The sequence below is a fragment of the Triticum aestivum genome, chromosome 3A (assembly GCF_018294505.1).
Source record: "Triticum aestivum cultivar Chinese Spring chromosome 3A, IWGSC CS RefSeq v2.1, whole genome shotgun sequence".
NCBI lineage: Eukaryota > Viridiplantae > Streptophyta > Magnoliopsida > Poales > Poaceae > Triticum > Triticum aestivum.
In genome coordinates this window covers 598,923,985-598,994,874 of record NC_057800.1, presented here as the reverse complement: position 1 = coordinate 598,994,874, position 70,890 = coordinate 598,923,985, and the positions used below count along the sequence as shown (strand labels likewise).

Sequence of the window (70,890 nt, the reverse complement as noted above, 5' to 3'; positions counted from 1 at the left end):
ACTACAACAGGCACATCCTCACAAATACCGACAGGTATAGCAGTTGATTTATCAGCCATTTGCAAAGATATTTCAGTAGGTGTCAACTTATTCAAATCAAGTCTACTATATAAAGAGAGAGGCATAACACTAACACCGGCTCCAAGATCATATAAAGCAGTTTTAACATAGTTTCTTTTAATGGAGCATGGTATAGTGGGTACTCGTGGATCTCCAAGTTTCTTTGGTATTCCACCCTTAAAATTATAATTAGCAAGCATGTGGAAATTTCAGCTTTCGGTATCTTTCTTTTATTAGTAACAATTTCTTTCATGTACTTAGCATAAGGATTCATTTTAAGCATATCAGTCAATCGCATACGCAAAAAGATATGTCTAATCATTTCAGCAAAGCGCTCAAAATCCTCACCATACTTTTTCTTGGATGGTTTGGGAGGAAAAGGTATGGGTTTCTGAACCCATTGTTCTCTTTCTTTACCGTGTTTCCTAGCAACAAAGTCTTTCTTATCATAACGTTGATTCTTTGATTGTGGGTTATCAAGATCAACAACATGTTCAATTTCTATATCATTATCATTACTAGGTTGAGCATCATCATGAACATATTTATTAACATTATCACTAGTTTCAGGTTCATTACCAGATTGTGTTTCAGCATCAGAAATAGAAATATCATTTGGATTCTCAGGTGTTTCAATAACAGGTTCACTAGAAGCATGCAAAGTCCTATCATTTTTCTTTTTCTTCCTTTTAGAAGGACTAGGTGCATCCACATTATTTCTCTGAGAATATTGCTCAATTCTCTTAGGGTGGCCTTCAGGATACAGAGGTTCCTGAGTCATTCTACCAGTTCTAGTAGCCACTCTAACAGCATAATCATTCTTCTTACTGTTCAGTTCATTGAGCAAATCATTTTGAGCTTTAAGTACTTGTTCTACTTGAGCGGTATACTTTCATTGTCAACACAACAACCAAGAGATGGCAATATCTTCCATGCTACACACATTATAGGCGGTTCCCAAACAGAATGGTAAAGTTTATACTCCCCCTTCCACCAACAAGCATCAATCCATGGCTTGCTCAAAACAACGAATGCCTCCAACTAACAAGAGTCCCAGGGGAGTTTTGTTTGCAATTATTTTGATTTAGTTTACATAAAGCATGGGATTGGGCATCCCTGGTGACCAGCCACTTTCTCATGAGTGAGGAGCGGAGTCCACTCCTCTTGAGAATAACCCACCTAACATGGAAGATACAGACAGCCCTAGTTGATACATGAGCTATTCGAGCATACAAAACAGGATATTTATTTGAAGGTTTAGAGTTTGGCACATACAAATTTACTTGGAACGGCAGGTAGATACCGTATATAGGTAGGTATGGTGGACTCATATGGAATACCTTTGGGGTTTATGGAGGTGGATGCACAAGCAGTATTCCTGCTTAGTACAAGTGAAGGCTAGCAAAAGACTGGGAAGCGACCAGCTAGAGAGCGACAACAGTCATGAACATGCATTAAAATTAGTCAACACCGAATGCAAGCATGAGTAGGATATAATCCACCATGAACATAAATATCGTGAAGGCTATGTTGATTTTGTTTCAACTACATGCGTGAACATGTGCCAAGTCAACTCACTTAAATCATTCAGAGGAGGATACCACCCTATCATACCACATCACAACCATTTTAATAGCATGTTGGCATGCAAGGTAAACCATTATAAGCTCCTAGCTAATCAAGCATGGCACAAGAACTATGATCTCTAGTTGTCATTGCAAACATGTTTATTCATAATAGGCTGAATCAGGAATGATGAACTAATCATATTTACAAAAACAAGAGAGGTCGAGTTCATACCAGCTTTTCTCATCTCAGTCAGTCCATCATATATCGTCATAGTTGCATTTCACTTGCATGACCGAATAGTGTGAATAATAATAATAGTGCACGTGCATTGGACTAAGCTGGAATCTGCAAGCATTCAATAAACAGGAGAAGACAAGGCAATATGGGCTCTTTTGTAAGATCAACAATAATGCATATAAGAGCCACTTTAACAATTTAATTATGGTCTTCTCCTATCGACCCCCAAAGAAAAGAAAAGAAATAAAACTATTTACACGGGAAAGCTCCCAACAAGCAAAAGAAGAACAGGAAATCTTTTTGGGTTTCCTTTTTAATTATTACTACAAGCATGGAAAGTAAACTAATTAAAGCTACAACTAATTTTTTGGTTTTTATTAAGGTTTATCAAACACACAAGAAGAAAGCATAAAAAGGGAAATAAACTAGCATGGATGATACAATGAAAAGGTATGAGCACCGACATCTAGCAATGAGTGTGTGAACATAAATGTAATGTAGGTGAGAAATACATACTCCCGCAAGCTTAGGCTTTTGGACTAAGTTGGTCTATGGCCACGGCTGGCCTGGCGGATATCCATAGTAAAAGTTGGGGTCATACTGAGATGCAGCGGCTATCGCCTCCTGAGCTGCAGCGTGGCGACGAGCGGCCTCCGCCCTCCTCTCGTACTCATCTGCCTCCTCTATGGTAATAACATATCTTCCTTTTGCCTGATAATCAAATAAGGCAGGAGCAGGGAGAGTAATATGGACAGCACGGCGTCTGTCAAAGATTAAACGATACTGGAGAGGTGATTCATTCCTCTCAACAAACTGGTGGTGAACCATAGCATTAAAGTCTAGGTAAGCAGGAGGTAGTTCAATATCATCTTCGCGTATGGCTATACCAAGAAAATTAGCTATGCGGGTTGCATAAATTCCACCAAAGAAATCTCCATTAAATCTATTAAGATGCAACCTACGTGCAACAATGGCTCCCAAATTATAAGATTTGTCTCCTAACACAGCACTCCTAAGAATACTGAGGTCAGGGACACACATGTGACATGCCTCATCTTTACCATTAATGCATCTACCTATGAAGAGAGCAAAATAATGTATAGCAGGAAAGTGAATGCTCCCTATGGTAGCTTGTGTTATACCTCTACATTCTCCCACAGTTATACTAGCAAGAAAATCTCTAAATTCAGATTTGCGTGGATCCCTGATACTACCCCATTGTGGAAGTTTGCAAGCAGTAGTAAAATCCTCTAAGTAAATAGTGTAATTTTTTTCATAAAGATCAAACAGGACAGTTGGAGAATTATGTGAAGATGAAAATTCAAACCTCCTCACAAAGGAACTAGTGAGATAGTGATACTGGCTGCACTTTTCTTCCTCGAAGCTCACAAGATCAGCGTTACGCAAATACGTGTTAAATTCTTTCTTAATTCCCGCTCGATCCATAAAGTTTTCAGAAGGCCACTCACAAGGACGCACTGGAGCGTCTCTTGGTGGCTCTTCATCAGCATCACGCATTGCAAGCCTGGGTCCTTGCTTCCTTGAAGAACCACCTTGGAACATTTTCCTAAGCATATTTCTTCCTCTGAAAAATTTCTGAAATTTTTAGTAACTTCAAAATAAAAGTAAAGCAAACTCAATAATATTGATAGAAACTACTCCTACAAGTGCCTAGGGCCTATATAATGCATCAAAACTACTTTTGACCATATAAATTTGAGATGCAAGTTCAAGAACAGGGTCACCTAAGCAGCACAAATTTGCAATGAATAAAGCACTAGAACAAAAACTAATTGGACCAATGGAGGAGTCACATACCAAGGAACAATCTCCCCAAGCAGTTTTGTGAGAGGTGCTTTGAGCAAGGAGATCGAAAATGGCAGCAAAATGAGCTTGGACTCGGGTTTGAGCTGGATATTCGTGTTTGTGGGAGGAAGAAGAAGTGTGTGGGTGCAGAAATAAGAGGAGGAGGGCCACCGTGGGCCCACGAGGCAGGGGGCGCACCCACGGGGGTAGGGCGCGCCCCTGACCCTTGTGGCCAGGTGCCAGCTCCTCCTGCTGTGTTCTTGGTGCCAAATATTCTCAAATATTTCAGAAAAAATCATATTTAAATTTCAGGGCATTTGGAGAACTTTTATTTTCGGGGTATTTTTATATTGCACGGATAATCAGATAACAGACAGAAAAATAATATTTTTATTTTATTGAATATAAATAACAGAAAGTAAAAGGAGGGTACAGAGGGTTGTGCCTTCTAGTTTCATCCATCTCATGCTCATCAAAAGGAATCCACTAACAAGGTTGATTAGGTCTTGTTAACAAACTCATTCCAAATAACATGGAACCGGAGAAATTTCGAATAACACTATGGTACCTCAACGGGGATATGCACATCCCCAATAATAAGAATATCATATTTCTTGTTGACAGTAGGAAGAGGAAATTCAAAACCTCCAAATATAATTGATGGAATTTTTCCAATAGAGTTGATACTATAAACTTGAGGTTGTTTCCTCGGAAAGTGTACCGTATGCTCATTACCATTAACATGAAAAGTGGCATTGCCTTTAGTGCAATCAATAACAACCCCTGCAATATTCAAAAAGGGTCTTCCAAGAATAATAGACATATTATCGTCCTCGGGAATATCAAGAATAACAAAGTCCATTAAAATAGTAATGTTTGCAACTACAACAGGCACATCCTCACAAATACCGACAGGTATAGCAGTTGATTTATCAGCCATTTGCAAAGATATTTCAGTAGGTGTCAACTTATTCAAATCAAGTCTACGATATAAAGAGAGAGGCATAACACTAACACCGGCTCCAAGATCATATAAAGCAGGTTTAACATAGTTTCTTTTAATGGAGCATGGTATAGTGGGTACTCATGGATCTCCAAGTTTCTTTGGTATTCCACCCTTAAAATTATAATTAGCAAGCATGCTGGAAATTTCAGCTTTTGGTATCTTTCTTTTATTAGTAACAATTTCTTTCATGTACTTAGCATAAGGATTCATTTTAAGCATATCAATCAATCGCATACGCAAAAAGATAGGTCTAATCATTTTAGCAAAGCGCTCAAAATCCTCACCATATTTTTTCTTGGATGGTTTGGGAGGAAAAGGTATGGGTTTCTGAACCCATTGTTCTCTTTCTTTACCGTGTTTCCTAGCAACAAAGTCTTTCTTATCATAACGTTGATTCTTTGATTGTGGGTTATCAAGATCAACAACATGTTCAATTTCTATATCATTATCATTACTAGGTTGAGCATCATCATGAACATATTTATTAACATTATCACTAGTTTCAGGTTCATTACCAGATTGTGTTTCAGCATCAGAAATAGAAATATCATTTGGATTCTCAGGTGTTTCAATAACAGGTTCACTAGAAGCATGCAAAGTCCTATCATTTTTCTTTTTCTTCCTTTTAGAAGGACTAGGTGCATCCACATTATTTCTCTGAGAATCTTGCTCAATTCTCTTAGGGTGGCCTTCAGGATACAGAGGTTCCTGAGTCATTCTACCAGTTCTAGTAGCCACTCTAACAGCATAATCATTCTTCTTACTGTTCAGTTCATTGAGCAAATCATTTTGAGCTTTAAGTACTTGTTCTACTTGAGTGGTAACCATAGAAGCATGTTTACTAATAAGTTTAAGTTCACCTTTGACATTAACCGTATAATCACCCAAGTGTTCAAGCATATTTGAATTGTATTTCAATTGTCTACCAAAATAAGCATTGAAGTCTTCTTGCTTAACCATAAATTTATCAAACTCATCTAAGCATGGGCTAGCAAACTTAGTAAATGGATTTCAGCTTTATCATATCTATAGAGAGAGTTTACCTTTACTACCTGTGTCGGGTTATCAAGACCATGTACTTCTTCAACAGGCGATAAATTAATACCATGTATTTCTTAAATAGGAGGTAAATTCTTAACATCTTCAGCTTTAATACCTTTTTCTTTCATATATTTCTTTGCCTCTTGCATATCTTCAGGACTGAGAAATAGAATACCCCTCTTCTTCGGAGTTGGTTTAGGAATAGGCTCGGGAATTGGCTTCGGAGCTGGCTTAGGAAGTGTCCAATTATTTTCATTTGTCAACATATTATTCAATAGAATTTCAGCTTCATCCAGTGTTCTTTCCCTGAAAACAGAACCAGCACAACTATCTAGGTAATCTCTGGAGGCATCGGTTAGTCCATTATAAAAGATATCAAGTATTTCATTTTCTTAAGAGGGTGATCGGGCAAAGCATTAAGTAACTTGAGAAGCCTCCCCCAAGCTTGTGGGAGACTCTCTTCTTCAATTTGCACAAAATTATATATATCCCTTAAAGCAGCTTGTTTCTTATGAGCAGGGAAATATTTAGCAGAGAAGTAATAAATCATATCCTGGGGACTACGCACACAACCAGGATCAAGAGAATTAAACCATATCTTAGCATCACCCTTTAATGAGAACGGAAATATTTTAAGGATATAAAAGTAACGAGTTCTCTCATCAGTAGTGAACAGGATGGCTATATCATTTAATTTAGTAAGATGTGCCACAACAGTTTCAGATTCATAGCCATGAAAAGGATCAGATTCAACCAAAGTAATTATATCAGGATCAACAGAGAATTCATAATCCTTATCAGTAACAAAGATAGGTGAAGTAGCAAAAGCAGGGTCAAGTTTCATTCTAGCATTAAGAGATTGTTGCTTCCATTTAACTAATAACCTCTTGAGTTCGTATCTATCTTTGCAAGCTAAAATAGCTAAAGTAGCTTCCTTATCAAAAACATAACCCTCAGGAATAACAGGTGAGTCTTCATAATCACTTTCATCAATATTATCAGATTCAATATTTTCATTCTCTCTAGCCCTAGCAAGTCGTTCATCAAGAAATTCACCAAGTGGCACAGTAGTATCAAGCATAGAAGTAGTTTCATCATAAGTATCATGTATAGCAGAAGTGGCATCATGAATACACATGCGACATATCAGCACAAATAGCAGAAGCATGTTTAGGTGTCGCAAGCTTACCTCCCCTCGTAGTTGAGGGATAAATCTTGGTTCTTGGATCTTTCAAGTTCTTCATAATGATAAGCAGATATAAATCCCAAGTGACTCAAAGAATAGAGCTATGCTCCCCGGCAACGGTGCCAGAAAATAGTCTTGATAACCCACAAGTATAGGGGATCGCAACAGTTTTCAAGGGTAGAGTATTCAACCCAAATTTATTGATTCGACACAAGGGGATCCAAAGAATATTCTCAAGTATTAGCAGCTGAGTTGTCAATTCAACCACACCTGGAAACTTAGTATCTGCAGCAAAGTATTTAGTAGCAAAGTAATATGATAGTAGTGGTAACGGTAGTAAAAGGTAACAGTAGCAAAAGTAATGTTTTTGGTATTTTGTAGTGATGATAGCAATAGCAACGGAAAAGTAAATAAGCGAAGAACAATATATGGAAAGCTCGTAGGCAATGGATCGGTGCTAGAGAATTATGCTGGATGCGGTTCATCATGTAACGATCATAACCTAGGGTGACACAGAACTAGCTCTGGTTCATCAATGTAATGTAGGCATGTATTCCCAATATAGTCATACATGCTTATGGAAAAGAACTTGCATGACAACTTTTGTCCTACCCTCCCGTGGCAGCGGGGTCCTAACGGAAACTAAGGGATATTAAGGCCTCCTTTTAGTAGAGTACCGGAACAAAGCATTAGCACATAGTGAATACATGAACTCCTCAAACTATGGTCATCACCGGTAAGTATCCCGATTATTGTCACTTCGGGGTTAACGGATCATAACACATAATAGGTGACTATAGACTTACAAGATAGGATCAAGAACTTTCATATATTGATGAAAACATAATAGGTTCAGATCTAAAATCATGGCACTCGGGCCCTAGTGACAAGCATTAAGCATAGCAAAGTCATAGCAACATCAATCTCAGAACATAGTGGATACTAGGGATCAAACCCTAACAAAACTAACTCGATTACATGATAGATCCCATCCAACCCATCACCGTCCAGCAAGCCTACGATGGAATTACTCACGCACGACGGTGAGCATCATGAAATTGGTGATGGAGGATGGTTGATGATGACGATGGCGACGGATTCCCCTCTCCGGAGCCCCGAACGGACTCTAGATCAGCCCTCCCGAGAGGTTTTAGGGCTTGGCGGCGGCTCCGTATCGTAAAACGCGATGAATTCTTCCCTCTAATTTTTTCCTCCCCAAAACCAAATATATAGAGTTGGAGTTGAGGTCGGAGGAGCTCCAAGGGGCCCACGAGGTAGGGGGCGCGCCCTAGGAGGGCAGGCGCGCCCCCACCCTCGTGGACAGGTGGTGGGCCCCCTGGCCTTCATCTTTTGCAAGGATTTTTTATTATTTCCGAAAAGTTGTTCCGTGAAGTTTCAGGTCATTCCGAGAACTTTTGTTTCTGCACATAAATAACACCATGGTAATTCTGCTGAAAACAGCGTCAGCCCGGGTTACTTCCATTCAAATCATGCAAGTTAGAGTCCAAAACAAGGGCAAAAGTGTTTGGAAAAGTAGATATGATGGAGACGCATCAGGTAGCAGGCTGGAGGCTTAGGGCGGTCCACCTGACAGTGCCCGGCCACCCCATAGTTGAAGCACGTGGCCTCAGATGGAAGAGGTGCCGTCACCACCGACAGGTTTGTGGCCGAAGATGTCGGACCACCCGGTTGGGGCTGGACACCCCTCTTCTTCTTCTTCTTGGCAAATGCCCCCCGCCCATTGCGGTTGGAGTTGCTGTTGGAACCGGACGGGGGGAATTGATCTTGGCGATGAGGGGGGTCATAGCGTCGCGGGGGGAGGCAGCCGCCCGGTCAGACCGCGGAGGAGAGCGAGAGCGGCGAGGGGGAGTCCGCCGGTCCCAGTCCCGCTCGCGGTCGCGTCCACGGCCACGCCACATCTCTGGGAAGGGTCGCGGGCACGAGAGGAACGCCAGGAAGCGGCATCAGCCTCAGTCGGGCCCTGGCTGCGCAACAGGCCGTCACGGAGCTCCGCCTCGCGACGGGAGCCGTCCGGGGATGGGTGGCGAGCCTCGGGTGGAGCCATTGTCTCCTGTCCGCCAGCCCGATGTTTGGGGCGGGGGACCCCATCTCCGGCTACCCGGGTCATGTCCGGGACCGTCGTGCGAGGATGGGTGCTGGGGGAGGGAAGCAAGGGGGCGGCGAGGCGGAGCGGACGAGATGGCGGCGGGGAAGGAGAGCCAGGGGATGCGACGCGGACGGGCTGGATGAGGAGAGGGGCCGCCCCAATAACCCTAGCGAAGGTGGGCCGTCGGGCGGGGAAGGGGCCACAGCCCAACGGGGGGAATTCCTACGCAGGCCGGCCCAGGAAGCCTCCCGGGGCCCAACACCTACCCCCGTCCCAGCCAGCCCAGCGGGCCCGAGACGGCCCAGCCCATCCCGAGGGGGAGGGAGGGAGGGTAGGGTTTCCCGCTGTCTGGCAGGAGCCATCGCCGCGACGACCATGCTAGCCGGAGTCGCCGATGACGAGCGGAAGGGGCGGAATCGCGGTCCGCGGAGGTCCAGAGAAGGGGTCTGGGTCGATGTCAGGGTCCACATCGCCGGGACTACGCCGGAGAGCTGCGCCGGAGAACGCCGCCGCGCCCACGTCGGACCTTCCGGCCACCCCCCAAGCATGGGCTCGGGCCCCACAACTGCGGCGACCGGCCTCCCGGTGCGGTACCGGTGGTGGTGGGGAAGGTGGTGCCGGACGGGCCGGTGGCCGCGTCGGCAAGGGAAGGTGAGGGGGGAGGAGGCGGGCATCGTCGCTGGAAGGCCCAGCACAGGCGCGAGGGACTCAGCGAGTCGGCCGCCGCAACGACGAGGAGGACGAGGGATGCCCGCCGCAGCCGCTGCGGCCTCGGCCCGGTCCTCCTCCGTCGCCAAGTCCGCCCAGCACGAGCAGTCCGAGGGCTGCGGGAGGAGGTACGGCTAGCAGGGGCGGAGGGGGCGAGCCAGGGAGGGGACACCGGCGGGGGGAAGCGAGCTGGGAGGGGCCGGCGGGGCGGGGAAGGCCGGCGCCGGAGGCCAGCGCCGTCGCGGGCCGCGCAATCACCATCGCCAGCGTCGCCCTACCTATTTTTTCTACCCATGCAACCGTGCCACATCAGCATGTCATGCATGTAAGTTATAAGTTATACTTTTTTACATTAGCGTATCCATGCCACATCATCAGTTCATGCATGTAAGTCATGGGTTAATTTTTTGTATTGCATTTTGTGCTCTTATAGACAAGGTATGTGTTGAGCGCTTGGAGCATACCTATATAGTTGACCCTTCACTTTTTTAGAAATGACACTCCTTTTCTCTATTGCTAAATACCTACAACACACTACCTATTTTTCCTACATACAATCATGCCACATCAGCAAGCAATGCATGTAAGTTATATGTTACATTTTTGCATTAGTATGTCCATGTAGTGCTGCCATGTCATATCACTTGTTCATGCATGTGAGTTATACGTTAATTTTACTTTACCAAGTTTTGTGCTCTCATGGACACGATATCTGTGTTGGGTGCTTGCTGCATACGTATATAGTTAAAATTTCACCTTTTTTAGAATGACATTATTTTAACTGCAATCTAATTAGAGTGATCATAGCTAAAACTCTCTTCATGTAGTATAGTACAACCTAATGTCGGTACCAAGAAAATACTCATTTGTGGTCATCTAATAGCATGCTAGTCTATCATATTCTAAGCTATTTTGTATCACTCAAGCACCCATAACAATAGAAGAGTTAAAAACCCAATTTCCTTTGAACATGATCTAGTCGAGGACAACAATAAACACAGTTGCATCAGCAAAATGGAATACCCATAGCAACTTTCTAATAACTCTATGTTTGTTTTGTGGAACATAGAAATATTTATTCCAAATTTAAACCTGATCTACCACAGAATCGCAAATGTTATGTATAGTACAATCATTCTTTTCAGCAATGACAAACCCAATAGTATATAACAAACAAATCAACAACTGAAACTGTTCATGTGAAACTGTATGAACACGTACAATAGCATACAACAACTATCACAAATGCAATCATCTCGTCACATGCCACAACTATTCAATCGACATACACCAATCATCTTGTCACGGCTAGTAGAGGAGACACGTGCACAACATTGCCAGCCCGGCCTCCACTCCACGTGGTAAAGTTATTATGCGCAACACATCTAGTTAGGCTGAAAACCATACTCCTTATAGTGTCAAGAAAATCATACTCTTTATTTAGGAGGATTTTCCCATTGCAATGAAGTTATTGCTTAACAAACACAAACATAATCTTAGGGATCCAATACGAACTAAAGTATGACCAATAGTATTAATGAAACATACACAATGAATCATTGGTATTATTCGGACACCTCCATTACCGGCCTTCACTCCGCCGCCTCGTCGCGGACCTCGAAGAAGCAGAGGGCACCGCACCACCCCCATAGTGTCATGGTGGAGGCCCTGAGCTTGTTGGTCTCCTCCTCAGTCAACTGCATCTCCAACACTCCATGAACTCCGCCTCGTCCGGGTCGAGCTAGAAGGCTAACAAATACATCATGGTCACCTGGTATCATGATACGGAGAAATTTGCATGTGCACTTCGTCTACGATAGCTTTGGCTTTCTTTGACGGATCCAGATCGACCATGGTAGAACAAATACTGGATGGACTCTCATCTGGTCGTGAAGGATGGACTCGGAAAGGTTGTTGACAAAGTACCCAATGATCTACGAGGTGTATCCCTTGAGAGAGATCAGCTTGTAGGCATTATTGATGACGGTGAGTCGAATGACCTCGAGCTCGTCATCGCCAGAAAAGCTTCCAGGTAGAGCCTTGTGTGAGGGCATGCCGACCACAATAACGCTCGACCAGATGGCCACCATGTTGTCCCCATGTTCCCCTATCATATATATATTCTAACAAAACATATTAATAGTTTAGTGATTTATAACATCTATTTGTATACAATCTTGTATAACTAGACGTACCTAGTGTACAATCTTGAAATGTACTCTGGCTTGGGAAATGTACATTCAAAGAAAATGCGGCTTGGGAAGAGATGAGGAGGATTGTGACCAACGAACCTGAACATCTCGAGTGTTCATGTCGAGCTCCTTGGCGAACAGGAAGCGCAAGTCTTGATGAGTCAATGTTGGTGCCCGAGCCGATGACATGGTGGACTGGAAATCCAGAAAGCTTCCAAGCAATGCCACTCATCACATCAACCAGGTTGGTCACTATCAAAAGAACGACATCTGCGGACTATCGTGGCAGTTCGAGCACAATCTTCTTGAATATGTCATGGTTCCTCTGTAGAAGGTCAATTGTGGCTCTCATCCTGATATTAGCAGTGATGATGACCAGTAGTGGCAGAGCTAGGCAACTGTCTCAAAACATCATTGTTTGGGGGGGGGGGGGGCACCGGCCCCCTGGAGCACACATAGTTCCGTCGTTGATGACAAGGTTAGATCCCTTGGTCACGGACATGTCTGTGCCTGACACCTGACCGGTAAGCGGCAAGACGAAGAGCGGTTTGCGCCCAAACCTAGATCCGGTTGTGAAACTAACTTTCCCATTCCTACCTACGACGATGTTGCTACTGCTTTTGTGGTGGTGGTGGTGACATTGGCGTTTGTGGATTTAGTGGAATAGTTATGAAGAGATGAACAAGCACACCATTCTGGATAGCAAAGTGCTATATTTATAAGCTGGGATTTTTATCAAATTGGCCATCAATCTTGGTCGTTATTTACTCACTGCTGCCACCGATCCCACCATATAGCTATATTATGATGTGCTTGAGGAGAAACGATCAAGAAAGTAACCCTTGCAGAGAGCTGTGTAAGAGCCATGTGTCACACAGCCTCCACCGTTCCTTCATTGTGCATATCTTTATTGTGGGACCCAGAATTCTTTATATCCCCCACATATCTTTAGTGTTGTCTACTACTACTAGTAGTACTCATATAAGGAGAAAATCAAAATAGTTGGAAATGTCATGTTGGGTGCATTTGTTTGGGGTCAAAGTGGAACAGGACATGATCATCCCTGTTTTCTAGAATATGTCGGCCTTTGTTGCTCTTTTAATGAAGGGGTGACATGAGCCATTTTTTGTTTCGTATGAGGGATGAATGATGGACAGGGCGGCTTCATTTTCTGCTTGGGTAGATGGATGCGAAATGAACAAATAGATGATATAATGACCTCATTTTATAAAATGGTTTGGTTACCCCTAGTATATTACTTGAGTTCTTCTTTTCTATTCCCAGACCATTCTGATGTGCATCCTCAAGGTGTGCACCTAGCGATTCTGTAGCACTACAGAGGCCCACCTGCAAGTTCCATCTCCATCCAATACACACAACAAAATTTCAGAAAACAACAACTATTTGTGATCTCCTATCAGAAAACTACATCAATTTGAGATAACTACAAAAAAGTTATCTGGTACTACCTGTCATCCTCAAAATAACCTTGTTCATATGTGAGGCTGACATGTGGGGCCAAACACAAAAATTTAATTTTCCAATATAATGTGTCAAAACTGTTGTAATCTTCTAAAATTGGTGTCAGGATTAAGATTGAAATTTGTGCGTCTAACTCGCATATTTTTTGAAATTCACTGCTTCATTAATTTTGCAAGCCAAGATTCAGTTTGCCATTGCTTTCGTAATACTATTTTTTAAGAGTGAATTCTTGTTTTTACCCTATATTTTGACACTAATTACCTCATTTAACGGGATTTCATCCATTTTATCCCATATAGCAAAAGTGTTGTCACAATTTAACCTGTTTAAATTTTTTTAGCGCTCTACCTGTCGATGAGTCTCGATTGTCAGTTCCAGCTGGCATGCCACATCGGCCGTTTTTTCCTGATGGTTTTTTTGCACGTCAAATCACATCACCTAGCTTCTCTCGATCGGCCAGACTCGATGGAGGCGCATGCATCAGAGTTAGTAAAATAGTATATTTACACCACTTTTAATCTCATCCACTGAATCATGCACACTTAAGGTCGTATATGATAATATTAAAGAAAAACATACATGATTTCAGATTATATCAGTAACATTTTCTCCTATATAATTTATTCAATGGGAACATGCCACGCTGATCAAGTATAATCATCTCATCACAATACTTCTTTGAACTGGAAACAAGTATCCTAAGCCCATCTAATATGCATCCCAGTCTGAGAGAAAATTTAGCCACAAAGAAGCTAACCACCAAGGGTGAGAAATAGAGGATGCGGTCAAAGGGAGAAGATTGCCGTACTAACTGCCGCTCGCTTCGACGATCGCCAACGGCCACACCTTGAAGTCTTGCCTGCCACTCGTCATCTACGTTGTCCTATCCCGCCTAACGATTGGAATGCGAGCGATGTGTGTCGTGAATAATGGAGGCCAGTGTGGTGTGTCCCCGACATGGGCGACTTGGCCATCGGGCGCTGGCAAGCTGCTCTGGTGCGATCATATTGAGCCTGGTCAGCCGGGAGAAGTTAGGCGGTGCGGTTCGGCGTGCAGAAAAACCATCAGGAAAAACCCCGCAGATGTGGCATCCCAGCTGGACCTAACAATTGTGACACATAGGTCAGAACACTCACAAAATGTTAAACATGGTGATAGGCAAGATGTTCTCCTATGATAGGCGCAATATTTTTTTTCTTCCACGCTGCTTTGCCACCTCATTTTTTCTCTCATCCTCCTTGGCTTCTCCTCATCCCCCATGCACCTCCTCCCAGCCCCCAGCCTTGGCAAGACCGCATCCTTCCACAACCACTGCTCACTGCCGTTGTCGCCACTAGCTATATCCTATGGAACATCATTGGAATGCGCCGCCATGTCTTCCACAAGCGATTGAGCTCAATGAAACACAATTTTAAAGCGATACACCTACATTTTTCTACTCAATATCCCAAGGAAACTCTCGCAAAATTTTGAACGAGGATTTTTAGTTCTGAAAGCCGAATAGTTTCTACCTTCATACGTGGTCTGCATAGTGGTATGGTTTTAGGGAGTTGGCCAAAAGTGTGGTACAAAATAGTGTGGATGACGGCATATGTCCATGCTCGAAAAAACGATAGGGGACCAAGCATATAGGGGTAGTCGTATAGGATTTAGAAGCATAGAGAAAATATTTTTTTAAACTAAAGCATAGAAAGTATGAAACGGGAAGAAGGCATGTTTGCAAAGATAAAGAGAATTCGGAACATGTAATATTTGGGCAAGTGTGCATGCGAGAGAGAAAATACATGCGTTCATAAGGTGTTAAAGACTACGCGTGTACTAAAAAAGAATGCATCGATGCGACATCGCTCAGATCAGCTCAAAAGTAGAGTTCTAGCTTTGTTGTGTCATAAAATTGCTCATACTAAATAAGACACCTTTTTTTGTTTGTCAGGTTTATTTACATATCTACTACTATTATTACACCTTGACATTACAAGTTTATTTATTATCATAACCTGGCCAAGAATGATACATATACAGTGACACAAACACGGCTCATGCAATTGACATGTATGAAAAATATGTAATAAGATGCCACAAAACGACAAATTGACAAGAATACGCAAAAGTGCCAAAACACTCTCTTGACCACCCCTCGCCGTTCTTCTTCCCCCCTCTTCTTCTCCGATGCCTCCCATCTCTCACCATCTACCGGCCTTTCCACGCCCCTCCTCCCTCGACAACCGCCTTCTCCTCGTGCTCCGTCGCGGCCTTCCTTTTCCACTCCCCTTTTCTTCTTTATTATATTTTCCTTTCTTCTTCCTCTTCGTGCCCGGCTACGCCATGGAGTGTGTTTGCAAGCCTGGCTAGATGGCTATAGTTTCCACTCGAGGTAAATTGGTGAAAAAACAGCTGTGGATGAAAGGTCTACGGTTAAGCGGTTAGCGACCAGCTGTTAACGTGACGCAGCATGCCGTTCTTGCGCGGTAGGCAATACTAGACGGCAATAGAAAGGCAATTCTTCCCCGCACCGCTTTGCTGCTACCTTTTCCCTCTCCCCCTCCTCGGCGCCTCCCCATCCCCACCCCCACCCGCGCCTCCGCCCAGCCGGACCCCTCCACCTCGGGCGAGGCCGCGCCCTTCCACCGCCGCCGCCGCCGCCGCCCTCGCCAGCCAATCCTCTGGAATAGCGCCGGAGAGGGGGCGCCACGGCAAGTCCATCCCATCCATGACGAGCCGCCCCCCCGCGCCGCGCCACCTCCCCGACATAGGGTTTGCCTCTCGCGCCGCCCTGCCATGCTAAGGCGGGGAGGAGGCGACCTGGTGTTACCCGGAGGAAGCTGGGGCGGGGCCTCGCCGGCGGATGGACGCCGATGAGGCTGCGGGAAGTAGCAGGAGGATGGATCTGAACCTGTACCTCGGCCTCCCCCGCGCCCCGCGGTCCCGCCGCTCCGACCTCGGCTCCGACCTCGCGCTCAGCACCCCGATGCCCTCCTCGCCCTCCTCCTCCGCCGCCTCCGTCGACGCCCCTCCGCCTCCGGAGCCCCCGCATGCCCCCTACTCCCCGTCTCGCGCCGACCTGTCTCCCCCGCCACCGGAGGTGTACTCCTCGTACCACCCCGAGGACGCGCACCTGCCGTACGCGCCGCCTCTGCCGCCGGTCATCCATGAGCTCCCGGACGACATCGGCTTCGGCTTCCACCCCCCGCCATCGCTGGTGCGAGCCAGCGAGTTCCTCTGGGAGGACCGCCCGTCTTCATCGACGGCCTCCTCCTCCTTTCTCCCCGACGCTGCAACAAGGTACAGGCAGCTGCTTGAGCAGACAGGAAGCCGGTGGCTCCGCTCTAGGCCCACCGGGCGGTTTAGATCGGACCTTCCACCGCTCAGCTCCGAGGCTCAACCCTTGGGGCATCATGATGCAGCAGTGCCGGTGCCACATCATGAGCCGACAATTGATGTCGTTGGAGATGATAAGGTAACCGGCAATGGAGTGGAAGTAGGTGCCTCGGAGGAGTCGGAGGAGCGGGGCAAGAGTGTCGCCACATTTGAGTGCAACATATGCTTTGAGATGGCCGGAGAGCCGGTGGTCACTTCTTGTGGCCATCTCTTCTGCTGGCCCTGCTTATACCAATGGCTTAATGTTTACTCCAACCACAAGGAATGCCCAGTCTGCAAGGGCGAGGTGACGGAGGCGAATATCACTCCTATCTATGGTAGAGGGAATTCTTGTTCAGATGCAGAGAAGGCTGTGGATGAAGGCAAGCAGCCAGGTCTTACAATCCCACCAAGGCCACATGGGAATCGTCTTGAAAGTTTCCGGCAGCAGTTCCAGCACTTACGTCCAATGTCAAGAAGGCTTGGTGACGCACATGGGATACTGTCATCGTGGAGGCGCCTTCTTGATCAACAAATCATGAGTAGTGTGAGTAGATTCGAAGGCCCGTCTGAACCAGCTGTGCATGAAACAGGTGACATTGCTCCACACACTGGCCGCCTAAGTAGATTGACCACAAGGATGAGAGCAAGACGGTTGTTGAGCGAGGTAGATAACTCTCCTGATGGTGCTTTTGTTGCCCCTGATAGTGGTCTGCCTGGAAATAGTGCGCCAGATGCACCTAGAGATGGTTCAAGCCCGGTTTTACCAGAAGGATTTGATTTGTTGCAACGGCTTACTCTTATTGGCATTGCAAATACAGAAAGATTGGCAACTGCCATGAGTGACCTTAGAAGGATAGCTACACCTGGCCAACACGGAGCATCTGCTTCATACCTTAGAAGGTTAGCTACACCTGGCCAATACGGAGGATCTGCTTCATTGTCGAACCCTTTGAATCCCGAGGCAACCGTCGACGGAACCCATGTTGGTGCAGCGCCTTCTACAGACCAAGCATCAAACTCGAGCACCATTGCAGTGATACAGGGGGATGCAGGTGTTTCTGAGACGGCGGGAGAGCCTAGTAACGCAGGTTCTTCGAGAACCCTGAGGAGGAGGGGGAGGAGCAGTGCGTTGGCTTCTTTAGATGTGGATGGTGCTCCCCCACAGCGCAACAAGAGGCGGAGGATGTAGACCTTCTCGGTCGCGGAGTTTCTTTGAACTTGATAATGTTGCTGATTCCAGTTATTCCATTTCGTTTCTTTGGATGGTATCCGCTGTGTTGTAGTGTAACAATGTTCTTTCCCTTTCCATTTTTTTACTAGAATGGTTCTGTTTAGTCCCCCTGGGGCCTGTTGTACCTCTTTAGTCTGTCAAACTGTTGGTCAAGCCAAATGTCGAGGGTTGTTGTGGGATGAAATTTCCCCTGTTGATTGGATGCCAAAATGTGCATTCAGAGCAATGAGATTTCTATGGACTGCTTATAATTCATAGAAACTCTGGTCATCAAAGTATCAAACTGAGAGGTTATATATGATGGTATATGAAATACCCAGAAAATGGATGGAAATATTGCCTTTGTTGCTTGAGAAGCCAAGCCTGATCTTTTATGCTCATTTATACTCCAACATAAGTTACTCTCAAAAGCATATATTTCATTCACTGATAGTTCTGGCGGCAAGCCAACTCATCATTTTCGCAATGTTTTTTGCTAGCAGATGATGAAATAGAAGTTCTTTTTCTCATGAGAGCAAGTCAAAACTTGGTACACTATTGCAAGTAGAAAACAACGAACTGGAAATGTAACCTCTAAAGAAACACCCAACTATGGCATTGTTTCATTTGATGGTTCGTGTAGTCTTCCTGATATTATGTTCCATTATCTTGGTTTTGCATTTATTCGCCGGACGTTTACAATGTGTATAGTGAGGTTCTTGGAGACCGATCACTCATTCCCGAGCAAAGAAACTACAGTTGCATAAGTATTCAATCGTCCACACACCAAGTAACTTGAAGATCATCAAATTGCATCTCATTTATTCATAATTTACAAAAACAAAAATTGTGCATTTGGAACTCACGTGTCTGAAGGGGATACAGAGGAGCAGGAGGGGAAAAAAGATGATCTAGACCCATATTTCTTGTAGTGTTCGTGGCCTATATATTGTATCGAACTCATACAGTTCAGATCCCAGAGATCTACAGATACTCAGATAGATACCCTAGATACGGCTTATGTCACGGCCGAATATCATCGTGGTCAGCCAATTGATAGCCACATAGAGCCTATTTCTCCAGCTGACAACACGAGTCAGGTACGCTGAGCGCCAGATGAACCAGCTTGCAAATCCTGCAATGGATATGCCCTTCGAGTCCTGCGAATAGGGAAAAGACACGCTCAGTTTGACTCCTGAGCGTCTAGTGAACTGCAAAGATTCACAAAGAAGGGAAGAGCAACCAACCTTGCTTTGCCTCAGGTCCACCAGAGCTTTGTACCTTCCAACGGTTGCCATACTCCCTAGATGCTTATACACAAACTTTGGACCTAGATCGACTTCGACCTGGGAATTTGCGTGCCCTCCTCCAGCTTTCATCACACGGTTGAGCAGGCGAGCGAGGTACAAGCCTTGCCGCTCGGCAACCTGTTCAGGAGTACAAGTGGGGAACAAAATCAGTAGAATGCAGCATCGCAAAGAGATAGTCTAATGTCATGCCCAACAACCCAAGCGTCTGCAATTTGATGGGATGTATAACCATCTGTTCAATTTTATTTTATGCCATGTTTCTATTCCACCCAGTTCTATTGCCCTTCAGGAAAGAGGAAACAATACAAAAGCCCCTTTTTTTTCTGAGACAGTAACTTGACAAAATGCTTTCATACTATTGAACTGCATCAAGATAGTTCATGAAGTTACCTGAGCTAAGGCTGGGAGAACTTCCTTGCCGGTGCTTTCAAGGAATCCACAGCAATCACCAATAGCAAATACATCTGGGACAGAAGGAACACGTAACCACTCATCTACACCGATCCTGCAAACAGTACATAACCTATTAAGAATCCTAGGGATTTGCACATGAGCCAACAGGCGACAGATTATAAGGTCCTACCAATCAATTATACCTTCCTCCGTGTGACTTGGGAAATGGCAATGACTTGACGAATGATGAAGCACCAACCCCAGTAGACCATACCAGCAAACCATAAGGAACCTCCTCTCCATTGTCCAGGATTAATTTGTCGGGTTGTACATCCTTCACGATTCCTCGTACAAGCCTAACACCTGACTGGTGGATGACCATGCAAGGGCAGGTTATATTCATATTCCAAATGATATGGGAGAGAATGATACACAGCTATTACAACTACCAACTATGTATATCATGGGACGATCTGAATGCCTTATTTGAAAATCTACTAGTCCCCAAGTCTTGGTTGATGATGGCTAAAGATACCGAACAAAGATTACTGACCTTAACTAGTTGGTTTACAGCATACTGCCTGAGGCGAACATCGAATGATGACAATATCTCATTTGCCTGAAATGAAAGCCGAATACCAGCTGTTAAGTCCCAAATTCAACAAGAGTAGGGAACGAATAAAAAAAAATCAACAACAAAAACCTCAATCAGGGTCACATGGACATAATCTTTCACATGTGAGTAACGTTCTTTCACATCTCTGGTGATGAAATCACTAAGTTCCCCGCTAAATTCAACCCCTGTTGGACCACCTCCAACAACAACACAGTGCAATAGCCTGCGCTTTTCGCCCTCTGATATGCCTGTTTAACAAAATAGCATTGATCCATCAGCAATAATCAAATGGGTATTACTCCCTCCGTCCGAAAATACTTGTCATCAAAATGGACAAAAAGGGATGTATCTAGAACTAAAATACATCTAGATACATCCCCTTTTATTCATTTTGATGACAAGTATTTCCGGACGGAGGGAGTACATGTTTGTGCACACAAGCTATATTCTGAAAATGAAGCATATGAGACATAAAAAATTGATTTGCCCAAAATTCATCGATTAAAAAGTACGGTAAATGAAGCATATGCGAGGTGACATAGATTTATCCAAAATTCATCGAACAAAAAGTACACGCAACTGTATCCACTTGACTTAAGTAAAAAAAACATTATATGGAGAACAACAAAGTGGGAAAGTAATAATTGACGACTTTGTGCTAGCAAAGGGTGATTAGAAACATATTGAGCTGTTACCATACCAGGTACATCAGACAGCATCAGATTCAGAAGGAGCTTCCTGCGGATCTCTTGAGCGTCATGAACTTCCCGAAGAAAGGTTGCATGTTCAGTAACACCACGTATACCGAAAGTCGATGCCTCAGCTCCACATCCAAAGACCAACTTGTCATACGAAACCTTGAATTTCCACGGCTTCAAGGTGTCTTTCTCACCTTCAGTAACTGTCTCACACTCAATCTGAAACCAAACGTGTCTGAGCAAATGTATGTAAAAGCTGTGGGGAGAAATGCTCATGTTGTTCGTAAAAAAATCATGCAATATGCCAAATCCCTCATAAGTAAATGTCTAGCGTTCGAAATTGTGAAGATCCATTCCCTTGTATAGTGATAGAGATGCCCAGCAGTGTTAGGCACTAAGCCAGCAGGAACTGTCTAATAAGTTGCGGAGTGAATCTTCTAATAGACAGGCTCCTGAGCAAGCAAAGTTACTTGATGCTACTGCATGAACAAGCCAAATGATATAGAAGTCTCATGTGCATACTGTGTGAATATGTAAGAAACAGAAGACCTGGCGTGTGATGAATGAATATAAACAAGTTTGCTTTTTTTTTCTCTGCAGCTGATTTCCCCGTGTAACCGTGTTCAAGAGTTTTGGCCTAGGGGAAATGAATTCTAAGCTAGTACTGGTAAAGTTAGAAAATATCCACAAAGTCATAAATGAGTGGGAGCTGGTGACAAGTTTTCTGTCTCTCTCATTCCATTAGCATAGAGCTATGGAGAACCGTGCTACATAGCGCCATAGGCAAATAGACATGCAGCTCCTGCTGAATGGGAGGAAAGCGCAGATTCCTCTTCCTTTGCCCCATCCAATACCCAAAAAGACCGGACGTGGTTATGGACATCAGAAAAGGTCAAGCACAACTGCGCGCACAGTATCATCCCCTTCCACGAATCTCGGGGACACACATTCCACATCTGTAAAAGCGACCCCCGTTTGACAGGATCAACGCGCGCGGCGCCTCTCACCAACCAACCCAGGAACCGGGCTCACCGTGTGGGCGTCGGGGTCGACGGCGGTGCAGCGGGCGAGGAGGAAGTAGGAGCCCGGGGAGCTGGAGACGGCGGGCTGGATGCGCGCGAGCGGCTCGGCGACGGAGCGGAACTCGAGCGTGCCGACGCAGGTGGAGGCGAGCAGCGGCGTGAACACCATGTGGTTGCGCGGGGAGACGCAGACGACGTCGTAGCCGGTGGTGTCGAGGTCCTTCATGAGGCGCGACCCCGCCCACCCCGTTCCGAGCACCACCACCCGCGCCTTCTCCCCCTTGGCCGTCGGCCCCAGCCCCGCGAGCCCCCTCGGTAACACAGCAGCATCCCTCGCGTCGGCCGCCGCAGCCGCCGCGGCGGTGGAGAGCGGCGAGAGCGGGCCGCGGCCGTAGAACGCGGGCGCGCAGCCGCGGCGCGAGACGCGGGAGAGCGAGCGGAGCAGCGAGGACGCGGCCATGGCGAGACGGCTCACGAGATGCGAACGCCACGGGAGCGAGTGCGAGGAGTGAGGCGAGTTAACGGGGGGCCGTTGGGCCCGCGGGCCCGGGCGGGCGAGCCGCCGGGCTTCCGCGCCGCTCGATCCGCGGCCGGGTGACGTCGGATCGCATCTGGACGGCCCGGGCCCATCCTCGGTGGCTCCGACCCGTCTGCGGCAGGAAAAAACCGATAAATGGAAGGATGGAAAATCTGTGTTCTCTAGCGCTTCTCCAGGAAAGCCACGTGTCGCGAACCCCATCCGGTGCCGTGCTCCGCCGCTCGGCCGCCACACGACCGCTGCCCCGCCAGCGCGGCCCTCCCTGGACCTGGTTCGCCAACGCCGTGGGCACGCGCCCGAGCCACCGGCACCGGGCCCAGCGGCGCGCGCGGACCATACGCCCGTGCCACCGCTCCGGCCTCTCCCTGTCAACAACTCCCCTCCCTCCCCTCGCTTCTCTCTCATCCCACGGTCTCCCCTCCGCTCATCCCCTCCCTCCCAAATTCGCCTCCGCCTCCGCCTCGCCGGCCGCGACCGACCATGGCCGCCTCCGCGTCCGCCTCCACGTCCCTCTTCGGGCCGTCTGCCCTCACCGCCAGGCTCGGGGCGGGGCGCCCGTCCGGCGGGCCCCGGCGGCGCGTCGACGCGCGCGGCCGCGGCCGCCTCTCGGTGGTGGCCGTGCAGACGGGCCCGCAGAAGCCGTCGCCGTCGCCGTCGCCGTCGTCCCCGGCGGCGGACGAGGCGGAGGCGCTGCAGAACCTGCTCAAGCGGGAGTACAAGTACGGCTTCGTCTCCGACTTCGAGTCCTTCTCCATCCCCAAGGGCCTCTCCGAGGCCACCGTCCGCCGCATCTCGGAGCTCAAGGCGGAGCCCGCCTGGATGCTCGACTTCCGCCTCGCCGCCTACCGCCGCTTCCTCACCATGGCGGAGCCCACCTGGAGCGACAACGTCTACTCGCCCGTCGACCTCCAGTCCCTGTGCTTCTACTCCGCGCCCAAGACCAAGCCCAAGCTCAACAGCCTCGACGAGGTCGACCCCGAGCTGCTCAAGACCTTCGACCGCCTCGGGATCCCTCTCGGCGAGCAGAAGCGCCTCTCCAACGTCGCCGTCGACGCCGTCATCGACTCCACCTCCATCGCCACCACCCACAGGGAGGCGCTCATGGCCAAGGGCGTCATATTTTGCTCCATCTCCGAGGCCATCCGTGAGTACCCGGACCTCATCAAGCGCTACATCGGGAGTATTGTGCCGCCTGGTGACAATTACTATGCCGCGCTCAATTCAGCCGTGTTCAGTGACGGATCCTTCTGCTATGTGCCCAAGGACACGGTCTGCCCCATGGAGATATCTACTTACTTCAGAATCAATGACAAGGAGACCGGGCAGTTTGAGAGGACTCTGATTGTGGCTGATGAGAGGAGCACGGTTAGCTATTTGGAAGGTTGTACTGCTCCAGCATATGACTCCAACCAGCTCCACGCCGCGGTGGTGGAGCTTGTGTGCGAAGAGGGGGCCGAGATTAAGTACTCCACCGTGCAGAATTGGTATGCTGGCGATGAGGAGGGCAAAGGGGGCATTTACAATTTTGTGACCAAGAGGGGGCGGTGCAAGGGGCGTGGCTCGAAAATCTCATGGACACAGGTTGAGACAGGGTCAGCAATCACCTGGAAGTACCCAAGTGTGGAGCTTGTTGGGGACGACACTGTTGGAGAGTTCTACTCCGTAGCGCTGACCAAGGATTACCAGCAGGCCGATACAGGGACGAAGATGATCCATAAGGGGAAGAATTCACGCAGCCGGATTATATCCAAGGGCATCTCAGCAGGGAAGTCAAGGAATTGCTACCGTGGGTTGGTCCAGATGAATTCAGGTGCAGAGAATGCTTATAATTCTTCGCAGTGTGATTCATTGCTGATTGGGGACAACGCTGCTGCTAACACCTATCCCACCATTCAGGTACTTTCCACTTCTTAATTACATGTTTAATTATCATAGCTTGGCGTGCAAGGTTCAGTTGCTGTCATGCTCTGTCTCTGTGCCTAATTTGTGGTTAGTTACTCTTAAGTGGTGAAACACGCATAGAATTGGGACCTCAGTGGCACACGTTGTAGATAAGATTTTCATGCTCTGTCTCTGTGCCTAATTTGCGGTTAGTTACTGTTAAGTGGTGAAGCACACATAGACTTTGGACCTCAGTTGCACACGTAGTAGATAAGATTTGAGGCAAAACTTTGCTGACATGATGTTGGAATGAAGGAGCTTTGGTAATTTCATTTTTTGAGGATACCATTTGTTATGGGTCCGTTTGTGCAGTGGCCGTGTGACAACCAGCAACAGCAAGAACATGGACTCAGCCTATGTGTGCAATAGCAGCCTCATGTTTGCGCATCCTTTAATGCATAGGATATGGCATGCTTAGAGATAGTCTTGAGAGAAGCATTCATGCTGTATAACTCTGTGAAGATCCAATTAAATTAGGAAAATAGAGTTATGGTTCTGTGAAGAGTTTGAGTTGTGCTCTAGCTTGTGGTTGCGTCAGTCACCTATATAAAGGGCAGTTGTGTAACTCTTCAACCAAGCAACAGATAATTGAACTTCAGTTGGAACTCATACTCCCTCCATTCCAAAATATAGTGCGCCCGCGCTTTCCGAGGTCGAACTTTGACCATAAATTTAACGAACGAGACCGATTGCGGCGGGAGAAAAAGTTACATAATTAAAAAACTTCTTTTGAATACGAATTCACTGATATAACTTTTGCTCCCGACGCAATCGGTCTTGTTAGTTAAATTTACGGTCAAAGTTGAAGCACGAGGATAGAGGAAGCACTACATTGTGGAATGGAGGGAGTAATTTATTGAATTGCTCATGTGGATATAGTTCAATATCTGATACGTATATAAAGGGCCTTTTCTCTGTCCTAGGTTAGTTTGGTACGCAAGGTTTGATTGCTGGCATAGGGCAGGCTCTGTCTCTGTGACTAATTTGTGGTTAGTTGCTAACAAGTATCGAAGTACATATAGAGTTGGGAGTTGGGACCTCTGTGGTACATATAGTATATATACAATTTGAGGCAAAACTATGCGCTGACATGATATAGGAATTAAGGAGCTTTGATAATTTGGTTGTTTGAGGGTACCATTTGTTATGTGGGGTGGTTTCCGCAGCGGCCTGTCACAAGCCAGCAGCAGCAACATGGACTCAGCCTGTGTGTGCGTGTGCGATAGCAGCCTCATGTGTGCATATCCATTAAGGCACAGGATAGGGCAAGCTTAGGGTAGACAGTAAGAGAAGTATTCATGTTGGATTTGGATTAGATGGGTCTTTAGACTAGGAAGAGTCCAATTAACTTTGATAGAGTTATGGGTCTGTGAAGAGTTTGAGTTGTGCTCCGACTTGTGCGCAAGTTAGTCTCCTGTAGTCAAGCAATGAATCATCGATCATTCTAGTAGAACTCTTAATTTATCAAATTCTTCATACAATAGTTCAATATCTGCTATATAAAGGGCCTTTTCTCGTAACCACGAGAGGGATCATGCCCTGCAGGGGCTAGTTGAGGGCACGTGTTGCCACTGGTCTTCAAACCCTTCCCAGGCTGATCCATAACAATTCCTAGCGTAAAATTAAATTTCTCTCCATTTAAGTTTTAGACATGCAAGATAAATGTTAATGGTATTCTGCCTAATTCCGAATTGAACTCCCACATGTACTGGAACTCAGAAGGTATCAGTATCTTGATATAGCATTGATCTGTGCAACCTTATAAACACTCCTGTCATTTGCATACTAAAAGCACACTCAGAAGTTGTCATGATAATGATGGAAGAAAATAATAGGGTAGGATTTCTTGCATTGACTTAGAGAGAGAGAGAAACTTGGCAACTCATTGATGGAAGTTTTATGGTTAGACTGATAAGGCATATGAGCCATATAATCATTAATCAAAACAAGTTTAATAGGCATTATGGGAAGTTCAGTGCTGAATTTCATAATGTTCTCCTTCACACCTAACTTTTTTTTAGGTATATACAGATATACCTAGCAAATATATGAATTATCTTTTATTAGTTTTATTAGTGCACTTCCAGAATCTTACATATACATCCATGCTAAATAGACTTCTATAGCTGGCTGAATTACTCAATTAGGTCTACCGGTCAATCTTGATGCTTCGTCTGATGTCCCTATAATCTCAAGGGGCACATGCGCATTGTCATGCTTATTCTTATTCTAACTTATGCAACCACTTGCATAAGCTGCACGAATATTGGGATCAACAACTCCTATCTTCCGCAGGCCTAAGCTGCATGTGTATCTCATACTGCACTTGCATAAGTGTGCATCCAGTACTATATTTACATGACCTCCACATGCTAACAACAGTTCTTTCTGACAAGTAGTCATACCAGTTTTTTGGTTACCATCATTTTAATAACAGTTCATCAGAAAACCTCATTTATAGTATGATTTTGACCCAACTTTCGTGGCAACAGGTGGGTTGCACTAGTGGCCGTGTTGAGCATGAGGCAAGCACATCCAAAATTGGCGAGGATCAGCTATTCTACTTTCAGCAAAGAGGGATAGATCATGAAAAGGCCGTTGCAGCCATGATCGGTGGGTTCTGTAGGGCTGTCTTTGAACACCTTCCTTACGAGTTTGCCCAGGAGGTGGATGCACTTATGAACCTGAAGCTGGAGGGATCAGTTGGCTAAGTTCTTGGTTCAACAAGTCTGCGAAATATCACCCGATAATTATCTGAAATACCATACGATGGTTATCTAAGGAAGTCCATGTGACCATGTACAGCAGCAGTATGAGACTGAGAAGAATAAGTTACATGATAAAATGACGTTTCATGGCTTGTATAATCGTCCACGACAACGAAGAGAACCGCGGCGCTTCTCTTTTGTTGTCCATTTTTGTTTCTGGTTCCTCTGCTGTGTAAACGAGCTCATGTTCGGATGCCAATACAAGAAATAGAAACTGTCGTCTTCATGTATTTCACTGTGGATCATGTATCAATGTATGTATGGGCAAACTTGATTCTGCCATGTTTTGATGGGAACAACCTCTTCTGGGGTGCTGAACACATGATGTATTCCAGCTTCATTTTGTTCATCGCCAGGCAAGGAAGCTTTAAACATTGATAATCTTTTTTTTGCTCCTGCATTGATAATGTTGTATAATAAACTGTGATTTAATCCCTGGCTTACTGATTCGCATTTTTGCAACCGGATATGACTTGGCCAATTGAATAAACTGCCGCAGGGCAGCATCCTGTACGAGACGATGACGCCACAAGTCCATGAATTCCAGTGGCCTGGACAGGAAGTGTACATCTGATGTCGTTGATCCATGTGTTACTATTTGAGAGTGCCTCGGCCACAGATCTCGTCTTGTATCATTTGAAAATGATTGGCGCGTTCTTCTGAATTACAACCTCTGGGACCAAGCTGTTTGTAAGATGTTTTTGCAAGCTGTTTTAGCTTAAAAAACCATTTTATATTATGGGAGGGGGAGTATGATTTAATGACTGTAAGTCCAGGAGCAGAACACTGTAGATGTGACAAATAATCCTTTTATTCGATATAAATCCCGCTGCGTGCACAGATAAATCAACTACGCCAATTGCCAGACCACACATGCGCCACAACTATACACACACTGTCGATGCCCATAACCCGAATTGTGCAGGAATGCGATCGATCATCAAATCATCATCAGACGGCGTTCTTGATGGCGGAGCTGTAGCCGTCCTGGTCGTCGTAGAACTTTGACCACAGCATCACCCCTCCGTACTTGCTGGAGCCCTTGAGCGCCGGGAGCACCTGCGACTCCAGGCTCCCCGCCGGTATGAACCCGCTCCCCGCCGCCGCCGGAGCCGCCGGCAGCCCGAGGAAGATGTACTTGGCGTGGACCCCCGACGTCCACTGCTTCCACGAGTCCATGAGGTTGGCCGTGTCCCCCTGCACGTACTGGCACGGCGGGTTGTTGTAGAACTGCACCCACACGTAGTCGAAGAGGCCCGTCTCGAGCGCCTTGCCGACCCACTGGTCCGGGAACGGGCACTGCGGCGCCGCCGACAGGTACACCTCCTTGCTGCCCCCCTTGCCCTTGCCGCCGTAGGCCTTGAGGTGCGCCGCCAGCGCGCCGTAGTAGTCCGGGTTCCCTCCCTCAATGTCGAAGTCGACGCCGTCCAGCACGGCGGCGCCGAGCGGCCGCTTGGGCGAGCTCCCGCCGAGGAAGTTGTCCCAGATGTACTTGGCCAGGTCGGCCGCGTCCTGCTCGGAGTTGAGCGTGTACCCGCCGGCGCCCCCGCCGATGGAGAGCATCACCTTGACGCCCTTGGACTGGCAGAGGTTGATGTCGGCGGTGAGGTTGGTGCAGGCGTCGGAGTAGGGGTCGCAGTGGCCCGCCAGGTTGAGCTGCGGGGTCTGCTGGGCCGACCCGAAGCTGCAGAGGAAGGCGATGTTGACAAAGGCGTAGTTGCCGGTGCTGCAGGTCTCGGCCAGGGTGCCCTCGTTGCCGTTCTGGCCCCAGTAGATGGCGATGCTGCCGCCGTGGCTCCGTGGCGCCGAGGAGAGGAGGAAGATGGCGGCCAAGAGGCAGGCCATGGAGAAGGAGCTGCTGGCTTTAGCCGGGACGGCCATTGTTGGCAGCTAGGCAGCTAGCTCTTTCGTTCACAAGGCAGAGGGGCTTGCTTCTTGCTTTGGATATGGGACGCTGCTGCTACCTGCTTGATTTATACTACTCCGGTGATCCGGTCTCGTCAGAAACTGGGGCGTGCCCTCGAGGTAACGCTGGAGCCATACCTTTGTTTGTTTAAGATCCTGAACATTCTCAACACGTAGTTCGGCCCCGATCTTGTTTTTTTTGGAGTTCATGCATCTCCATCTGCTACGGCACGTTGCTAATTTTAACTGCGTGTCTGAAATACTCGTTCAAACCCTGTACTCACTTGTTCATATCTCAAGCCTCTCGAACTGTTTTTTTTAACACAGTACAGATGCAAACGTTCATATACACACGCATACACTTATTCCTATGAACGCACACATGCACACCCTATCCCTATAAGCACCTTTGAGCGACTGAGCCGACATATCATCTTGAGATTTACGAAGTCACCGTAAGCGCCTCGTCGTCGACGGAAAAGTCTTCTCCCACTGAAAGCACATCGCCGAAAATCCTGAAATAAATCCAGGAATAATGCGAGCACCAGAACTTGAACTCTGGCGGGCCAAGGATACCACTGTCCAGCTCCTTTTTTGGGGTGCTGGATTTTTCATTTTTTTTTCAAAAAAGGGTTTAAATTTTGAATCCAGTTCATTCAAAAGATCACGCTGATACAGTAAGGTGCACAACATATTTATGGTCCTTTTTTTGTGAAAATTTATAGTCCAGCACTCAGTCCTCAGGTGCGGCTTAAATGTCGATCAAAAGTTGGCCGTTGTTTTTTATTTGCTATATGTGTCTGGGTTTCCCATGTAAACCTTGTATCGACAGACACGATAACATTGTCAACCCTCCGTCAACCGCCGTGAGCTGGGAGAGGTGTTATGTGTTTGCCGAGTACCCGACTCTTTGTTGTGTTTTCTAGTCTGCGCTTGGCAAAGGCAAGACTATGGTGAGTGTTGGCTTTGTGCCGAGTGCTTTTTCCACTGCACTCAGTTTTAGAAGGGCCTTTGTTGAGTGCCCGACAGAATGCAGACACTCAACAAAGAGCAGGACACTCGGCAATCTCATCGATTTGCATAGTGCCAAGTTATGATTTTTTTTCATTACACCAACAATGCATTATTCCCCGCAAAAGAAAACAATGCATTATTATTTTCATATAAAGAGAAAAGCTATTCTAGTGTGCAGAGGATACTGTGCATGGATCCGTCGTCCATGGTTGCTTTGAGATTCATGCTACATTTTTGTTGTTTTCAGAATTTGTCTTGTTTCAAAGAGTTACATTGGGGTTTCTTTCAGTTTCAAAGTATATCTTAATGTTTCATTGCGTATAACCGTGTATCAGCAAACCAGATTCAAAACAAGTGCATTCTTTTTTATTGGTGCACAACGAAACATGATGATACACATTGAAACAAGACAAAACCGAACGAAACATTTTAAAACCAGGTTAATCTTGACAACCTAAAAAGTAGCCCGGATCTCAGAGCAATCACGAACGATGGAAACCACTCTCTATATTGCTCCCCTCTATAATTTTGTTCCGGGAGTATGAAGAACAGAAGAAGGTTCTGTCCCTGCTTGAACAGGCCACTCCCATTAGGGCGTCAATAATAGTAACTGCAGAAGCCAAACGATGTACCCCTCATGTTCGTTCGTCGCTCCTCCATTCCCAAATAGTCAACTGCATGCATCCATGCATGCATGCACAACCTGGGCGATAGAGGCCGGCACTCGCTCGCAGGCGTGGGGGCGATAATCGATGGAGCCGATCGGCGACCCGCGGGAGGGGCCGTCGACGGAGCGCGCGTTCGAGGAGCAGACCATCCCGCCATGGACGGAGCAGGTGACGCCGCGCGCCGTGGTGGCGAGCCTGGTCCTGGGCGCGGCCTTCAGCGGCGTCATGATGAACCTGGTGTTCACGTCGGGGATCGTCCCCACGCTGAACATCACCGCCGGCCTGCTGGGCTTCTTCCTCCTCAAGGCGTGGACGCGCCTGCTCGACAAGCTCGGCGTGTCCTACGTCCCCTTCACCCGCCACGAGAACGTCGTCGTCCAGACCTGCGTCGTCGCCTGCGCCAGCATGACCTACAGCGGTACGCCTCGCCTCGCCTGCCACGTCGGTCGATCGTCGGCCATGAATCTCCTCTGCTCGGCCGGTGCCTTGATTTCGCGTGTGTTTGCGGCGTTGTTAATTGATTAGGAGGGTTCGGGTCGTACCTGCTCGCCATGGACCATAGGACGGCGGAGAAGATCAACACCGGCGAGGTCCACGGCAGAAACGTCAGCGAGCCGACGCTACCCCGGATTATGGCCTTCTACTTCCTCATCAGCTTCGTCGGAATTCTCGCCATTATCCCCATGAGGAAGGTACCTACCTACGTGCGGCGCCAATGAGATAAAACTTGAACCGTACGTCGGTACGTGCACCTTAACTTATAGCTCTCTGATGCATTCCTACTGCACCGCCGGCCGGTTAACGTGTAGACGATGATCATCCGGCACCGGCTGACGTTTCCGAGCGGCTCAGCTACGGCTCACCTCATCAACAGCTTCCATACCCCTTACGGAGCCATGCAAGCAAAGTAAGCACGTACGGAGCTACTAAATCACATGCATGAAACCTAGCTCCTGCTCAACTCCAGTAGCAAGCAACAAGATAAGATAACGCTGGGTTGAGTAATGCATTGGAGTGCCTCTGTTTCATAACGCAGGAAGCAAGTGTCTCTGATGATCCAGTCGTGCCTGGGAAGCTTTCTCATGTCCATCTTCCAATGGTTCTACTCCGGCGGACCGCATTGTGGCATGACCTTCTTCCCTTCATTTGGGCTCGACGCCTTCAATCGCGGGTACGTAACTTATCCATCCATCATTCTACATGTCGCACTCCAACCGAAAACTACATGCTAGAGATGATGAGTGAAAGCTACTTGTGTTGTGTGATACTTGCATGCAGCTTCTACCTCAATTTGAACGGGACATACGTCGGCGTCGGGATGATCAGCCCTTACCTGATAAACATCTCGATGCTGGTCGGGGCCATCGTCTCCTGGGGATTCATGTGGCCCTACATCGAAACCAAAGAGGGGAGCTGGTACGCCGCCGATCTCCAGGAAGGCAGTTTGCGTGGCATCAACGGCTACAAGGTACGTAGTTTCTGATCGACCAACAGATCTCGACGAGGAGCACATGCACGCACGCTCCATCCGACTGCTAATGTAATTTCAGGTGTTTGGCGCCATAGGCATGATCCTGGGCGACGGCATCTTCCAGCTGGTGGTGATCATGGTGAGGACCCTGCAGACGATGCGGCACCACCAGCTGGAGGCGGCGGAGGCGCTGCGGTCCTTCTCCGACGCCAACGCGGTGCCGCGCAACGTGCTCAGCTTCGACGACCGGCGCCGGACGCAGGTGTTCCTCCGGGAGCACGTCCCGGGCACCCTGGCCATGGGCGGCTACGCGGCCCTGGCGCTGCTGTCCACCGTCGCCATCCCGCGCCTCTACGGCCAGGTGCGGCACTACCACGTGGCGACGGCGTACGTGTTCGCGCCGCTGCTGGCCTTCTGCAACGCCTACGGCACGGGCGTGGCCGAGACCAACTTCGCGGCGCAGTACAGCAAGCTGGTGATCCTGCTGTTCGCGTCGTGGATCGGGTACGGCAACGGCGGGGTGGTGGGGAGCCTCGTCATCTGCGGCGTCGTCTCGTCCGTCGTCTCCACCGCCTCCGACTTCATGTCGGACTTCAAGACCGGGTACCTGACGCTCACCTCGCCGCGGGCGCTCTTCGTGAGCCAGGTCATCGGGACCGGCATCGGCTGCGTCGTCAACCCGGCCGTGTTCACCGTGTTCCACCACTTCTACGAGGAGGCCGGGAACAAGATCTACCAGGTGCCGCTGGCCAAGATCTACCGGGCCATCGCCGTGGTCGGCGTCGGCGACCTGGACCTGCCCAGGCACTGCCTGAGCATGAGCGTGGGCTTCTTCGTGCTGGCGCTGGCGGTGTGCGCGCTGCGGGAGGCGGCGGTGCACTACAAGTGGCGCGCGCGGAACTTCATCCCGAGCGTCACCGGCATGGCCATGTCGTTCCTTCTGGTGCCGGCGGTGGCCATCGACATGTGCGTCGGCAGCCTGGTGCTCTACCTGTGGACCAGGTCGGACAGGGACGGCGCGCAGGCGTTCGGGCCGGTGCTCGCGTCCGGGCTCATCTGCGGTGACGGGCTCTTCTCCATCCCCTACGCGCTGCTCGCCAGGTACGACGTCACGCCGCCCATCTGCATCAGGTTCGTCGCCAGGGAGCAGAACGAGAAGCTGGACGCCTACCTGGCCACTGTACTTGAGAAGTCTCGATGAAGGCCGTCGACACTCAACCCTTCCTCACCTGTAGATCCTGCCAAGATGATACGACATACGACGACATGATCTAGTGATAGCATGTAAATTGGAACTTCTGCAATTGTTGGTCGTTTGGTGTAGAATGAACAGACTTTTCAAGCATGTCGGCAGTTTTCCACCATGATCAACTATGTGGTGCAAATGTACAATACAAAGCTAACAATAGCAAACAGAGTGACCGTGACCATAGTGGATCAGATGAATCAACAGATCAAGGAGGGATGATGTGCATTTGAGGTGTGGGAATCAAGAAAGAGATAGCTTTTTCAAGAAAAGGAAACCCCGAAGAAACCAAAGAACCCTGATGAGATGTGCAACTGATTTCTGCCCAGTTCACCAGCTGTTTGCGCGCCCTGACACTGGAGCTTTTCTTCAGACCTCGACCACACAACACTTGACAACACGTACTATTCTATAGAGCACACACAATCAGTCAAAATGGTCAGAATAAAAAGCATGCATACAAGTAGAAGGGCCTCCCAACTCCATGATGTAAACTCCTGCCAACATAACAACATGTAATATTCTACCCAGTATCAACCATCACAATTTAAAGCAACAACGTAATCTCTATCGAGCCAATAAGACAACTTCAAAACATGGCAACACCGTGAAATCGAATAAATTTAATACAGCACCCAACACCCTTCCAGTTCTCGATCATACCACGAGATGTCAAATATATCGGATGACGGATCGACTAGTCTCCTACTCCCTCCGTCTGAGAAACCTTGTCCCTAGCTTGTCTTTCAAATGGATGTATCTAGCACTAACTTGGTGATACATCCATTTGAGGGACAAGCTTTTTCAGACGGAGGGAGTACTTGTTAAACAGCTGACTCAGCAACGAAGATAAATGGTTCAGTGCAATAGGACGCAATATTCTTCAACAGGTCAAAAATGTTGCTCCACTTTCTAACATCTACTCCAAGGAGAAGCTGAACTGAATTCCACTCTTTCCATGATCATGTTCATGTTTCTTCAAGATATGGCAGTAATTTAACTGGAACAATGAAGCCCAATAGCATGGATTAGTCACCTAACAAACACTAAGGATCGCATAATGAAAGATCGAGATCTCAAAACATACCTCCATCCGGAAAAGTGAGGTTGGAAAGACAATGCCAACACCAGCAGAGCTTCTGAATGTGCGCCGAAACTCAGGGAATGAGAAATTCTTAAACTCACCCTCAGACAACTTGGCAAGATTTCCAGCACAAAGAAATGCATGACCATGAATTCCATTATCTCTGAACAGCTTTAGGGGCAAATCAAAGGATAGATCAGCAAATGCAGAAACAGCAAGATCGCCTCCCAAGTAATCCCTCCCTGTAGAGGCAGCAGCGTCGACCGTAACTGACTCGCCTGGGACAGATCTCTGTGGTTCGGATGGGCCAACTCCTCTTGTTTTGAAACCCAACAGAGATGATATCACACCAAGGCTGCATACAGGGGAAGAAAGACCTCCTAGGTAAAATCTATCAGGGACAGGTGAAGGCAATTCCATAAATCCTCTGCTCAAAGGTAGAATCACCCCTGCTGATATGCCAACATTAAGGGCAGCATTGCAAAAACCGAATGGAACAGCGCCGCGAACATTAAACCCCTGCAGCAAAGAAAACAGTGATGTTTGGTGAGAAAATATTCACAAGGCTTCTATCTGGAAACTCATTTGACAAAATTACAAACTTCTAGGTTTCCGTCCTTTTCGGATGCTTCCTTCTGCCTCATTCCATTTAGAAGATACTATCTATAACAAAGCCATGAGGCAAGGGTATTGTGCCAACAGGCATGGTCCTCATAGTGGATAGTACGAGTCAAGGAGGTGATGTGCAGGTGTCAAGTTGATTGGTCTGAGTTGGAGCACAAGCGCTCTTTGCTACCCATATTCAAATGTGCTGTAGCATTGCATTAGAAGGATTGGTTCCACTACTTCCACACCTATCACAACCGTACAATTCATATGGCTTTGATTAAGGTTGGCCATAAGGTCGCCAACTTTCTCTGGAACTTCGAATAAGGTGATATTCGCCTTTATGATGAAAAATAGTTATAACGCACCAATCCAAGGGCCACAACCCAAAACCAACAAAAGAGAATGAGAGAAATGACCAAGACTGTTGTGGACCTTGATTCGCAATGGATAACTACCGTGCTGAAGATAGCCAGCATGGCTACAGGTGACTGGGTAGACATAATTTGAAACTAGAATAACTTTGAGCGAGTAGATTGTCTGTTATTGCCTGTCTCAAACGTAGATAAATACATGCCACCTTTATATAGTGGATGATTAGGCCCTTGACCTCTCGTAAGTCCTAATAGGACAATACAATTAGACTTATTAGATCTTTCCTTATTAAACTGAGATCTTTTCTAATCCTATTAACTCTCCTCCTTTCCAGTCCAAGTCCTTGAGAAACATGTGACCATTAGCCAGTCATAATGAAACTGGTGCTTCTTTGATGAACTGTACTAACATCCATAGCAGAGACACCAACAGTGAACTCTTAACAGAGATAAAGAGTATCAAAGAACCTACACCCCAGGTGTAGCTCTTAACTATATGCAGCTTTCATGACAATACTCGCCAATTATTATAAATAATCTCATGGACAACAGGGTAAGTGGGCAATCCGTATGGTAAGCGGAACAGAGTGATGCAAGTTTTGGATGTTCACCACTCATGTGAAAAGAACAAAAGGAGCTCCTACCAAGAAATCTCAAATCACATTGTGCATGGTAAACATAACTCATCAATAAACAGTGAGCACTACCAACAAATGAGCAATAATTCTTCTATATCCTACCAAGGATAGTAATTAATTATCTTCCCAAATCGAAACAAAACTTACCACATGAACTGGGTCACGTAAAGTCAGACCAAATATCTCCAAACACACGTATTGATGACGAAAAAATGGCAATAATTTACGTACCTAAAACTCTAATACATGATTTTCGTAACCTAATGCATTGATTTCTAATGCATTACTCAACATAAGTTATCCATGATAGATCAAAAAGATGAACTGAACACTGATTTATCCAACCGTGAGTAGATACCAGAAACCTCAAATACTTGTAATTGCTGCATATTGACACTGGTAAGGTTATTTGAAGCCAAAAGCCAGGCCGTGGCCTGGGTCGTAACACCGGAATCCTGAGGACGATGGTAACATTTGTTTGACATTGTTTATCATGTCCGACCTAGGTTGGTCTGGGGCCCGGCCCAACCTTGGCTCCACCACCAGGTGGCGAGTACTCAGCTGCCCTTCGCACAGTCATCAGATAGTTGACTAATTTGATGGCTCAAGTGCTAATAATTTGACCTCGGATGATTGATTATGTTCTCTACTGGAATGTGAAGTTACTGTACGTGTGAGGAAGAATAATATGACTTCCGATGGCTTAATTTCAAATAATATGACCTCGGATGGTTGGTTATGTTCGCTATTGGGATGTGAAGCTATAAGTGTGAGGAAGAATTTGAAAGTTGTCTTCAGGACCGTGATCCATTAGAACATTCCTTCCAAATAGTTCAATGCCAAATTATTCAGTTAAGATCATGCTAAGTTTTGATATCTATCTCTTATTGAACTTACAGTTATTTTCCACTGGTAATCTCCCCACAAACAAGTCACTCACAAACAATGAGAGTTTTTGGTAACATGGTCAATTGCAATATATTCTAGATTTCCACTGACATACGGAATTTATTAAAACCAAAGAGAACAGATATTACTTGCATTAAATACTGGGGCCTTGCACAGTCACTCTTTTGTACATCCATCTTCCTATGGTTTCACAAGAAATTACTTATTGATTGTGGTAAGGGTCTCCATCACTCTTGGATTATTCGATCTAACAGTGTATTCTAATGAAATGGTAATGCTGGTACAAAGCACATTCCTGGATTTGGCGCGTTACTTGGTGAAAAACAAAACGCTCAAGTGTGCGCTTAGGTGATATAATCGCTAGGCAGTGGTAAAACACACAATTAACACCTAGGCTTCTTTTTCCTTGATTTATTTCACAGGTTACTTAACAGTGCAGCTAATACAAAGCAGATAAACAGTAGGTACTGAATGTTTGACATATTAAAAAGGGCAGCCCAGTGCACGTAGCTCCCCACCCAAAGCAGATAAACAGTAGGTACTGAATGTTTGACATATTAAAAAGGGCAGCCCGGTGCACATAGCTCCCGCTTGCGGAGGGTCCGGGGAAGGGTCCGACCACTTTGGGTCTTCCGTACGCAGCCTTTTCTTGCATTTCTGCAAGAGACTGTTTCAAGGATTCGAACCCGTGACCTCATGGTCACAAGGCAACAGCTTTACCGCTGCGCCAAGGCTCCCCTTCAATGATTGACATAGAAAGCAAAAATGCAATGAGGGTAAAGTAGGCATAAATTTTGCATGGAAGATTAACCACGAGAAGTTAGTTGCATAAGAACCTGGCGGAAGAATCGTAATCCATTTTTCCATAGACCACCAACTTGAGAAGTTGAGACAAATGCATATCCTTTTGTTGGCCGGAATTCTGAATCTCTTTTATCTATTTTATATGCATAACTCAGTGCAGAAAGCAGATTGTGGCCTAGCTGCCTCCTTATGGATTCTGATGCCATTTGTGAGGGATCAGTTAAGGTACGCCATGCCAGATCATAAGACAAGTTATGGTGCCAGGTTGAAAGCAAACCAAACTTAAGGCCAAGAAGACGCTCCTTGTATGATGAAAACTTCAGCCAATCTTCGGAAAGGATTGATGCCCGAGCCGTCAAAGGTGTTGGTATTGATTTCAATCTTGGCAGGTACACTCCAATGTCTATCTTTGATGACTGATCCCAACCATATTCCCCTGAAACATCCCACATGTCCCCGTAACCAAATAGGTTCTTCAACATGAACCATCCTTCAACTGGCCATGATATTACCTGAATATAATATAAGCATCATTCCTGAAAACATTTCAGATACTGAATGCAGTTAAAAAAGAAGGCACGTATTACTCAAGACCTCCAATGCAATCTTCTGCTCTTATGTTGTTAACACTAAGTGTATACTAGACATTAGAATGACGTCACCTAACAAACCAATTTACCTATTTTACCCAAATAATAAGATGTTTGCATGGTTCTGTTTTCTGACTAGAATGGCGTCACGTAATACGGTGTATTTACTATGATCTAGATCAACCGTCAAAATATATGTTTCCTTATCGACAATAGTTAAGTGGTTTTCGTGGATAAGAGATGGTTCACAGTTGTATGCTTCACTCAAGATAATAAAATGGTAACCAATTGAGTGTTCTCAAATAGCGATGAAGAATTGAGTGTAGCCACACCACCAAATGGTTGTGTCTGATAATCTATACAAATCCTACAAAATTATTAAGATAAATAGATGTATTCATTCGAGAGGGCGGATGCTAACTTAGGTGATAAACGAACGCACCAAAGCAACCAAAGTAAGACTCCAAGCATTAAAATTTTCCTATTCATACAATGAGTAACAGCACATGACTACTGATTAGTGTTACCTCTAATTCTACCAACAGTCGGGTAATGTAGCTAAAAAAGTGGCCACTTTTGAGCATCCTTGGTTTAGAACATGCCAGCAATGCAATAATTAAATTACACACATAGTAGCAGTAACGAATCCAAACTAATTCAGCACCACTTCATCTGACCAACACATCACTAACGGAAGAAATAACAAACTGAAGGAACTTGCGTTGCAATTTTACAGAGATCTTCACCTCTTTCTTGGGGAAGAAGAAGATGCCACGATTGTAGGGTCTGGCCGCCTCCACGACTTGGATGGTGACGTTCGCAGTACCGGGGAACCCCGGCGGACCGGCGTCGAGGGTGATGGAGACGGAGTCGAACACGTCGAGACGGCGCAGCAGCGCGTTGGCATGGCTGGAGGCGCGCACCAGGCCCTGCACGGTACCGGGAGAGCGGAGCAGGTCGCCGACCTCCGCCTCGATGAGGGAGCCGCGGGTCTTGAAATTGCCCCTGATGATGACGTCGTGGACGCGGATGCGGACGGGCTCGGCGTGCAGGCGACGGAAGACGGCCTTCACCTTCTCCTTGTACGCCGCCGGCCCGTCCAGCTCCTCTGGATCGTCCTCCTCGTCGAAGTCGACCCCATTGTCCTCGCCACGGTCGGGCTGGTCGGGAGCCTTGCGGGGCTCGTCCGAAGGCTCGTGGGGAGCAGGGTTCGGGGCTTGCTCGGCGGTGGAATCCGCGGCGATCGCCATGGCTGGGGTTTCGGGCGAGAAGTGGAAATGGAATCTCGCACAAGGGTGTGTGTTTTTTTAGCGAAAAGCATCTAGGCTTTATTGAATATTGGTAAGGTTTACATGAAGAGGCAAGAGCAGTATAGACCCATAAACTTGTAATGAATGTGATGATTTAGTCCACAAACTTATAAAAAGTGATCATTTTATTCTTAAGCTTACAATGTATGTGAAGATTTAGTCCAAAGCTAATCAAAAATTGACAAATGGCGCCACGCTGAACGCGTTATAGCACACCCGCTCGGCCCGGTGTTTTTATGAAATACCCCTCCACCTTTATGAAAATCACACATGGTATATTTTTTCATATCTATATTTTTTAATCAAAGAGCCCCTTTCCCGAAATTTTTATTATAAAAGCCTAGGCGAAAGTCCACGTCAAGGATGATTCACAACTCTTAGCCATAACCTAAAGTAGCTGCCAAAAAAACTTATTACAGGTAACACGCTCATATATATGTTTAGATGTCTACTTTTTTATACATATTGTACCTTTTTTATTCACCTGAAATATATTTGTATGCAGACCTAAAATTTTAAAATACATGATTATCTTTTTTCTCATATATATATATTTTGATGTCTACATTTTTTCACGGACATTGTACATTTTTTGTATACATTAGAAATATTTTTTATTCATGTTAACATTTTTAAATGCACGACTAACATTTTTCAATTATGTATGTAAATTGATTTTCAGAATAGATATATTTATAATTATAAGCAAAGGTAAAATTAAAGCAAAACTGTGAAAAAAAAAAGTAAAAAAAATGCTCAATGCTTGCAGTCCCTAATTTGCTTGCTCGTTCCGGGCGCTGCTTGACGCGAGGCTAGACCGTGCCTCGCTACAAGCGAGGCAGTCGCGTCCTCGCCACCAACATACGCTGGTGTTGTGTTAGCCCAACCTTCTAGATAGACGGCTCACCTGTCCAGCAAGTTTTTTGTGTTCCGCTCAACAAAAAAAGCAAGTTTTTTGTGTAGATGCAGCAAGTTTGGTCACACACACAACTAAGTATAACCTTCCCTAGAAACAAACTAAATATAACCATCAGAAACATTTCACCCGAATGAACCACCACCACTGTCCTCACCCGCTCGACATCCTAGCGTGATGTAATGCGAATATGCAATTCTCACAAAAAAAGCAAATATGCATTGCCCGAGAAAAATAAGCATCGACTAATTGGCCTCATCTGTAAATGTTAAGTGGGTTGCCATCATTTATGTGAAAATGGTCATTATCTTGTGCTTGTTTAGTAGGATCTGTCACCAAATGCGAGTAAGACCCATTTGAGGCGCTCTGGATACTCTGGATACTCAATCTCAGATGTACATCATCATGTGGATTGGACACCAACAAAGAAAAATGTGTTGGACTATGTCATTGTTGAAACTAGTACTGAAACTGTGTTAATTACTGCCAGTGGCGGAGGCAAGAATAATTCTTAGGTGTGGCGATATCTACTAAGGAGAAAACCATGTACATATAATGTAATTACGCAAGAGCTCACTAAATATTAGTTATATAAATACTTTGTGTTTAACAAGCACAATCAAAATTCAAAACCAATCAATTAGTTTTGTTAATAGGGGATACCTAAAATATTTGAGCTTATTTTGGCAGACGGCAACAAAATTTGCTTCAAAATTCAAAGTTCAATTTCAATTCTAAATTAACTTTCATTCTTTACATTTTTAGAACACTTTCATTCATTACTTGATCTTCTTATTCTATTCCATTTTGTGCTCAGTCGCGCTTGCGTCCTCATATGGCCCGATTTAGTGCCGACCATTGCCGCTCCCTGCGTGTTGTTTGCTGTTGCACACATTTGGCCATGCAACGAAATAATTTCCACTTTCCAGAGTTTTGAAACCGGCGAATGTGTGTTGATTTGTGCGTGGAGTGTAACTAGCAAGACCACTTGCAATTGCATCAGGACCATCAGCAAGTCAGCAATCAACTCAGCTGGCTCAACACGTATAATACCTTATCAATTATAATCAAGATGCACACATACTAGTACTCATATATATATACCAGTATATTTATTGGTGGAATTTGAGGTATGGCAGCCGCCAATCCTAGCCAAATTGCTAGCAGCGCCCTCGGCATGTAGGCGCAAGTGCAACAACGTTCATGATTTCTATAAAGATGGAGGGGGTTTTCATAAAAATGTCGGGTCGAGCGGGTGGCCACGACGTGGCCATCGTTGCGCCATTTGTCAATTTTTGATTGGCCTTGGACTAAATCTTCACATACATTGCAAGTTTAGGGATGAGGTGATCACCTTTTGCAAGTTTGCGGACTAAACTATTACATTCATTGCAAGTTTGTGGGTCTGCAGTGCTCTTGCCTCTTACAGGAATGGAGTTCACATCATGAGAAGCTCCCAACCACAAATGTCTACCGGGAGAAAGAGAAAAAGCAAATCTAATTAGCCTATGGGTGTGGCGAGGGAGCTCCTATACAGCGCTGCAGGCGCCCGTTAACGATCCGGCGCCTGCAGCGCTGCTAGCATGAGTCGGCCCACTAGCGTGCTGCCTCAAGTTTTAATTTTTTTTTACGAAACTAAAAATATGAAATGAAGAATCGTTTACAGATTTAAAGAAAAAAAGTTCATCCATTTGAAAAAAATACGTTCACATCTTTAAAAAAGGTTCATAATTTTTTGAAAAGTTCATCAATTTGAAAAAAGTTCATTCAAATTGAAAAAAAGTTCATGCAATTTAGCAAAAGTTCGTTAAATTTGAAAAAAGTTTGTAGAAATTGAAAAAAAATTCATGTATTTTTAGAAAAAGTTCATGCAACTGAAAAAAAGTTCATAAATCAAAAAAAGTTCATCCATTTTCAAGACAAATGTTCATTAAATTTCGAAAAAGTTCATCAATATTCAAAAAAGTTCATTAATCTCAAAAAAGTTCACAGAATTTTCAAAAAAAAATCGTCAATCGGCCCCTAGATGGGCTGGCCCATTTACGGACGCCACGGACGACAGTTAACAAAATGCACGTTAACTGGCGCCTGTGGCGCCAAATAGGAAATGCCGTGGTGAGGGTTTAGAAGCCTATATGCCTATTGGGTCTGGGCAATTTATTCGTTGGCCTCTATTGCAGAACTTACTGGGCCTTAAACTGGCGAAAAAAGTTAGCTTCCCTTTGGGCGGAAACAAAAAGAAACCACTAAAAAATCGATGGTGATCTAACTAGTTTTTTTAACACAGTACAGACGCCGACACTCATACATACGCACATACACTTATCCCCATGAACGCACGCACATCCCTACCCCTATAAGCACCTCCGAGAGACTGAATCGACACATCATCTTGAAAATGACAAAGTCGTCACAATCACCTTCTAGTCGACGGGAACGTCTCCTCCACTGAACGCACATCACTGGAAGGCCGGAAATAAATTCAGAAAAATGCAAGCACCGGTGTCAAGTCTAAGACTTGAATTCTAGTGGACTGGAGATACCACTGTCCTTCTAACCATCCAATGACATATCTCGAATTAGGCTTTTGCCCTACTTTATAACCCAAATGGCCAATCCGACATAAGTTGGTGAGAAAACCTTCTTAAATTACAAAGCAAATCAAAATACAAACGATGATAGAGAGAGGAGCGAGAACGCCACCAACTCGGCGTTGAGCAAGAAAAACGGAGTAGCCACGCATAACAATAGGCTTGATGTTGTTATGGCCCAAGGGCGCCTCACCTTATCGGAATCCGCCCAAGTAGGTCGTCCTGGGGCCTCCTAGGTCGGTTATGCCATGGGACAATTGGCCTGGGCCATGGTTCATGAGGACTCCTCTAACAGATTTAGAAGTTAGAACATGTAACCCTAAACCCCGTTACCGATATAAGTCGAGGCTAGATCAACTAGGTACAGAATCACAAAGATATTGCTCAATGCCTCAATCCTTGTAACCCATGTACACAAATCAATACACGCGAGCAGGAGTAGGATATTACCTCTTTTACGAGGGTCTAAACATGAGTAAAACTCTGCCTTGTTTCCCATTCGATCTACTTGCTCCTATGCTTCATCCTTGTTCATCATGGGCAGCCGTGGTGGTTTGCGACTGTGCGAGAAGATGATAGAGAAGGTCGGTGGCCTGGCTGCTTTATTGTCATCTTCGACGAGCCCAAGCGATTTATATCCTGGTACCATCTGGCAATGATTTTCCGCCGGCATGTTCAATGGAATGTCACTATTTTTATCGTGGTTTCCAACAATTGCAGATGCACTCAAAGTCAAAGGGGATTCCTAATATCATGAACTCGGATGGCCTGACAGTCTAACAATGTTGATGAGTTTGGAACTTTGGATCATCATTTATTCTAAGAGGTGTTGAATATAGTTGCCTCACTCCAGTTCATGAGGAAGTGAGTTCAATGCTTAACACCGTTGTTTCTTATAGTGTGAATTTTTACTGCTTTTTGTTATGTAAATTGGTGGCTGCTTATAGGAGGCTCAAGAGGGCCATGTCTCGAGTCCCTTGATTTTCTGGATGTGGAGTGCTGGGTCCCTCTCCTCCATTCCCAATGGCTGCTCCAACCGACAAGGGCATGAAGGAGACGAATGATCCTTCAGTCTAAGGTCGCGCTATGTTGATTCAGTGTGCGAGATGATGGAGATGAATGGTCCTATGGGCGAAAGTTGTGCTTGTCGATTATGTGTTGTCCAGACCTTGTGCAAGCAGTGAGAACCGCATCATCGTGCCTCCACGTCTGTCATCCAGCTATTGATTTCTTGGTAGTCAGTAATGTTGCAACCCTATCTTTTTTGCAGCCTTGTGATTTATGTGATGTGATGTGCTGCTACTTCACAAATTTGCAAAGGAATGAACTATATCGCTGATATTTATTTGTTACCATTAGTTCCTAGTTGATTGAATGCCCTTCTGCTTAAACGCCAGCATGTTGATTTTTGGGGAAGATAATAAAATTACCATATGACAACATGGCATTGGACAATATTACAAATTCTAAAGAAGTAGTTCTAGAAACTCGTGCATGTGTTGTAGCCCATGGCAACGGGCGGGCGTCTAACTAAGAACACTTTGTTTTGGCACTTATTCTGTCGGGCCTCTGATGTCTACTACGCAACCTTCTTCTTGTAGACGTTGTTGGGCCTCCAAGTGCAGAGGTTTGTAGGACAGTAGAAAATTTCCCTCAAGTGGATGACCTAAGGTTTATCAATCCGTGGGAGGCGTAGGATGAAGATGGTCTCTCTCAAACAATCCTGCAACCAAATAACAAAGAGTCTCTTGTGTCCCCAACACACCCAATACAATGGTAAGATGTATAGGTACACTAGTTCGGCGAAGAGATGATGATACAAGTGCAATATGGATGGTAGATATAGGTTTTTGTAATCTGAAAAATATAAAAACAGCAAGGTAGCAAGCGATAAAAGTGAGCGTAAACGGTATTGCAATGCTAGGAAACAAGGCCTAGGGTTCATACTTTCACTAGTGCAAGTTCTCTCAACAATAATAACATAGTTGGATCATATAACTATCCCTCAACATGCAACAAAGAGTCACTCCAAAGTCACTAATAGCGGAGAACAAACGAAGAGATTATGGTAGGGTACGAAACCACCTCATAGTTATTCTTTCCGATCAATCCATTGGGCTATTCCTATAAGTGTCACAAACAGCCCTAGAGTTTGTAGTAAAATAACACCTTAAGACACACATCAACCAAAACCCTAATGTCACCTAGATACTCTAATGTCACCTCAAGTATCCGTGGGTATGATTATACGATATGCATCACACAATCTCAGAGTCATCTATTCAACCAACACATAGAACCTCAAAGAGTGCCCCAAAGTTTTTACCAAAGAATCAAGACGAAAACGTGTGCCAACCCCTATGCATAGGTTCATGGGAGGAACCCGCAAGTTGATCACGAAAACATACATCAAGTGAATCACGTGATATCCCATTGTCACCACAGATACGCACGGCAAGACATACATCAAGTGTTCTCAAATCCTTAAAGACTCAATCCGATAAGATAACTTCAAAGGGAAAACCCAATCCATTACAAGAGAGTAGAGGGGGAGAAACATCATAAGATCCAACTATAATAGCAAAGCTCGCGATACATCAAGATCGTATCACCTCAAGAACACGAGAGAGAGAGAGAGAGAGAGAGAGAGAGAGAGAGAGATCAAACACATAGCTACTGGTACATACCTTCAGCCCCGAGGGTGAACTACTCCCTCCTCATCATGGAGAGCGCCGGGATGATGAAGATGGCCACCAGTGAGGGTTCCCCCCTCCGGTAGGGTGCCAGAACAGGGTCCCGATTGGTTTTTGGTGGCTACAGAGGCTTGCGGCGGCGGAACTCCCGACCTATTCTGTTCCCCGATCGTTTTAGGGTATATGGATATATATAGGCGGAAGAAATACGTTAGGGGACCCACGAGCACTACAAAAAAAATACACTTCCGTGATGATACGTGTTTGTCACAGTAGGTCGCGTTTTTTGTCATGCATGTACATCCATGACAAATTTATGACAAAATCAAGATAGTCATACCTGTGCTGTCGTAGAAGTGTTCCATGACATTACCAAAATTATCATCACGGAAGTGTCCACTTCCATGACGATAAATCGCGCGTCGGAGAAGAGCTTTCGTCAAGGGTGACCGACATGTGGCATCCACCGTAACGGAACGCTGTTAAGCTATCGGGTCGGGTTTTGGATCCGATAACCCGTTAACAGCCCCGGCCAATGGGGATTTTCCACGTGTAAAATCATCATTGGCTGGAGGAAACACGTGTCAGCTCATCGTTGGGACAGATGTCATCCACTCATTGGATAGAAGGCGCCTATGATACGTCGACACGTGGCACGGCCCAACAGAGGCCCATTCCTGTGAAAAGGCCGGCCCGTTTGACTTGGTCAAAGGTGGCGGGCCGGCCAATGGAAAGCCTGTTAACGGCCTGTTCGCATATAGCCCATTTACAGCCCGCTAACCCAAGGCCCGTTACGCCCTATCCGAATTAGGCCCAGTAGCGTCATCTGGGCCATCCAATATGATTCCAGCCCATTTTCACTTCTGGCCCATGTATGGCCCATGATGTCTTTCGGCCCATATGAGGCCCTATGTAACTCTTGGCCTATTAACGGCCCGTGGTGAAACTAGCCCGTAATGAACAGTGTATCACTTTATACCCATTAACGGCCCGTTATTCCGTTGGGCCGTTTCCAGCCCATGTTATCTTTCGGCCTTCTCAGAGCCCATTTATTCTTGGGCTCATTTCCAGCATTCGTTTACTTACGGCCCGTTACTGTCATTTTCTGCTTGTGGGCCAAATTCAGCCCGTGGTTACAGTCGGCCCGTTTGTGGTCCGTTAATACGTTGGGCCGTTTTCATAGCGTCATCAAATACGGCCTATTAACGATGGCCCGTTATGGTCGGCCCATGAACGGACGATTCCAACTCTAGCCCGTTTACGGCCATAATGCGGCCTGTTATTGGCCCATGTTTGGCCAATCGATCATACGGCCCGTATAAGGCCCATTGATGATACGGCCCGTAGAAGGCCCATTGTTTCTACGGCCCGTAGAAGGCCTAGTGTTTCTACGGCCCGTAGAAGGCCCACTGTTTCTACGGCCCGTAGGAGGCCCAGTGTCACTACAGTAAATATTAGCCCATGGTTATTGTGGCCTAGTTTTAAAAAATAGGTTATTGCAGCCACTAGCAAACTACGGAAAAAGAACTGCACTGACTACAAGCAAACAAATAAACAAGACAACAAGGAAATAAATAAGCAAGCAACTTATGCTAGGCTATCACGGCTATTACACATATTACATCCACTGGGCATCAAAGTTCGCCACCAGTGATCATAAAGCGCAACGAAGAAGCAGATTACAAAAACTGGGCACCATTGCAGCGTAACAAAATAATACTGAACCGAGACCACTTCCAAGACAGTTCAAGAAAGGTCAGCCTTGCGGGGGAACTACTGCGCAAGCTGCTGAGCAAGGCTGTGAGACCGGCCTAGCATGTCGGTCATAGCTTCCAGGTCTAGCTGTTTAGCGATGAGGTTCTCATTGGTGTTCTACGCAATCTTTCTTAGAGATAGGACTTCAAGTCGAAGTTGAGTTGCAGAATGCCTTTCTGCTAGAACTTGGGACTGAAGAAGTCGAACTGATTCAGACAACGAATTCTGTGAGCTTGTCTGACTGTTAGTCTCAAGTAACTTGAACACTGCATCAAGACAAGACTTTGGGGTTGTCTCGCTATCTTCAAGATGTTTTGCCTTCTTTGCTGCAATATATGTTGGGTTTGTCTCACAGCCTTCAGCAGACTTGTGCATGCCATCAGGCATATCACCCTGAAACAAAGCAGAGAGATGACAGGTTTTGCACGTGTATAAACAAAGATGATAACTGTTCTGTCAATTCTATCCAATTTCAAATTAGAAAATAAAGAGTAAGTTCAAAATATCAATAGCATAATTTGGCATTGTTCATAATGCGGGGAGCTTCACCACACTACTGGATTACCATGTCAACATAACAAGCATAGATGAAGGGCAAAGAAAATCATTGTATCTATTTTGGATAATGTGCATGGCATGTTGTTCATATCATCAGCCACATCAGTAAGATAAAACAGGAGATGACAAGGTGCAAACGTGGGCTGCTTCACCACACACTGGATTATAGATCCACAAAAACAAGCATACATATAGGGAGTATTAAGTAATGTGCATGGTATGAATAAGGAATTTGGTTTTACAAGTAAAACTTAGAACTTACGGTTCTTACGAACATGCATTTTGGTAGAAACAGCAAACTAAACAGCAGTAAACGATAGGGAGTATGAGCAAATTAAACAGCAGTTGAGGATAAAGGCTTTAGAAGGACTGACTTACATTAACAGTTAACACCGGCTTTATAATGCCCTTCTCCATGTCAAGGGAAGGATAACTCAAGAATTTCAGCACAGAATCTTCTTCATAAGCATTGCCTGTACTCTACATTTTGTAGAGAGTAATTATAGATATGATAATACTGGAAGGGATAGAGGATAATGAAGATAAGATGCAGATTGATGCTACATAATCAACTACCAATCCCTGGAAGTACAAGCGTTACAGGACAAAATGTACTGACAAGAGCAATGGGCTACACTTCTGCACTGGCATTGTCTGTGTATTCTACTTGTTGGTAAGATTAAATATAGATCTGATCTTTTTTAGTAAATGGTGGGCGAGGGAGATAAGATGCAGAATGCTACAAAATGAACCAATCCCTCTTCCCATAATACAAGAGTGTTTTGAACACTGGTGTACTGTACAAAACGTTCTTATATTATGGGACGGAGGGAGTAGCTGTTAATGTAAGTACAGTGATAGACCACGTTCAGTCCTTACAAGAGGACTGCAGAGCTAAACCTCTTCAAAAGCATTGGGTTGATTCTAAATTTATGTAAGAGTCCATACGGATCTTATAATGTCCACCAAATGGACGATTACGAGGCTAACATGTGCAGTGATGCTACATAATCAAACAGCTATGAAAGTAAGTATGGTCATACAGGGCAAGAGGTACTCACAAGAGCAATGCAGTGTGCAGTATAGTTGCGAGATTCTGTGGTCCCTTGAGAACGAATGTTCTTCTGCTAACAGTTTTCGTACAAGTGAGACATTAAGGCAAATGCAGAAATGTAGTTCAAATTGTGATGTGATATCATAGACAGTACCTTACGCTGCAGCCGAGACCAATGTGTAACAAGATTATTCCAGTCACCGTCGGATAAATGTAGCACCGGAGACTTTACAGAAATTTCGTTCAGAGGCTTGCCATCGAAGTGCGCTTGCCTCAGGTAGGAACGATACTTCATCAACGAGTGCTTGAAAAGCGCAACCAACCCTTGCTCGTCATCACAATCCAGTTTGCTCCTCGCCTATTTAAAAGAATGAAATCTTGTGTCTTCTGTCAGCAGAAACATATGCAGTAATGACCATGAATAACATTAGTACATTACTTACGCGTAAGTTGCGGAGGAAGACTGGAAATTGTTCTGTGTCTGCGGTATAATCTTTCCATGAAGGAAAGATGCGCACAAAGTTCCTGACAACAACATAAGCTTCGTCTTCTAAACTGGGAAGAAATGGAACAGGGGTCCTATTTGCTGCAATTGGGGCTCTCTCTGGTTCGAAAAGGGATTTGGCAACTGGATTTGGTGTACTCTTTGCTGGAATGGGGGTTTTGCGTCGTACAGCTGGTGCTATGTCAACTGGCATAATCATACTGTTTGCTGCAGTTGGGGTCTGCTGAGTTGGGGCATCAGAAATGACCAGTGTAGTAGGGCTAGAGTCTGCTAGAGTTGGGGTATTTTGTGGGTCAGGTGATATTGCAACTACACCTAATGGGCTATTTGATTTATCAGGTGCCACTACCTTTTCCAAATACTTTGCTTGTGCTCCTCCACGATCAGCAATCGCCCTCTTCCTTTTGAACGTCTGATACACAAGAACAACATTTGAATGGATAAATATGGTATGATGACAGATGGAATATGTACTGAAAATGGATAGGCAGGGCGTATTCACATACACGATGTGTAAACTAAGCTAATGGCAGTTCAACAAAGTAGAAGCAATGCAAAGCATCAGTTGCAAGATATGTGCGAGCAATGTAACCTTGGAAAGTTAGAGCAAGTACCTTGATGGGTGAATAAGATAGGGCATCTTCCTCTGACTCCTCCACTAGGGAGCTACATTGACTTAGGTCTCCCTCTAGCTCAGAATCACTGTTAGGATCATATTCTGAGCATGAATCTGTAGGTGGAGAGCGTTTGCATTGCATTGCATCCAGACTTGATTTCAGTCCCTTAATGCCAAGTTTGACAGCCATGGCATTGTTCTGCTTTATTCTTTTCATGCGCGCAAGCTCATAATCATTATGATGCTGTTCAGAATCTGAGATTCATGAAAACATAAAAAGTAGTCAGATTATCTATGGAATGCATTGCGGATTCAACTCGGAGAGTGTCTCCCTATAAACCCCTGCATATGCAAAGTTCACCTCCCCAACCGTGCTGACCAGACCACACACAGAAATACAAACCCCTTATGTCTCTATAACAGGCAGGCACACATTTCAAAACTGAAGTAGGAACATTAGAATCATATGAAATTCGTATTTGAACAAATAAACTAAGCAATTATGAGTGGCGTAATGTTTAGCTTCAAGGGTGGAGTGTTGGTAGTGCGACACAAAGCAAGTAGGCAGATTGTATTCCATGTAAAAGATCGAAACCTATGTAAAAGCTGGAAATGACACTTTCTTTCTATACAATGCAGTGTTCGTTACCCACACATGATGGAAGAGATCACATAGAGAAATACTATTCACTCATGTCTACGGTTCCAGTATTTAGAAACAGGGTGGTCCACCCTAAAAGAATATTGACAACAAATATGACAAGGCAAGCATAGATGTAGTGAATCAATCATTTACTTGTGAGCTTACTAGGACAAGTATGCAGAATTGTAACTGCAGTAAGAGACCGTCCAAAATCTGAATGAAGAAGTTTGTCTAGCACTTATTGTTTGCAACTAATCGACGTGAATAATTGGATATTATATCGAATGAGTAAGAAAGACAAGTAAAATTGTCAACAAACCTGGCTTGCAGTAGTAATCTGGGTCAATGTCACTACGACCAACAATCCAAAATGACTAGTTTCTGTTCCGAGGGCCGGAATTTTGAAAACCCTGTGAACTTTAGAGGTACTAAAGATTACCGAAATACATCTGAACCATTAAGTGTAGGTAGCACTGAGCACACAACAAACCCTAATGACAGTCCTGCCTAATGAGTAATGAATCAATTAGAAAATGGGTGATGAGGAGTGGCTGCTGAGTGTTGAGGACGTATCTCAGGATAAATCGGGTTGGCTTGGTGGGTGCTGCACGCCTGAGCCCTGAACGGACTGGGAAGGTAGGCACGGCGGCGCGCCCGGGCAGCGGTGACGCTGTTGGGCGAGCGGCTCCTGGCCTCCTGTTAGTCCGGCGTCTCCTCCTAGAGTCATGCCGTCCGGGGACGGCAAGTCGCCGGCGAGGCAGGCGGCTGGGGGCGAGTAGAGATCGGAAGCGCGCAGCAGAACAGAGGGGAATCGGGGCCTGGGACGACCCAAAATCCCAGGGTGGGCCGGCCCACCGTGGGCACCCTGTAGAGATACACACCCGAGCGGCGAACATGCATTTTCGAAACTAATTTAGGAACATTTAGCTGACCAATTAAACAACTCTGTTTTAATAATATCAGATTCGTATTTGAACAACTAAGCTTGTTTAGCTTGATGGGTGGAGCAGTGTTATTATGACACGAAGCACGTATTCTGATCGTATAGTGATCATAAAAGGGGGAAACTCTAAGCATATTTTTTTAGCAAAAGAGGGTTTCCCCTCCGATTTCTATTAAAGAAACCACCACGGAACCAACATGATCAATTAAACCCTAAGCATGATCAATTAAACCGTATTATGGCTGTGCCATGGCAGATTTGAAGCTGCAAACCGGAGAAATGATATTTAGCATCCATTGTTTGCTTCGAACTAAGAACTAATAACTAAATTCTAAGAGCTGAAAAGAAAGTAGAGTAACCATCTAAAAGTAGTAACCAAGTTAAGATCTATTTTCTGGTTGAGATCAAAAAGTTGAGGAGATATGAAGTACCACCTCTCTTGCGGCGCCGTGTAGGCATCGGGGGTGCGATTGCTGTCGGTGGCGTTGAAGCAGATCTGCGACGGTAGACAGGTGCATCGAGGGATAAGTCCCGTTGCGGTGGAAGAGAAGGTCGCGTGAGCGGCCCCGACAAAGAGGACGACGGCGCGAGAGGACGGGATGCAAGGCTATTGGTCCGTCGCCGTGGATGAGAAACGTCCATCTCTAGCAGTGGACGACGCAGTCTTGGTAGGCGCTCCGGCATGGTGGAGGACGGTGGCCATGGATGTGGTGGAGGACGGCGGTGATGGATGGGGTGGCGGACGGAGGCTGGTGTGGGGATGGGGTGTTCTAGCGCGGACGGTGTATGAATGGGAAAATGGAGGGAGAGGTACGGGGAACCATGTTTTTGGGACGCGCCTGTCTGAAATATGGGAAAGTTACGAACTTAGCCCCCGTTTAAAATTTGGACGTCTCGTCGGTTGGGGATAGGACGGTAATCTCGCATCTCGCCAATATTTGCCCAGAGCGATTTCGGGCGAGGAGAGGGTGGTTGGCGCCCATGGTTGGCGCCCACGGTGTATGAACGGGGCTGACAGGTAGGGCGGTTGTGTCACGTCTGAGTGAAGTTACAAACCTGCCCCTATTGAAAATATTTGCCTACATCGATTTCGGCCGAGTCGAGTTTGTTTTGCCGCCCACCGTGTATGAATGGGGAATGGAGGGAGAAACAGAGGTCTTTCGGACGAGCTTGAATCAAATGAGTTTTGCCACCCATGTTTGACGCCCACCGTGTCGGAATGGGCTCAGAGGCGGTCGTGTCACGTCTAATTGAAGTTACTAACCTACCCCTATTTAGAGCAGTGGAAATCGGGCCGATGGATTGTCCGTGTAATGGGTAGACAGTAATTTCCATCTCCCAAACACTTGGCTTCGGGCAGCCGACGTGGGAGTGGACATTTTGCTGCTTCTTTCGAATTTTGGGACAATAAGCATCCACGTTTACCCTGGCAACTAAATTCGAATCCATTTTGTATTCCTATATGAATCTTTATAAATCATTCTATGTGTTTTTATATATCTTCAAAAGGACGACAAAGATGTATTCCACTGTCATATATGAATATGGTTTACAAATGCCGATACTCAAATTCAGAAACTAGAATCCAGTTTAAGGTGAATTCGAATATTTGGAACACTTCATGTCCAACTCAAATGTCACACGCAGCATAATGTGTACTCCCATTTAGATATGTACACAAGCGATGTATCAAGATTCAAATACCGAGTCAATCAACCAAGAATGTACAGAACTAACAGACATATAAACACTTATAGAGTATATGGATCAATAATATCAACTAACATACATAAGCCAGGCCGCTGTACTTTTTTTGGCTACAACAGCATCCTTTTTTAGCCAGCATCTTGGCCCTTTCCAATGCGTGCCACTTATGGTCCATCTATACTACTACTATTGCTGAATGCACATTCAGCCCGATTGGCATATTTGTAGGTCTGGCACAGCAATCCAAATGAAATGTCTCCGAGTCTTATCAATTAATACAGACTTGTGCTCAAATAAAATTACAAACCAAAAAACAAAAAAAAACAATTATTACATGATCTCTAAAACAAATGGTTTGATTGATTACATGAACAGACAACACAAAGGTTATTCAACTATGGAAAGAACATTTCACCTATGATTTACCAAGTAGGAATTTAATTTCCTTTTTTCCTTCAGGACCTTAACAATCTGGTCAGTCTCAGCTTGCTTCGTTTTGAAATCCACCAAATATTTAATGGTTGTCTTGAGTACTGCTTGTGATTGTGCTGTTTGCTTCCTCAACATGTCAACTTCATCTCTAAGTGCAGAAGCAGAATCTCTTTCTACCACTAGTTTAGCCTCTAGAGCATCAGCAGTTGGCAATTCATAATGCACGATTGGGCCGGTGCCACTGCTGTGGGATGATGCAACGTCCATGGGGACCTCGCTCTTTGATCTTGGGCTAACCTGTTTTGCCATTAAAGTTCCGATTGGATTCAGAAAAGTTGAAGTTAGCAAAACATCTCAACTGGGAGTTATAACAGCAAACCAGTTAAACAAACAAGGAATTAAAGAGTTTCAATTGGATGCTGAAAAGTAGTTATTAACATCATTGTAACCCGCTGTTGCAGCAGCAAAGCAGTTAAACAAACAAGTAGATATTTAAGTTAAGGCAAACAGGTAATTCTTAACAGTAAGTATCAAACACATAGATAGGCGCAGTCTACAATATGATTAACAGGCTGTGCCATTATGTAATCAGTAGCAAACTAAATTAAGCCAAGCAACGTAATTGAACAATTTTGCAATAAGTGGCTAACTAAAATTCCGAGAAGCAGGTAACTGAACTTACGCTAGTTCTTTGTACAGGCACACTGCAACTTCTTTTTCGCTTACAAGGTTGTACGAAGGAGTCCATGGCATCAATTGCTTGGATACGCAGTCCCAATACTTCTTTCTTCCCACACTGCATGGGTAAGTCGAATGGTTAATCTGGTAAGATGGTGCGTCCTTGATATGTTATATGAGGACGTGTAGTCAGACTAGTTGTAGCCAAACACATCACACTGGCTTTTACTGTATATTTCATGTGATTACTTTTGGCATATCGAGATCTAAGCAATCTACAATAGGATGAAAAGACTGGCATCCTTCACATTATTGGCGAACTCAGTTCATAGAAACAAGCAATTCAACCATTCTGTGGGTAAATCAAAAGCGCCACTGGAATATTTTTCACTATCCAATCATACACGCAAAAAGGGGCGACGCCACCATAGGGGCTGGTATGGGCGGCCGCCTCAGGTGGCTGGAAAGTGTGCACCTAGTTTGAGTCGTCCAGGTTGGCCCATGCTAGTTTTGTTCGTCCCAACGCACGAGCAGGCAATGTAAAAAATGAAGAAAAATGTTTCAATTTGGATGGGCCAATAACATAAGTGCAAGGCAGGCCCTATAGCAGGCTCGCGGCCCAAACGAGCGCCTCCCATATCGATCGACAGCAGGAAAAATCCCAATTCATTCGCTCCAGCCTCCAGTCTGGTTCGCTCCTAACCTAGCCGCCGCTGGACAGACCGACACAACACTTCCTCGCGCCCTCGTTGGAGGGCGGTCGCCGGGCTTCAAGCGAACGGAAGGACAAGAAGATGAAGATCCAACCCTGGGTGTAGCCTGCGTGGGAGGCAGCAGCGGCAGCACGGGCATGGCATCGAGCTTGCGCAAACGGACAGTCGCAGCTTGCAAGAGTAGCATGCGCAACGAGCAGGTACATCACATCCCTGATTATATCTAATTCAACTCTTCAATTTCTGGCCAATAGTTAAACCTGACGGTGTTGTAAAACTGCTTGTATGTAGGGAATCTATGAGAAAATGAAACCAATTTCTACTTATTTTATAACTCCCCCAATCAATACTGAACTGACTGAATCTGATGTATCTAATCAAGTTTCCGGTGCAAACATACAAGCTCATGTTGTTCTTGAGCCTGAAGTGTCTAATGAACAGACTGCTAATGAAGGATTTGATGCAAACATTTTACATGCTCCTGGTGATGAACATATAGTGTCTAATGAGGGATCTAATGCAAGCATTTTGCAAGCTCATTGAAGGATTTAGTGTCTAATGATGATCTACTATGTTGAGAGAGACAGAGATTTGCAGGCATTGATGACAAGCAAATTATAGTGCATTTTCATAGCTTGAGGAAACGTCGAGGCCATCTACCAGAAAGTCCCCGTATCATGACAACATAGCATAAATACTTTTCTAATCTGTTGTTTGAAACTATTGGCATACTTGTGCAGGATAGATATATTGATATGCAGTTTGCGCACTGGTTATACGTGCAATTACACTTCGATATTTTCAGCCAGAGAACGAATAATTCAAGCAGGTACAGACCATGTTTGTAGTCCTTGTACACCATGTTGCATTTTGTGTTTTTTGGTGCTTGCATCATTTAGTGTTTATAATCTGAACTACTTTGGATCATTAGCTGGTTTTCAAAGTGCATGTAGCTTCACATTTCTCAAGTTATGTTGATTTCCGGAGTGCAAGTGCCTTCGTATTTTTTAAGTTAAATGTTCGCCCCTGGTAACTTGAATTCGTGGATCAGCCACTGCACACAAATCATACACGAATGCCAGTACGAATTAAATGAAATGCAGGGACTTACGCTAGCTCGTTGTACAGGCTCAATGCAGCTCTGCTTGTGCTTGGGATGTTCCATGTACAAGTCCATGTTACCACTTGCTTGGATGTGCAGGCCTTGTGCTCCTTGCATCCCCCTCTGCATTTTTGACACGGTGAATGGTTGATCAAATAAGAGGAATCGACCTTGATGTTGTACCGAAGGACAGATACTTACAAGGTTATACGAGTGTGCAGGATGTGTACCAGATCCCGTAGCGCCGTCATGCTTCGCTAAAAAATGGATTTGCTTGTTTCAGATGATATCTCCAGAAGAAATAAGAGTTAAAGTCAGAGTTGCATAGGCGTGTAAGCTAAGAGAGCAGTGAAAAGATATCCAAACATCGTCGGAACAGTGCATAAGGGAGTGATGTGTGGATACCTTTCGGGCCGGCATTTGGGCATGCTTGCCTAGCTAGAGTGTGGGTCACTTCAGAGCCGTTGAGGGTGATGTGCTGGCGTTGGCTGGCCGCGCACGATGCAGATCTTGAGTGGCAGCAGAGCTCTACGATGCGGTGGACGAGACCGTTGGTGAAGCCCCAACGGCCTCGGGGGGCGGAGGTGCGACGATGTGCTCGGTGAAGTAGCCCCGGTGAGCTAGGAGACAGCGTCGGTGAAGCGCACCTGATGCGGTGGAACTCGGTGTCTGCGAGGCATGTCTGTTGCAGTGGCCGATGTTGTCGGTGGACCACCCAGTGCAGTGGACGAGGGCGTAGATGAGGTAGCTCCGGTGCGGTGGTGAAGTGCGACCGTCGTCTTCGTCATCGTCCGTCACAGAGGTGGGGAACGGTGGGGAAAGAGACGAGATGAGGGGCGACTCGAGGGTTGGCGGTGAATTAGAGATTTGAGCAATCTGGGCGCGGAAGGGGACGGTGGAGAAGAGAGATTTTGCAGGGCTGGAATTGGGGCCGCCAGATATTTCAATCCGAAACGTGGAAGCGCGAACTTATATTGTCATCGTCCTTTTTTGGGGGGAGGGGAGGGGTGGGTGGCTGGGTGCTACGCGTCCGTCCGACACACGCGACCACCCCGACAGGACTATGCTTCGGTGCCTTAAGGCACTTGCCTTTGTGTCCATGACATGTGGGCCCAACAGGTGGCTGGCCCACATGTCAGTGACCCAAAGGTAGTTGCCTTTAAGACACCGAAGCAGCATCCACCCCGACACGACCCTGGTCTGCCTGGTGCGCCTACATTTGAGAATGCAAACGAATCTTCTTTCATTTGCAAACGAATCTGTATGTATTACCATGCCCGTGTTTTCCTTGCAATAATTAGTCATTCGAAACGAGATACTCCATCCGTTCACTTTTGTAAGTCGTTTCAGACAACTTAAAATGAACTGTTTTGCACATTGTCTGAAATGTCTTCAAGGTCTTATAAAAGTGAACAGAGGGAGTACTATAAATTAATTAATGAGGAGTTATTTGAAAAAAAATTCGAAACGGTACCCACGCTAGCGTGGATTAGAGTGTGTGTCACATAATTAGTTATTTGAATTAGAGTGTGTGTCACGTAGTTAGTTATTTGAATTAGAGTGTGTGTCACGTAGCGATCTCCAATTCTAACGTGGATTTCGCATTTCACTGTATCCACGCTACTTTTTTAATACAAATTCATATGTATATGATGAACACCATGGTAGTGAGAAAACTTTTGGATGGATTCAAACATATGACCTACAAAATAGCACAACAAACTGAGTCAATGTCAACTTTTCAAAACTTAGTATGGCACGGATTCGAAATAAGTACCCGTATGCCTGGTCCTAGGTTCAAATCTCACAATGTACACCGAATTGAAACATCGATATTAAGTCTCGTACTATGTACACTCAAATGTTGTTTTTAGCCCCCCCGCACAAACGCTACATACTTCCTGTATCGGTCAATCTTCCTCTCCTAACCACCTTAGGAAGCTATTGGTTTCCAACACACATTCATTCTTTCTCTCCATGTTTCGATCTCTAAGTCTCTCAACTACACAACCCCTTTTTCCACTCTGTTACCAAATGTATTTACCTCACACACCCGCCATTGCACCCCATGCTGAGCTCTCTCTCTCCCCCCTCTCCCTCTCACCCTCTCGCGCTAAATACATGCATTGCCTATCTAGCCCCCCAACCTCTCGTGCGCACGCACGCACGTTGTATATCTAGGTCACTCCCTCGAGACTGTCTCACTCTTTCTTCCGCACGGCGGGCCACACTCGCTCAATCTCGCTCTCTTTATCTGAGTCTCGTTTAACCTCATTTTCTTTCACACACAAATGATATATCTCCCTGTTCGGGCCTCGATCGACACACTCTATACTCTCTCACGCAGATTGTCTATCTAGGTCAGTCCATCCAAGCCGCCGCCACTCTTTCGACCTCATGGTGGGCCACGCTCACTCAATCTCTCTCTCTCTCTCTCTCTCTCTCTCTTCGTATGTCTTGATTGACCTCGCTCTTTCTCGGACAAAAATGATATATCACCATGTTTGAGCCCAATTCGACCTATTCACATTGTATACTCTCTCACGCACATCGTCTATCTAGGTCACTCTCTACAACATGTCTCACTCTTTCGATCGCACGGTGACCCTATGTGATCGGTTGACCTTGCTTCCTCCCATGCACAAAATATATCTACACGTCTGTGACTGGATCATCTCTCAAGCTCTATCTTACAGCCCTCACCCTTCCCAAAAAGCTCAATCGGACAATATCTCTCCAGAGCATATATATTTGTTCAATGAATGTCGGACCACACTCACTTTGTCTCTCTATCTATATGTCTCTCGATTGACCTCGCTTTCTCACACCGTATCTTCCACGTGTTGAAGCTACTACCTCTCCATCCCTCGCAAAGCCGGAGCTATTTCATTGTGAGGGGCACTCCAACCTTGGATTAATTTGTGTAGGCATTTATTCTGGTCGGTTTAGATTATATTTTCGTAGCATTCGGCCCACAACTACTCCAAACACCGTTGCAACCCACACAACTCCCCTAGTTGATTTCCCTCTGGCTCGGTCATCGCTCTCTCGCACGTCCTTTCTTGCCTTCAACGTTGCACCATGGTATTATTGAAAAAACTATGTTGTTCTCTTTAATTATTATAAATAAGCTACAAAACTACACACCGATAGTCCACTTGGAATGGAACAAATTTCGACCCACAAATTAAAGTGCTACAAACTACACACCGAGGGGCCCACATGGCATGAAACAAATTTGGATCCATATACAAATTAAAAAATAAAGGGCGAGGATCGAACATGCGACCGAGCCTTCAAGCCGCACGTCAATAGGCAACATACGTAGAATAGCAATGTTTGCTGTACCCCCTTTGTTCACATAATGTTTTTATATTACCATAGCCTAATTAATGGATAACATGTAATATTATTTTTAGTACTATTCGCCTTCACTTACTGGTGGGTTCCATGTGTGCTCTCTCTCTCCTCCCCTTCTGCGTTTAGACGCACGGGCAAACAGGAAGAACTCGCGGGCGATGTTGCCGTTGACCATATCTGGACGCGTTCACAAGTCACGACACCAATTTCACGTACTAGCGGCACTAGTCAGTGTGTACGTGCAATGCACATTAATTTGGAAGTATATTAAGTGCATGCAGATATTAACTACTAGGATATTATTTGCGTGTTGTCATGTGATTAGCACTATTTTTGGCATGAAATTAACTGCACACTAAACGTGTTGAGCGCTCGACATTGAAGCAGTCTAGGTCGTTGGATGACAAGGAATACATGTGGCTTGATGACGTTTTATATTTAATTTGATGCAACTCTAGTAGAACATTCAATCGATCAAACCATACATTTCGTTCAGTCTGGCTCCGACTTTAAATTATATGACGATCGATATAAAATAAATGGAAATGATAAACATTCGGATTTTAAGCATGGCAATCCGAACGTTTTTCATGGAAAATTTAGATTACGCAGCGGCGGCGGGGGCGTCTCGCGGTGGGAAGCGGCTCCTCTACCGTGCTTTGTGTGTCGTCGGGCCACTGACCGACGGCGACAGCGGCGTCTTGCATCGTTGTTGGCGTACTCCTAGACGTTGGCCTAGATTCAAGGAAGGCCAAAATGTTCTGGACTTTGGAGCGAGTCAACTGGCGGGAGGAGGCGACTGGCGTTGGTGCAAGGAAGCTGTCGACGACGGCCATCCATGCTGCTGAGGGGGGCACTGGCACCCACGCGGGGACAAGTGCTGTCAACGGCGCGGCGGAGACATTCGTGTGCATGGGCACCGGCACGGGCGCGCACGCCAGTGCACGTGCAGGCGCATCCGCTAGCAGGTGCACGGGCACCGGCACAGGCGTGCGCGTCAGTGCACGCGCAAGCGCATGCGCTGGCAGGTGCACGGGCGCGTGAAAGTCGGCGGGGACCTCGTGGAACCCCGTGGGATCAAGCTCGGCGACAATGTGCGGCTCCCATCCCATCAATGCCACGGGGATGGGCGCTGGCGCAATCGGGAGCCGGAATGGGAGCGGGGACAGGCGCGGCGTCTTCCTGCAAGGCCAGTTCAAGCTCGTCCCAAAGCGCCTTATGCTCTTGAGACTCCTGCTGGGTGTCTTCCTCAGGAAACTGGAACACTAAGGGCAGACCATCGTGATGCGGCATGGAGTACATTTAGGTCAGGCTAGTTGGAGGTAGACGACAGGAGAATCGGAGAGGAAGAGAGAGGATTGTAGCGATATCGGATAGTGCGGGGTTGATTTTAAACTGCGGCGCCAGCAACATTAAAAGTGGGAGCAGTTGGGAAGACGGTGGGCGGCGGAGCCTGGTCAAAGGGCTCGCCTCCCGGTGAGCCTGCATAGCGGTCTGCTTGCACGCCTCCCTGATAGCCGGCGCAGCGGTCTGCTCGCACGCCTCCCGTCGACTCACACGCTTGCTCGGACGACACCTGCCGATGAGAAGCGGGGACTCGTGGCGGCACGTAAACGCCCACGGTTTCAATAGTGAAATTGTTCGCCTTAACGTGACAGGTCTTTGTTCCAAAATACCTTGGCTCTTCATTTGTGCAAATTGTCATAAGCAGCTTGTCTCAAATTGAAGAAAAAACTTACGAAGTAATATTTGTGCCATATCACGTGACCATGCTTAGTTTCAAAAATTTATGCTCACTTTTGGATTTTCTGAAATTTAAGATCCAGGATTCGAAACAATATCATAACCTGCATCATGCAATAAGTTTTCAAGCCGTACATCTGTCCTGTTGTATTTCTTAAGAAAGGATTTGGTCAAACATTTTGCTTAGTTAGACTTCAGACAAGTTATATATGCATAGTAAAAGGATAATCCCTTCGTACCAGTGCATTGCCTGATATATTAACTCAAGTACTAGGCACGAACAAACGGGCTCAATTCTGTGCTCATCCTGGTGTAGTAGTAGTACTAGGCAATGCAGTTGACGGGTGACCTTGACGAGCGGCGATCGAGGGAATTGAACCATGCTCGGCACGGTAGGTAACATTGTCTAGTTACTAAAGCATCCCTCCGTTGTTCATTGGTAGTCATTATGGACCGGGGACATGAGGGGAATTTCCTAGGGCTGGAATTCTGGCCGCCAGATATTTCGACTTGAAACGCTGAGGCTCGACTGGTTGGGATTGCCTAATGTGCGTACCACACACGCCACCAAAGGACACGAGCCCGTTTTTTAGGATCAACACGAGCCAAGGTCTGGCTGGTACGCTGTTGGATCCTACCATTCGAGAATACGAAAGGAACCTTTTAAATTGCCGAACAAATCTATGTGTATTACAATACCCGTATTTTCCTTGCAAATACTAATCTCAACGTGGTAATTGATTTATGACGAATTGTTGAATTAGAGTGAGTTTGTGATATAGTGATCTCAACGTGGATTTCACATTTCATGGTATCCCTAGTAAGTTTTCCAATGAAAATTCAAATTTAAAAGATGAACAATATGGAGGTGAGAAAACTTTGTATGTATCAAGCATATGACCACACGCACACACAGAGAGACACACACGCATGAACACAACAACAATCCAATAAGTATAGTGCATCTATTTTTCCAAACCATGCATGTATGACACAAATTCAAAAATACTCCTTCTATTCCTAAATATTAGTCTTTTAGAGATTTCAACAAGTGACTACATACAGAGCAAAATGAGTGAATCTAGACTCTAAAATATGTCTATATACATCCGTATGTGCCAGTCCATTTGAAGCCTCTAAAAAGACTAATATTTAGGAACGAAGGGAGTAAAATGTAAGACATACATGGTCCTCAGTTCAATATTTAAAATGAACATGAAACTGAAACATGAATATTAAGTCTAGTACTACAGTACATGCAAATGTTGAGTTTAGGCGGAGCTATGATTGTCGGGGGTCAACCCCTCGACCTTAGATAAAATTGTGGAGCTTTGTTTAGGGTTGTTTAGATTATATTTGTCCCCACCCTCCCAACCACCGATTGGTTGTGCACCCCCACCCCTCCTCCTCGGGAGAATATCACGTGCCCCCATACCTTAGATGCTATATGCCGATACGAGTTGCTTGGAGCTTGTAGATCCGAGATATAGCAGCTCACATGATGTGTCTTAATATTTTTGCAGGAAACCTTGATGAGTTTGAGAATTGCACACAATTTGTACAAAAACTACTTAGATGCCCTTTGATCCCATATCCAACGACCTCGAAGCTCGTATCACCGTAGCATCTAAGATGAAGGAGGACATCATATTCTCCTGTATGTAAGAATATCATGTGCTACCACACTTTAGATGCTTTGGTGATACAAGCTCTTCGGAGGCGTTGGATTTGTGACCCAACACCTCCTCGGTGGTTCGAATGGTTTTTTGCAGAAAAGCCCCAAAAGAGTTTGGCCACTGCTTACAAGCGCAAAGACTGCTCAGATGCCATTGGATCTCAGATCAAACGACCTCCAAGCTCGTATCACCGTAGCATCCAAGCTGCGATAGCACCTTATGTATTCTCGCATGGGAGAGTATGAGGTGCTCCCGCACCGTAGATTCTATGGTGATACGAGTTCACTGAGATCTAATGGCCCACGGTAGGAGGTTTGAATGTTTTTGCAATATACGGCTAATAGAGTTTGGGAAATGCGCAGAAAGTACAAGTACTACGCATGTGCCATCTGATCACTGATCATACGACCTAGATGCTCATATCACCGTAGCGGGTAATTAAGCTACGGGGAGCACCTAATATGAGCACCAGGGAGCTGTTGGATCGAAGATGCAGCGGCACACACGAGACCTGAATGTTTTATTTGCAAAAAATCTTTGGAGAGTTTGGAAATTGCGCATAATTACAAAGACTACTCCCAAGCCATTGGATCTCACTTCCAACGGTGTAAAAACTCATATCACCATAGTATCTAAGCTGCGGGGTGGATGTGATATTCTATGCCGCTGTCATTTTTGTTCGTAAACTTGCAAAATACGTGTAACTCGTGCCGTTACTTGTCTAACCGCGCAAAGTGTTTGTTCAAAAAAACCATCCTACACTGAAATATCGGAACAACACACGGGGGTCCCACTTGTCATTAATCAAATTTGGACCTAAAACTAAAAAATCTGAAAGACGAGATTCAAACTGGCAACCTGGACTACAAAGCGTAAGTCGATAGCCTGAAAAAATGAACGGTTGTTGGCTTTGTCCCATAACTTGATTTTATACAGTACTTGCGTTGAGTAGAGTAGAGGGAGTGCCTCGTTAACACGTGCATGACCGTTGTCTCACTTACTGGTGGGTCCTAGGTATGCGATCTCAATCTCTCTTCTCTCCATCGTCTAACCTTTGCATGGGCACACACAAAGAGCGGCGCTAGCTTGCCGTGGTGTTATTACAACTAAAAAAAGCTTGGAAAATAGAAGAATCGCCTAGAATAAGAGACGTTGTGGCTGGTCGAGACGGAGCTAACCACATCTATCCTCCGTGCCATGTTTGCATGATGAAGCTGTGTGGCTAGTGGGGTGTTTTCGACCGACTGGCTGGGTCCTGAGGTCAAACCATAGGTACTACGTCTGATACAGTATATTTTTACACGCACATTTTTCCTCCGTGCCGAGACGTGGCACACCCTACCGCGCGGTTTCGGGGTCCTCCCGGGTGGTGCACGCATATATTCTTCCTGACGTGGGACGCCCTACCACGCGTTTTCTGGGTCCTCCTCGGTCGTAGCACCGAAGCAAGTAAATGAGTCGTCAAATCACGAAAGACCACCTTTCCCGCTGAGTACATCAGTGAAGCACGGTGGCTAGCTAGTTGGGCTAGTTCGACCGATTAGCTAGGCCGCCGCCACATTTGTTTTTCACCCCTTTTTTTATCTACTTGCCGACAGGTAAATATAAATATCCACCGCGGTGTTGCTCTGGTGTTTGGGTGCGGCAGGATTTTTAATTTTTTGATTGATGGGAGCAGGCGCGGTAGGAGTTTTAATTTTTTGATTGACGAGAGCAGGCGCAGCAGCAATTAGTCATGATGACTCCGCCTATAAAAACCCACTTCTCCCTGATGTGAGAAGTCGTCGACTGGTGTTTTACCGTGGTGAAAACCAAACGATTCCCCGCTCCCTCCGCCTTCCCGTAGATTGCATTGCCTTTCAGCCGTTTCGCCCCCTTTGCTTCCTCTCCACATTGCTTCTACCTGGTGCCATGTGATACGTCTCCAACGTATCTATAATTTTTTATTGCTCCATGCTATATTATCTACTGTTTTGGACTATATTGGGCTTTATTTCCCACTTTTATATTATTTTTGGGACTAACCTATTAACCGGAGGCCCAACCCAGAATCGCTATTTTTTGCCTATTTCAGTGTTTCAAAGAAACGAAATATCAAACGGAGTCCAAACGGAATGAAACCTTCGGGAACGTGATTTTCTCACCGAACATGATCTAGGAGACTTGGATCCTACTCCAAGGGAGCTAAGAGGCGGCCACGAGGGTGGGGGCGCCCCCCTAGGGCGCGCCCCCTGCCTCGTGGGCCCCTCGAAGCTCCACCAACGTACTCCTTCCTCCTATATATACCTACGTACCCCCAAACGATCAGAGACGGAGCCAAAAACCTAATTCCACCGCCACAACTTTCTATATCCATGAGATCCCATCTTGGGGCCTGTTTCAGAGCTCCGCCGGAGAGGGCCGTCATCACGGAGGGCTTCTACATCATCATAGCCCCTCCGATGAAGTGTGAGTAGTTTACCTCAGACCTTCGGGTCCATAGTTTAGTAGCTAGATGGCTTCTTCTCTCTTTTTGGATCTCAATACAATGTTCTCCCCCTCTCTCGTGGAGATCTATTCGATGTAATCTTCTTTTTGCGGTGTGTTTGTTGAGACCGATGAATTGTGGGTTTATGATCAAGTCTATCTATGAATAATATTTGAATCTTCTTTGAATTCTTTTATGTATGATTGGTTATCTTTGCAAGTCTATTCGAATTATCAGTTTGGATTGGCCTACTAGCACTACTAGGGAAAAGGCTAGCAGCAGCGTGGGTTTTAGGCCTATCAGCAGCGCGGGTGCCCGCGCTACCAATAAGGTGCTACAGCTAACTCTTAGTAGTAGCGCTGCCTGTACCCGCGCTACCACTATTGACTATAGCAGCAACGCTTTTCAGGAACGCGCTGCTATTATTTACCTGTAGCGATTTCCCGGTCCCGCGCTAATGTTATATCTTTCACCATTTCCCCATTCCAGCTTCGATAAACTGCAATTTCCAGATACTAGGTACTACTAGATATCAGCTTCATAAAGCATTATAGGTACTAGGTAGTACTCCCTCGGTTCGAAATTACTCGTCGTGGTTTTAGTTCAAATTTGAACTCAAACCACGACGAATAATTTGGAACCAAGGGAGTACTAGATAACAATTTCATATATACTCAACATGCATCCTCAAGCAGTACAAGGTGACATTGACGACAATCATCATATGTAGTTCTACATGATATCGACGACGATCATCATATGTAGTTCTAGATGATATAGCCACACACACATATGTAGTTCTAGATGATATCGACGACGATCATCATCCTCAAGCCTGGGCGGTGGGTGTTCCTGATAGTAATTAGGATGGCCTGTCCAACACGAAGATTCTTGCCAATGAGGAATCTCTTCCACCCAACCGAGTTCAAGTGTGTGCGACCATCTGTGTCCATGCGGTAAGTACATGTGGTGACGGAGCCCCTTGCGGTAAGGCGTAGTCCAACCGAGCCTTCTTCATCAGGCTCGATACCACAACTCACAGATAGGTTCTTTGGCGATCTCTGAATAAGAAAAACATATCAATTAATAAATAGCCTCACACATACTCTTGCAAATATATTTCTATTAAGTCTAGATTTCTACACTATCAAAAGACACAGTACTACGCATTTGTACTAATTAATCATGAATTCTACTAATAAGCATATATGGATTATCTACACTATTAATAGTTCCTTGGATTCTACACTAATAAGCATGTGATCAGACTCTACACTAAATTAAAGTATATCATCGACTAGATTCCACAAAGCATATCATTGGACTCTACACTAAGCATATCATCGGATTCACTAAGCATATAATAGGATAATTTGCTTTTGTAAGTATAACAATAAAGTATATATATATCATCAAATTACTACATGCAGTACGTATAACATACCATTTCATTCCGATCGACCATGGTACTTGTCAGGCGGGTCACGAATGGCACCCCGACAAAGTCATCACGTGGCGGAATTATGTCCCATAGGTTGCACACCTCCTCCTCGCTCAGCCTCATTCTTTGAGCTATGATGGCTTCATGAAGTGGGTTCTCATCATCTTCATTGAGTGGGTCCTCATTATCTTCATCATCTTCGTCATCTTCATCATCTTCCACCAGGTTGATATAAATGACAACTAGCTTGGGTCTTTCTGCTCTAAAGGAGAATCTGATCAACTCACCACCAGTAAGACGCATTCGAGCGAGGAAATGGGCCCATCCATCTCCTCCAATCTGCGACATATTGCGTCCTTTCTCGACCTCCATAGTGTACGGCCCCCCAGGAGCCTCAAATGTCACAGTGTCTCCTGTCAGCTTGTTGAATTTCAACCTCACATTGCATGGGACGATCTGTGTAAGAAAATGCAAAATGACACAATGCAGTAATGCCAACACTAAAAATAAAATAGTTGTTACATCTCATCTAATTTCTTACCGCCGCATGATGAAAACTCGGATGGAAGTAGATGCCGAACAGCTTGCCAGTTGCAAGGCTGCTGGCGCACCTTGACTTGCATAGTCGACATAGTGGTGCTGGTGGTGGCGCCATTTTCCTAAAGCAATATGAGCAAAGGATTAACGTTTCACTTCACAGGAAACAAGTGGCAAATTTAACTAAATTGGCACCTACATTTTGCCAAAAAATAACTTATTACAAAAAAACTAAATCGAGCATACTAAATCCACTAGCATACTAAATCCACTAGCATACTAAATCCACTAGCATACTAAATCAACTAAATCAAAATGTTCTAAATCAACTAGCCTACTAAATCAACTAAATCAACTAGCCTACTAAATAAACTAAATCAAAATGTTCTAAATCAACTAAATCAACTAGCCTACTAAACCAACTGAATCATATCAACTAAATCAAAATGTTACATATGAAAGCCTACTAAATCAAAATGTATCAGGGAGGAGGGACAAGGAGGGGTGACTCGAGGAGGGAGAAGATAGTAGGACGGAGGAGGAAGGCGGAGCGAGGAGGGGCCGGCCGGCGGCGAGTGGAGGGAGGACGGATCGAGGAGGAAGGCGGAGCGAGGAGGGGGCGGCCAGTGGAGAGGAGGACGGAGGAGGAGGCCGGTACCGAGTCCAGCGAGGAGGATGAGGCGACAACGGCGCAGATCGGGGGAGGGGCGATGGGGGAGGACCGACGGCGCGGGGGGTGAGGAGGAGACCGTGAGTGTGTGTGAGTGTGATCTGTGGATGAGGCTAGTGAGTGGGGGGAGATGGAATGGCATAGCAGTAGCGCGCTACAAGTAAACGCGCTACTGCTAAATGACCTATCAGCGGTGCCTTTCGGCCTGAACGCGCTACTGCTATGTGTCAGTATGTAAAAATAGACATAGACATAAAAAGTACATTAATCATCAATGGTCTTTTTGTGTACAATCTGATTTGTCAATAGGAATCCTCGCCGGTTGGTTTAAGAACTGGCGAGGACTCCTAGTGCGGCCACAGATCCTACACATAGAGTTCAATGAAGACCAAGTGCTTGTGAAAGTTGTAGAAGAAACATATTTAAGGTGGGTAAAACTCTCTTCACGGAGCGAGGTGGGACTAAATTTTTGTAGTTCATTTAGCAGTAGCGATTATTGCCTGAATGCGCTACTGCTACGTTACGTAGCAGTAGCGCTGTTTATTTTAACGGGCTGCTGCTATAACCGGCCTCGCGACGGCGCCGTGGGAAGCAGTAGCGCTTCTTATAGTGCACGCGCTACTGATAAACTTGTTTCAGCAGCGAGTTTCTACGGCCTGCGCTGCTGCTACTTAGCAGCAACGCCTGATTTTAAAGCGCGCTGCTTGTACGATTCTGTGTATAGGCTTTTCCCTAGTAGTGTAGATTGGTTTTTCTTGCCATGGGAGAAGTGCTTAGCTTTGGGTTCGATCTTGCGGTGTCCTTTCCCAGTGATAGAAGGGGCAGCAAGGCACGTATTGTATCGTTGCCATCGAGGATAACAAGATGGGGTTTATTTCATATTGCATGAATTTATCTCTCTACATCATGTCATCTTGCTTAAGGCGTTACTCTGTTTTTAACTTAATACTCTAGATGCATGCTAGATAGCGGTCGATGAGTGGAGTAATAGTAGTAGATGCAGGTAGGAGTCGGTCTACTTGTCTCGGACGTGATGCCTATATACATGATCATACCTAGATATTCTCATAACTATGCTCAATTTTGTCAATTGCTCAACAGTAATTTGTTCACCCACCGTAGAATACTTATGCTCTTGAGAGAAGCCACTAGTGAAACCTATGGCCCCCGGGTCTATTCTCATCATATCAATCTCCACCACTTTATTATTGCTTTGCTTTTTTACTTTGCCTTTTACTTTTTACTTTGCATCTATATATCAAAAATACCAAAAATATTATCTATCATCTCTATCAGATCTCACTCTCGTAAGTGACCGTGAAGGGATTGACAACCCCTAATCGCGTTGGTTGCGTTGAGCTATTGTTTTTGTGTAGGTACAAGGGACTTGCGTGTAGCCTCATACTGGATTGATACCTTGGTTCTCAAAAACTGAGGGAAATACTTACCCTACTTTGCTGCATCATCCTCTCCTCTTCGGGGAAATCCAACGCAGTGCTCAAGAGGTAGCAAGAAGAATTTCTGGCGCCGTTGCCGGGGAGTCTGCGCAAAAGTCAACATACCAAGTACCCATCACAATCCCTATCTCTCGCATTACATTAGTTGCCATTTGCCTCTCGTTTTCCCCTCCCCCACTTCACCCTTGCCGTTTTATTTGCCCTCTCTCTCCCAATCTCCTTCTCTTTTTCCGTTTGCCTCTTTCTCATTTGCCTTTTGTTTGCTCGTGTGTTGGATTGCTTGTTTGTCGCGATGGCTCAAGATACTGCCAAATTGAGTGACTTCACCAATACCAATAATAATGTTTTCCTTAGCAATCCGATTGCTCCTCTTGCCAATACTGAGTCTTGTGAAATCAATACTGCTTTGTTGAATCTTGTTATGAAAGATCAATTCGCCGGCCTTCCTAGTGAAGATGCCGCTACTCATCTAAATAGCTTTGTTGATTTATGTGATATGCAAAAGAAGAAATATGTCGATAATGACGTTGTTAAATTGAAGCTATTTCCTTTTTCGCTTAGAGATCGTGATAAAGCTTGGTTTTCGTCTTCGCCTAAAATAGTATTGATTCTTGGAACAAGTGCAAAGATGCTTTTATCTCTAAGTATTTTCCTCCCGCTAAGATCATCTCTCTTAGAAACGACATTATGGATTTTAAGCAACTTGATCATGAACATGTTGCACAAGCTTGGGAGAGAATGAAATTAATGATACGTAATTGCCC

The 70,890-nt window shown here is 45.7% G+C and overlaps 6 protein-coding genes and 1 pseudogene across 6 annotated transcripts; 3 read left to right on the top strand and 4 right to left on the bottom strand.

The window, feature by feature from the left end:
- Positions 1-11,312: 11,312 nt before the first annotated feature.
- LOC123057023 (L-lactate dehydrogenase A-like) lies at positions 11,313-12,264 on the bottom strand (annotated as a pseudogene).
- A 3,654-nt stretch (positions 12,265-15,918) lies between these two features.
- LOC123062483 (uncharacterized) lies at positions 15,919-18,240 on the top strand. The gene has a single exon (XM_044486017.1). It carries the CDS (start codon positions 16,240-16,242, stop codon positions 17,941-17,943), a length of 1,704 nt encoding a protein of 567 aa, XP_044341952.1. The 5' UTR covers positions 15,919-16,239; the 3' UTR covers positions 17,944-18,240.
- Positions 18,241-18,755: 515 nt separating this feature from the next.
- Positions 18,756-22,510, bottom strand: LOC123062482 (internal alternative NAD(P)H-ubiquinone oxidoreductase A1, mitochondrial). The gene is made up of 8 exons (XM_044486016.1): positions 22,014-22,510; positions 20,984-21,200; positions 20,371-20,531; positions 20,221-20,286; positions 19,871-20,034; positions 19,665-19,779; positions 19,212-19,391; positions 18,756-19,124 (listed from the first exon to the last, which is right to left on the bottom strand). Exons 1-8 carry the CDS (start codon positions 22,461-22,463, stop codon positions 18,972-18,974), a joined length of 1,506 nt encoding a protein of 501 aa, XP_044341951.1. The 5' UTR covers positions 22,464-22,510; the 3' UTR covers positions 18,756-18,971.
- Positions 22,511-22,939: 429 nt separating this feature from the next.
- On the top strand, positions 22,940-27,631 carry LOC123062484 (UPF0051 protein slr0074). Its single transcript, XM_044486018.1, has 2 exons — positions 22,940-24,437; positions 26,975-27,631. The coding sequence occupies exons 1-2, from the start codon at positions 23,022-23,024 to the stop codon at positions 27,191-27,193; spliced, it is 1,635 nt and encodes a 544-aa protein (XP_044341953.1). The 5' UTR covers positions 22,940-23,021; the 3' UTR covers positions 27,194-27,631.
- Positions 27,632-28,080: 449 nt separating this feature from the next.
- Positions 28,081-29,169, bottom strand: LOC123058744 (acidic endochitinase-like). The gene has a single exon (XM_044481436.1). The coding sequence runs from the start codon at positions 29,129-29,131 to the stop codon at positions 28,202-28,204; it is 930 nt and encodes a 309-aa protein (XP_044337371.1). The 5' UTR covers positions 29,132-29,169; the 3' UTR covers positions 28,081-28,201.
- A 1,654-nt stretch (positions 29,170-30,823) lies between these two features.
- Positions 30,824-33,672, top strand: LOC123058743 (probable metal-nicotianamine transporter YSL18). The gene is made up of 6 exons (XM_044481435.1): positions 30,824-31,255; positions 31,363-31,529; positions 31,647-31,744; positions 31,874-32,008; positions 32,116-32,305; positions 32,388-33,672. The coding sequence occupies exons 1-6, from the start codon at positions 30,922-30,924 to the stop codon at positions 33,507-33,509; spliced, it is 2,046 nt and encodes a 681-aa protein (XP_044337370.1). The 5' UTR covers positions 30,824-30,921; the 3' UTR covers positions 33,510-33,672.
- A 474-nt stretch (positions 33,673-34,146) lies between these two features.
- On the bottom strand, positions 34,147-39,875 carry LOC123062481 (SAM50-like protein SPAC17C9.06). Its single transcript, XM_044486015.1, has 4 exons — positions 39,306-39,875; positions 38,002-38,481; positions 34,642-35,157; positions 34,147-34,554 (listed from the first exon to the last, which is right to left on the bottom strand). Exons 1-4 carry the CDS (start codon positions 39,807-39,809, stop codon positions 34,474-34,476), a joined length of 1,581 nt encoding a protein of 526 aa, XP_044341950.1. The 5' UTR covers positions 39,810-39,875; the 3' UTR covers positions 34,147-34,473.
- Between the last annotated feature and the right edge of the window lie 31,015 nt (positions 39,876-70,890).

Excerpts from the sequence above, each read along its gene's own strand:
- LOC123062484 (XM_044486018.1), top strand. The coding sequence starts at position 23,022 with ATGGCCGCCTCCGCGTCCGCCTCCACGTCCCTCTTCGGGCCGTCTGCC. Across the intron at positions 24,438-26,974 it reads ACACCTATCCCACCATTCAG|GTGGGTTGCACTAGTGGCCG; the intron begins GTACTTTCCACT and ends TCGTGGCAACAG.
- LOC123062482 (XM_044486016.1), bottom strand. The coding sequence starts at position 22,463 with ATGGCCGCGTCCTCGCTGCTCCGCTCGCTCTCCCGCGTCTCGCGCCGC. Across the intron at positions 20,287-20,370 it reads TCCATGTGACCCTGATTGAG|GCAAATGAGATATTGTCATC; the intron begins GTTTTTGTTGTT and ends CTTTCATTTCAG. Across the intron at positions 19,392-19,664 it reads TTCTCCCAGCCTTAGCTCAG|GTTGCCGAGCGGCAAGGCTT; the intron begins GTAACTTCATGA and ends ACTCCTGAACAG.
- LOC123062481 (XM_044486015.1), bottom strand. The coding sequence starts at position 39,809 with ATGGCGATCGCCGCGGATTCCACCGCCGAGCAAGCCCCGAACCCTGCT. Across the intron at positions 35,158-38,001 it reads GATTACGATTCTTCCGCCAG|GGGTTTAATGTTCGCGGCGC; the intron begins GTTCTTATGCAA and ends TCTTTGCTGCAG. Across the intron at positions 34,555-34,641 it reads CCTCACTTTTCCGGATGGAG|TTAAATTACTGCCATATCTT; the intron begins GTATGTTTTGAG and ends TCATTGTTCCAG.
- LOC123062483 (XM_044486017.1), top strand. The coding sequence starts at position 16,240 with ATGGACGCCGATGAGGCTGCGGGAAGTAGCAGGAGGATGGATCTGAAC.
- LOC123058743 (XM_044481435.1), top strand. The coding sequence starts at position 30,922 with ATGGAGCCGATCGGCGACCCGCGGGAGGGGCCGTCGACGGAGCGCGCG. Across the intron at positions 31,530-31,646 it reads CCATTATCCCCATGAGGAAG|ACGATGATCATCCGGCACCG; the intron begins GTACCTACCTAC and ends GTTAACGTGTAG. Across the intron at positions 31,745-31,873 it reads TACGGAGCCATGCAAGCAAA|GAAGCAAGTGTCTCTGATGA; the intron begins GTAAGCACGTAC and ends TTCATAACGCAG.
- LOC123058744 (XM_044481436.1), bottom strand. The coding sequence starts at position 29,131 with ATGGCCGTCCCGGCTAAAGCCAGCAGCTCCTTCTCCATGGCCTGCCTC.